This window comes from Dendronephthya gigantea, unplaced genomic scaffold (genome assembly GCF_004324835.1).
Source record: "Dendronephthya gigantea isolate DGI-Jeju-01 unplaced genomic scaffold, DenGig_1.0 000280F, whole genome shotgun sequence".
NCBI lineage: Eukaryota > Metazoa > Cnidaria > Anthozoa > Malacalcyonacea > Nephtheidae > Dendronephthya > Dendronephthya gigantea.
Window position 1 is genome coordinate 23,064 of NW_021163290.1, and position 72,089 is coordinate 95,152.

The 72,089-nt window shown below is 35.7% G+C and overlaps 4 protein-coding genes and 1 long non-coding RNA gene across 9 annotated transcripts; 3 read left to right on the forward strand and 2 right to left on the reverse strand.

Annotated features, from left to right (window-relative positions):
• Positions 1-22,044: 22,044 nt before the first annotated feature.
• Positions 22,045-23,918, forward strand: LOC114541314. Its single transcript, XM_028561250.1, has 2 exons — positions 22,045-23,241; positions 23,481-23,918. Exons 1-2 carry the CDS (start codon positions 22,065-22,067, stop codon positions 23,636-23,638), a joined length of 1,335 nt encoding a protein of 444 aa, XP_028417051.1. The 5' UTR covers positions 22,045-22,064; the 3' UTR covers positions 23,639-23,918.
• A 4,955-nt stretch (positions 23,919-28,873) lies between these two features.
• LOC114541306 (zinc finger MYM-type protein 1-like) lies at positions 28,874-31,977 on the forward strand. The gene is made up of 4 exons (XM_028561240.1): positions 28,874-28,892; positions 29,532-29,630; positions 29,757-29,943; positions 30,057-31,977. The coding sequence occupies exons 1-4, from the start codon at positions 28,874-28,876 to the stop codon at positions 31,975-31,977; spliced, it is 2,226 nt and encodes a 741-aa protein (XP_028417041.1).
• Positions 31,978-42,468: 10,491 nt separating this feature from the next.
• LOC114541312 lies at positions 42,469-44,359 on the reverse strand. Of its 2 annotated transcripts, XM_028561248.1 has the most exons (5): positions 44,134-44,359; positions 43,930-44,004; positions 43,660-43,782; positions 42,988-43,125; positions 42,472-42,885 (listed from the first exon to the last, which is right to left on the reverse strand). In XM_028561248.1, exons 1-5 carry the CDS (start codon positions 44,332-44,334, stop codon positions 42,727-42,729), a joined length of 696 nt encoding a protein of 231 aa, XP_028417049.1. In that variant the 5' UTR covers positions 44,335-44,359; the 3' UTR covers positions 42,472-42,726. The 2 variants fall into 2 exon arrangements, with proteins under 2 accessions (XP_028417050.1, XP_028417049.1); XM_028561249.1 differs by lacking the exon at positions 43,930-44,004 and having other exon boundaries at positions 42,469-42,885.
• A 128-nt stretch (positions 44,360-44,487) lies between these two features.
• LOC114541311 lies at positions 44,488-51,240 on the forward strand. 3 transcript variants are annotated; one of them, XM_028561244.1, is made up of 16 exons: positions 44,488-45,741; positions 46,006-46,128; positions 46,202-46,339; positions 46,609-46,749; positions 46,846-47,025; positions 47,301-47,562; positions 47,644-47,798; positions 47,884-47,969; positions 48,247-48,339; positions 48,478-48,537; positions 48,664-48,886; positions 49,052-49,245; positions 49,440-49,583; positions 49,707-49,833; positions 49,977-50,159; positions 50,398-51,240. In XM_028561244.1, the coding sequence occupies exons 1-16, from the start codon at positions 45,289-45,291 to the stop codon at positions 50,764-50,766; spliced, it is 2,931 nt and encodes a 976-aa protein (XP_028417045.1). In that variant the 5' UTR covers positions 44,488-45,288; the 3' UTR covers positions 50,767-51,240. The 3 variants fall into 3 exon arrangements, with proteins under 3 accessions (XP_028417045.1, XP_028417046.1, XP_028417047.1); XM_028561245.1 differs by lacking the exon at positions 48,478-48,537; XM_028561246.1 differs by lacking the exon at positions 46,609-46,749.
• Positions 48,781-51,314, reverse strand: LOC114541313. Of its 2 annotated transcripts, none has more exons than XR_003689245.1 (4): positions 51,226-51,314; positions 50,622-50,762; positions 49,010-49,159; positions 48,781-48,873 (listed from the first exon to the last, which is right to left on the reverse strand). It is a non-coding gene; the product is annotated as an uncharacterized LOC114541313 (long non-coding RNA). The 2 variants fall into 2 exon arrangements; XR_003689244.1 differs by having other exon boundaries at positions 48,792-48,877.
• Between the last annotated feature and the right edge of the window lie 20,775 nt (positions 51,315-72,089).

Below are 72,089 nucleotides of genomic sequence, written 5' to 3' on the forward strand. Positions count from 1 at the left end.
AAGATTACTACCTTCAATATTTTTGCGGTATTAATGGCACAGTACCAAGCTATGTGATCAAACATGTCACTTTTTTGTCCAATTATATTGTGTTGTAGGCGACGACTGCAAGGTTTGGGTGATAGCGTAAGCAAACAACGCGCTAGATATAACATGACGAATCTCGTAGTGGTTCTCATAGTAGCTGCTAAAGCCCCCTATTGGCAATCTTTCTACGTTCTCTAGGAAATGAATAATAGTCGGTATTAGAAACGCCACTCCATCCAAAAACCTTGTTAAAGGTTTTTGGATTACATAAAATTGATTAAGAACGGTCATCAGAATTAAAAAAAACAACATAGGAAAATTATAATATAATTTTTACTTGGTAAAATTTCAATACCAAATGCCAGTTAGTTAATACTAATTAAATACTTAATTATGATGTAATAACAATTAAATGTAATGACAGGTACTAAAATTATGTCATACTTACGTAATACACAAATTATTTCCCGTAAACATTAACCCAAATCCTACAAATAAACTAGTTACACCATGAAATAACCAGTTTGCTTTTATAAAACAAAAAGTGCGTTAAGAGGGATGCTATTTAGCACAAAATGTCGCGCGATCGAATTTTTATGTTCGCTTTGTAGTTAATACGTTCGAGTGTAACTAATCTCATAGGATGAGCTTGAAATTTCAAAAGAATACAATCAGAAAAATCGATCACGCGACATCGATAATACATCTCTCATATGTAGTCAAAATTTTATTCCCTTTTTACAGACTGGACATTTTTGTCTCACACAAATGATAAAAACAGGAAAACCAACCATTCTTCTAACACCCTCTCCATGCACAGTCTCTAGCTGGTTAAAAAATACAGCTATAATAATTATATCCAGAAACTGCACTAAATCACACTTTATATCACATGACCTATTGGAATATAGATCAATCAACTCACCAAAAACTCACCAAATCATCAACAGAATCGTTGATTTTTTCCTAAGTATTATTTGAATTATTTTAAACGTTTCCTTGTGTATTAGAAAAAAGAAAAATTACTTCTGTTCATAATCCAATCCAGAGCAGTGGCGTAAAAAGCATGACGATTTAGTCCCGCCATGCCTAATTTTCATTTATTATTATTATTTATTTATTTAATAGACCATTGTTTTCACAGTTGCTCAACAGCAAAATTTTAGCGTAGCGTCACAGAAGTACTAATTTGCAACGGTGGCCAAGCCGAGTAAATTATCGTGATCTCAGTAGCAATCCACACCGATATCACGATCATGTGTGCAGGGTAAAGTAGGCATATTCCATCCAGCATGTGTGCAATCCCAGATGTATAACTCATCATCACTGCAAAATACTTTAGAAAGCAATACAGGACCACTTCCTTCGCGAAATTGCCTAAAATTTCGTGCTCCAGCGACACCCAATTGACGACAAATGACCTCATAAACATAAAAAATTACCGCTTCTCTATGTTCTATATCACAGATTGTTCCCCAGCCAAATGTTGGATGATATATTTCCACTCTTCCGCTCATGTTAGTACTTGAACCATTTAATCGGATTTGCAGTTCAGAATGGGCTATAAGAATAATATATAGAGAATTTATAGACAATTATACAGATGTAAAGATATATTCGCCGTTGTTCCTGCACCGCGCAATTGTTATTCAGTGTTAATGTTTTCTTCTTTAAGCAAACTTTTTTATGGGTTCTAGTCAAATCACATAATATATTATATTAATAGATGGAGATCTTGATGTAGAAATATTTGTAGAATCCCTGCACCTATAGCACGATTCAACAAAATCAGTTGAGCATACATAGGCATTGTCATATACTTGGGTGTTTAATGAACACACACAATGATTCAAGTCTTAGAAAGAAGAAGAACATTTTATGGGATAAACACCTAAATCGTTCTTTGACTAAAAGAACTAAAATGCGAGCACGTACCTGAGCATGTAACTCCATCGAAAATGGTCCCACTCTTGCAAGTACAAACGAAAGAACCTGGTGTGTTTTTGCACGAGCGTTCAAAACCTTTTTGATTGCATTGTGATGACATGCATTCATCGATATCTAAAGGGAGTATTAATGATACCTGAAGGTATATAGTAACTATGAATTATATTATTATATTCGTTTTGAAATCAATGGTGTTTCTTGCTATCTGATTGGTTAAAAATAGTGTGATTAATTCCCAAATCGCACTATTTTTGAGCAATAATCACAAAATTTATAAGCCAATGAGATTGAAGCTCTGCACCACAATAACCAATCAGCTTTAGTATCTCAGTGTGACTATCAAATCAAATTACAGGGGAAAATGGCACGAAATTCTATTATTAATCCGGCGTCAGCGACGGAGTTGAAAATTCGCTTTAGTTTTGTTTTGTTTTTATTGTTTTATTTATTTTTTATTATTATTTTTTTTATTATTATTTTTCGTCGTCGCAAGTGTGTAATGGTGCGAAATATACTAGTATTTGAAAAGTGTATGTGATCGGATTTATCTACGTCACAATCTTGTCTCCCAAGAGTTGTGGTGCACAGCTTTGGCTAATTTTCCGATGCGCGATTCGATTTCGCTCGCATGATACGGCAATCCTCCAAGAGGAACAAATAAACCGTTCTTTTCATGCTGTTCGATTAAGTTTAGATTGAATTGGGGTAAGAATATATTTAATACATGTAGATTCTGGTCCTATTTTAATAATATCGCTGCGCGTTGACACGTCGCAGTTTGCACAGGATTGAAAACTTAATATAACTATATATAAGCACGAATTTCAAAGGCAAAGTGTAAGACAAGGTGAATGCATCATGCGGTTTATTTAAATTTTTGAACAATTGAACTTCTATACTTTTTAAAGTACGATGTGCTTCTTAATTTCGCGATCGAACAGCATTTAGGTTCGAAAGGTATCTAAATGAATATGAATATGAACTGTATTGTTTATGTTCAGAAGCATTATATTGAAGACTGGCACGTGCGCGGCACGCCGAAGTTAACGTCAGAACAGGCGTCTTGTTTTGAATTTTAAATGCCCTCAAATTTTCTTGACAAAAATAGATGAAAATTACTCGCATTTTACACCGTTTACGGTTATTTCAGCCAATAAGTCGTTTTCAATTTGTTTACTTTTTTGTGTCATTTCAGAATAAATATAATAAAATGGAAATTGCACTTCGTGTCGTGCAATTTTGGTGTGAAATCAAACTTGTGATTACAAATTTTCTAATCACGGGTTTGATTTCACACCAAATTGCACCCCACTCAGTGTAATTACTATTATTAATTGTTCTGTCTAGCTTATATAGATACTTCTGTCTGAGACTTTATGATTTAATTCATGCAGTATGGGAGACAGTAGTTCTGGCGAGTAGGTTTACCCTCTACCCGGGAGGTATTATACTCTTTGTTTGCCAAAGACATATATGCATTGCCCAGTCACCCAAATATTTTTTATTAAAAAGTGTTGTGATCAGCTGCTCCTATTACTAAAATCGCACAACTAAATTGTGGTGTTTCCCAAAACAAACGAACAAATTCACTATTTTATCACAATGCAAACTTTTAAAGAACTTATAATGGAACATTGTCTGGGAGAAATAGTAAGTAATTATTTATTATACATACCTGTGCAAGCATATCCGTTGTATTTGAAACCCTTATCACAATGACAAATTTCAGCGCCGTTAGTGTTAGAACAGTAACCGTGGAGACATGAAAGCTTTAAGCATCTTCCTTTGAATGAAAATTTATAAGCATCAGTCATAGGGTTTGAAATGTGGAAACAATTTCTCCTTTTTACGAATATACAAGTATATATAAAACTGGTCTTACTATAAAACTCTTATGCTTTTGTAGGTATAAAATTGTGTATTTTAAATGGGGATACGTTTAGTTATAGTTAAATAATCGTTAAAGTTACCCATCCAGTGCATCGCCAGTTGTTTTGGCAAACACTTTTGCTAGGCAATGTATTTCAATATGCTTTAAATTTCATAGACATTAATAGTTAAGAATGTGAATCATGCAATCTCTTCAGTATCAATATACAATACTGTGCAAAAGTTTTAGGCCCTCAGTCAAATTGTCACTTGTTAGTAAAATTCATGGTATTGCAAGACATGCTAGGTAGAAACACTTGTAGTGGTCTTGCACTTGGTACAGCCACCATAAGAGACCATTATTACAGCACAAAGCCCAGTCATTGACCTAACAAGCTTTTTTGTTACATCTGGATCACGTGATGCAAAAATGGTCTCTTTCATTCTTCCAGATGTCGAGATGGTCTTCTATCTGACCTCTTCTTCCCTTATTCCTAAAGATATTCGAACAGGTTTAGGTGAGAATTCTTTCGCTGCCCTGAACTGATTAATATTTCTTTCGGTGGGGCTTTTTTCTCTGTCACATGGTGCCCTATCTTGTTCAAAGATAAAGTCTCAACGGCAAAGCTCTCTCCACCTTTTAGAAAGTCCGACTAGATACGGAAATTGGTATGTTTGGCTTGCATCTAGAACTTTCCTAATAAATGAGATGGCTTTGTGGTGGAGATGATATCTTCCAGTAAGATGGGGGCACCATGTCATTCAGAAAAGAGCCTGAAAGAAAGTGATATTGACCAGCCCAGGGCTATAAGAGATAGCTGACGTAGACCTCATAGAACATTTTTGGGAATAAGTGAAGAAGAGGTCAGATAGAAGACCATCTCGACATCTGGAAGAATGAAAGAGACCATTTTCGTATCACGTGAGGCTGTTGATCCAGATGTAACAAACAAGTTTGTTAGGTCAATGAGTGGGCATTGTGCCGCAATAATGGTCTCTCATGGTGGCTGTACCAAGTGCAAGACCACTACAAGTCTTTCTACCAAGCATGTCTTGCAATAGCATGAATTTTACTAACAAGTGACAATTTGACTGGGGGCCTAAAACTTTAGCAAAGTACTGTATTTCTAGCGGCGTACATATATTACGATTTTTGAAGTATTAGTTATTATCAGTGGTTATTATTTTATACCACTTGTCAAAGTTTGGTGTTCGTATTGGTCGAGAGCGAATCACGCAAGGGTGACGAAATTTTGATGTCGCTAGTGCGAACCCCTGCAGAGTGAGATGACGTGTTATCTCATGGGAAATAACAACTTTAATCGTACGACCTTTAGACTGTTTATCCATTTGAAAATAGGTCTCTTATGAATAGATACTTCGTTGTTTACCTTGTAGTTTGGTTTTTCTTTGACAGTTGGTATATAATAAAAAACTTATTTACCGATAACTCAGGAAACATTATGTTTTGTGGACCCTCGACCATCGATATTTCACTCGGCTTCGCCTCATGAAATATCCACAGGTCTCGGGTCCACAAAACACAATGTTTCCTTCGTTCGCCGTAAATAAGTGTTAATTATTTTATGGCTTTTCCCAATTCTCTATTTTGATTGGTTGACTAGAGGTCCGTATAACCCAATGTCAGGACCGTGGTCTGTATATTCCGTATCTGGACTAGTATCCCGAATGTCTCACGCATGCAGTTCAGTGATATAATCAACCAATTATTGACCTTGCTTGTTGGGTCTGTAGAGTCATGAAATATCAGACCGAGTTTTTTTGCATGATTTAACAATTGATATTTCACAGTACAGACCTCACGCTCGGTAACACATACTGTATTACAATATTTATTGTTTTAATCATTTAAAAATTACTCATTTGTGAAAAGAAGGCTATATAGTGCGAACCACGATATTAGTTTTATAATAGATTTTAGCAATACTCAAACATTTAAATTAGCCGCATAACTCACATAAAAATCGTGGAAACATTGTCCCAATCTTTACATTTTATGTTAGTCACCTGATCAAAGTCCATTAGTTTAAAAAATTTGTGATCCCGATGGGACGAGGTAAAGACCTAACAGAAGGCGAGAAAAGCGTAATTATCAAAGAAATAGCTAAGAGTAAAACACCCAAAGCTATAGCTGAAAAAATAAGTCGCCATGTTTTGAATGTTGTGACATTAAAAAGGTTTTTGCACAATCCGTCTAAGAGGAGATCTCTAAGGAGGACTCCAACAAGAAGATGGAGGCGTAAAGATGAACTCCGTCACGTATTGCAGTTTCTGAAATGAATGAACCATGGCTCGATGACCTTCCATCGTCACAACTGAAAAAGATCATCTTCATGCATGACAACGCTGCGTCCCATGCGACAAAAGCGTTTTTGAAATGTATTAGTTTCATGAATGATAACCTAATAATTTGGCTCCCCAAACTCCCCTGACTTGAATCCAATTGAGAAATGGTGGTCGATCATTAAGCACCAGGTTTATGTCGATGGGAAGCAGTATTCTCCCAATTGCAAAAATGACCTGTAGATGGCAATAAAAGAATCCGCAACTTCCACCCCTAAGTCTACCATTAAGAAATTCACAGATTCAGTGAACGACCGACTTTTTTATGTGACCAGACTTTATGCACGGGACTCATGTCAGCAAATAACTCAATTCACTGATTGGAATCACTCGGTGTTTCATTTCTATCACTGTGTGAATTTCTAAAATTTTGTGTCAGTGTATCAACAATGAAAACCGACAATTTCAATAAAATATTATGTAATAAACGATTTTCTGATTGGAATAACGCCACTTTTCCGACCTGAAACTATTATCAGGATGTGCACATTTTTCACCAATAGGACTTTTTGAATCCCAATTAATTTTTTTGGAACGAATATTTGAGAATTTATACAACATTGAAAAGTTTGACGCCAAGATTGCGTAAATTTGATACCATTGCATGAAAATTTCTATTTAATAAAGATAATAATAATTTGAACTAATATCGTGGTTTGCCCTGTAGAAACGTACCTTCTGGTTGCCGATTTTGGTCTAAGACCAGAAGACTTTTTGCATTGTAGCTTTTTGGTAACCGAATATGACCTAAAATATTTCTGCTAGAGATGTTCATTACATTTATAACGATCGAGTTTTTGGTTTTCCAGTAAATAATGCCTCCAATAACATCCTGTAAATAACCATCAAACATTTGATTCCTTCCACGACCATAGTAATCCGTTTCAATTACGACACCTTCTTCCTTCAGGTAACTAATCGCATACACTTTCTTGCTGTGATAATCTAGAGATACAGGGCTATTTTGATATACAGCAGAAATCTTTAATATATTTTGATTTTTAGCGGTCAAGTCTATTTTCCCCACTCCAAAAGGCTCCTCAGTCCAAAAGAGGTATCTACAGAGAAACACAATATACATTAGAGCGATCACGTGATGACAGTGGCTGCAAATATTGTGAGTCAGGTAAGATATTAAATTTCAAAACATCAGAAAGTCATTTAAAGATTATTTACGTCTTCAAAGCATTTTTCATTTCGATGGAAAAACAGCCATCTAACAGAAAGTCATGAAGCCGTTTATAATATTCCGTCAGAAGCTAAAGACTAGAATAGGTTAGTCAATCAAGGGTGGAGCATTATGGTTTTTAATGAATAATTCTAGGTGTGTTGCTTCATTGACACTGTGACTGTCGTAAAAAACCATCATTCAATATAAATAACAAAATTATTGCGAAAGTAGCAGAAAAGAGAGAATCGCCATTAAAGCGGCTCTTGCATCAGGTTACCTTAATATGCTTTACTTACCCTGCGATTGGGTCAATTGCTATTCCTGAAGCATAAAAGGATGGAATTAGCCTTCCTTTGTCCTTGCCGTCCAATGTCGCCACATTGATGCTACCTGGGTGGCTACAACTCCAGAAAATACGACGTCCTATCCAATCGATTGTTAATGCTGACGCCATTGCATCTTTTACAACGACTTCTTCATTTGTACCGTCGTAATTCGCTCGATAAATCGCTTTCTCATATTCTACAAAGTATATTTTCTTGTCCACAGTATCAATATCTAGCGAATTAACATTTTGTTTACCATAGATTATCACTGTGTCATCAAGTGTAGTCAAATCTACAGCTAAGATTCCACTCAGGTTCCCCAAGAGCAAATATTGCTCTGGGTAAGGTCCTAGGTAATGAAGAATTTTTAAAGATGGGTAAAGTTAACATTTAGAATTTATGTGCGGCCAAGAAAAGCCTAGAATCGGTATAACTTAAGACTGATTTCAGTGGCTTAATACAACAGTGCAATTAAACCTGGCAAAGGGTGAAATTAATGCTCAAATTGCAATTCTTCAAAGCTAATAAAATTGCAGTATTTGCAATAAATTACGGCAGATGTTATACTTAGTGCAAAAAAAGTCCGTTGTATTGTCGAAATGAGAACTGAACATCGTTTTCATTATAAAACTATGGCTGTTTTTTGGTATTTCGAGCGCATGTTATTTATTGCGGTTTTTGAGTAAATTTCATTAGAACGTGAACCTACAATCATGGGCAAAAATTATGAGACTTTACCTATTTTAAACATATTTTTTTTCATTTTGACAACTGTTTTGTAAAGTTTCTCGTATTAATTTTCCCTTCACCCATTGACAATGTTGAGAGTGATATTTTCGGCGAATCAAATAACTTGGTATCATAGGAACGACATTGCTTGGGGGAGAGGGGTAGATACTAGGTGTAATCACCGTGTCTCAATTTTTGCACATGATTGTAATCGAATGTACCTAAAAAAGTCGTTGTACGTTAAAAAACATATAATTATTTAAGTACCATCATAGAAACACATGTCAACATGTATACGCATTCTGTTCTTGTGGTATTCTTTCGCCGTCTGACAATTTTGAGATTCAACTTCTTTTTCAGTTTTGGCGTTCAAACATCTGGTCCGCCATGCTTTGACGTCATCTTTAAGTTCAGTCAATTGTTTGTGACAAATAGGGATATCCTCGTTTCCATTGATCAGATTTCCACCAAAATATATCAAAATCATCATTTGCAATACGGCAATCATTTTCGAAATAAGAAAATTCCTAGTAAACAATGATGAATTCTTGCAATTTGCATAGTGACTTTGTGCTGGTAGTACCAATTTTGGAAACAAAATTTTAGTGTGTGCGCAAAGTTTAATTTTTAGAATAAATTTAAATGTTATAAATTATTCTTTTTAAAGTTTCTTTTTATACAAATCGAAATTGAAAATTTCCAATCAGGTAGTTTCGTCGTCATTCAAATGAAGCGAAGTTATGCACATGCGTGAGTTCAAGACAAGTTAAAACTGGTAACTAGCAAACGTTTACAAACGTGCGATTAGCTAAATAAAAATTTTTGTCACGTCAGCATATTAACTGATATTTTGAATTGTAACACTTTTTTTGAATAGTATTTTTCATTTGTATGGTCTCAAAAACACACGAAAAATTGACTCGTAAAATTGTAAAATTTAGGAAAGTATGTATTTTTAAAGGTGGATGTGTTAAAAAAGTAATTGAAATTTCGCTAAAAATCGTGGTATTTGAAACTATTCGTAGCACAATTAAGATTATAGCCGAATTTGATACCTCGAGAGTTGGCTTTATAGTTGTACTTAATATAGGATTTTACTTTACAACTCCGATAATTCAGCAGAAACGAGTATTACAGAATTTCAGTGATGAAAATATATGTTTATTGCTTCAGGGAGGGGACTTTGCATGCATGTATTTTTAGCATAAAATATAAATGAGTCTAGTCTATATGGGTCTTTAGTATAATTTCTGTATTGAAAAATGGCTTTCGAGCATTCTGATTGGCTCCCCACCAGTAACTATGAGGCATAGTCGCCGCTCAGACGGCTAGCTCTCAGCAGGAGCTATTGCATACTTGTTAACAGAATATTGCTGAAACTTGTTAACAGAATATTGCTATCTTTAAAACCATGAATCGAACGGGGAATCAGGGAACGGGAAACCAGGAACGGCGAACGGGGAACGGGGAACGAGGAATCTTTAAAAGCCGGAATGAGAATCTCCGGAAGCTTTAAAAGCCGCAACGAGAATCTCCAGAATCTTTAAAACTCGGAATGAGAACTCTGGAATTTTTAAAACCCGGAATGAGAATCTCCGGAATCTTTAAAACCCGGCATGAGAATCTCCGGAAATAAATCTCGTTGTAAGCTAATTGTGTCATTTGATATCAACTTTTTTATAAAAAGCAATCAATTTATGATAAAATGAGCCTGTCTCTTTAATTCTGTGGTTGGAATTTTGCAATAAATCAATATTTCAAAACATCTAACAATCAATTGGTCTCGCACGACCATTCCATTTATCAATCATGCTTTTTAAATGGTTGGAAGATGCACTTTCTTAATAAATATATCTTAATTAAAAAAAAATATATAACTTTTCCCTATCTCTTGTATCTGGTTTAAAAGAATAAAATTAATGCTTCTTTATATGTCAAGCAATATTATGTGAGCTGGATACACACATCATGTTGGTGTTTTTCTGTGTTCACTTTATGCCGCGTGCGGTTACTTTTCATCAGGCCTATGCTGTACTTAAACATGCTTCTAAGCTTACTTGTGCACTTGGCATGATGTCGTTGTTGGGAATACATACGTAGTAAGTTTTTGACTAACTCACGAAGTTACACCGTACGAAACTGCACTTTCTAAATTTGAATATAATAAATTATTTATTTCCTGTTTGCCTTTGAAACCAATCGATATTTCAAATTCTTATACACCTGCTCATAGCTTACTTAGGGAATATACGTAGTGAGTAATTGACGGTTGTTACATGCACCAATCGGAACGACACTGAGAACTAATTTGGCATTTTGTCACATTAGTGATATCATATAGTCGTACAGCAAATGTATTCACACATGTCTTGTAAACAGCACATGTCAGAGCATAGCGATTGGTAACGCTATAATGGCGCTAACTTAGTCGACATGTTGTCCACTTTACATTATTATACATACAACATAAAATGTTGTAGAGTGCAATTTTTTAACTTATATCTCAAAATTTACATAATCGCTTTCTTCTATTATTGGCATAAAACGCACTTTTTTGCTTGAGAGGATAATTATACAGTCTTGGCGATAATTTCATTCAAAATTGCATGAATCATAGCCCAGTGATTGTAAGCGGAATTCGCCAATTTTTAAAACGAATAAAATTAAGAGGAGATTTTTTTAAAAATTGAGAAACTTGGGCTCAAAAATACCGTCATGCTTTCCGAAAAATATGTAAATTTTGTTGTTTTTTGGAACATGGCGACAAAGGAGTGAATTTATTACATTTTGTTCTGTTTTTGATATGAAAACATACTCGATGAGAATGATGCGCCTCAAACACTGGGGCCGAATTCTTCCAATGTCGAACACACAAAGGTATGGTTATCTTAACTCTTTTGTTTCTATTCTTCTGTAGTTAGATCTCGAAATTATTTCTATGGATGGCAACATATGTACCCAGATGTTGTGTCTTACCAAGATCGGTTTGATCTTGACCCCAGGTTATTAAAACAAAAATAACTTGACGTTTATTTGCGCATACGATAACGCTTTTACACATGGAATACAGTTTTTTTGTGATCGGCATCAATTTCAAGGTGTATTTGCAGTAAAATTTTTAAGGCCATCGTTAATGAGGCTTTTATAGCTGAAAAAAGGTCGCTCATTTAAAAGGAAAAAAACTTAAAGAATACTGATAGAATAAAAATTCATTTTTGATCGGCAAATACTTTTATTGTATACAATTTTTCGGACGGTCTAGGGTGTCGATAATCTTATCATATTGTAGATATTTCGAAGTTTAAACCAGTTGGCACATTGTGGAACCTATACTACGTTATACTATACAATGTATATGGAAAAAACAGTGCCTGCTTCAAGGAATTCTAAGCGAATGGTCCTCGCGAAATTTTACTAACTAAAGAGTTTAGTCACTCCATTTTCCCTACATTGAGCAAAAATTGAAGGTTTTTTTTTGTCGGTTTTAGAATACTCTAGCTATTGGTTAAACATTAAAATGTTTGATAATTATGTAGCTCTAAGATCAAATATCATCATAATGGAAGCCATATTCTAGCAAGAAACTTAAAAAAAGAATTATGAGAATTTTTTATTTTGAAAATGTCAGCTTTTGCATGACTGAGCACAAACATGATAAAAGGCTTCACTTAATTGAAAAAATAATGTTTAATATTGATTGGCACATTCCAAGGGAGTTTTATTCTTGAAGTTTATGTATCACACTGCAAAATAAAGGTGGTTTTTCAAAATTTTGGGTGAATGGTCCACGCAGAATTTGACTATTTTCATTTGTATTTCCATTGTGTTCAATTAAGTGGTTCTGTGATGTTTTCCAATCCCTGGTTAACTCTCAAGGCTTGTCCAGGGTTATAACTTGCTCTGAATATAAAAACTTGTTTAAATTGTATTTTTATTCTTAATTATCTACCCACAAGGTGTTTCTTTGGCAACAGTGATTTACTGCTAATTAAATAATTGGATTTTGCATTATTTTCTTTAAAGTCTGGTTTTGCCAACATTAGTGCATCTTTTATAACCCTCAGTCTTTCTAGAATATTGGCAAAGATGAAAATATTGCAAAAATTCGCTTGTACGATATGAGTTTGTATGACAAAATTGCAATGTTTCAACATGAAACAGATTTTCTATATACACAACCTGTGTTTACTTGAATAGCCCAGTGTTGCCAACTGATTTTTGGATATAAAATAAAGAGCTATGCTGTCAGCTGTGTAAACAATTGGCTTTAAACCCATTTTATGTTTCTATTGAGATTGTATATGGTTTTATTTATCCTGGTTAAACAAACACATGTTGCACAAATTTGTGCAAATACAGGCCCCAGCTTGTCTCTGGATCCTACAACCTAAATGCCTATCTCTGGATCCTACATCCTAAATTTGTCTACAGCATCCTTTCTTGTTAACCCCAGATTTGTCCTGATAAATCTCTTATAGAAGAATTTTCCATTGCATGATAAAAATATGAAAAATCCTTATTTACATATATATTACTTTTTATTGCAGAATTTCTTTAAAAACAGTGGAAACAAGTCAAATAACACAAGATTGCAAAAACACTTTTATTACTATTATTGTTATAACATTTTAACAATAAAGCTACGTTTATAATTATTATATATTACCTATACTTATAGTTTTATAATTTTGGAATGAACTGTCCCATGATTGACCCATCAATTGTCCTACATGATCAGTACATGCCCTATATTCTGTACCCACCACAAAATGAATTAATTGTTAGAATAGAGAGGACAGCTGTTTTTGAATTAAATCAAAATAGTTTGACTTCCTCCTTGTTTGTGTTCTTGAAAGAGATTATTTAGGTCTTTATTATTGTTGTGATAACTGATCTTCAATCTATTACACAGAGCATGCAATAATAAACCATGCATCCACTCTCTGCAACCCAAATGCGAGTTTACCGGTATCTGAAACTATTGTTCCTATTTTCCAAGACGTGTTGGAGACCTAGGAATAAAAACCGTAACATTTGAAATTTTTATTTTATCACAAGGCTTACAAATCACTAAAATCAGTATATTTCAATATGTTACACATTGGTGTGTGTCACTCCTTCGCGCTGATAAAAATGTACGCATGGAAAATTAATCATTCAAAATACCAAAAAAATTGAACGAACACTCACCTGATGTTCTTCTTTATTTCAAGGAGCTTTTCGCCTTTCGAAATTCTCCAAAAGTTAGTAAAACAGTTAACAGCTGTCACTCGACACACAAACTTGTAAATTCAAAATGGCCGCGAAGTATATTTAATATTTTAGCGAAGGCCTGGTTGCTAAGTTTTGAGCCTTTTTCACAAAAAATACGCGATTTTTTAAAAAATCTCCTCTTAAGGTGGCTCCCTACAATTTTTAAAAATATTGAAAACTTATGGTATTGATTTAAAATTTTAGCACGAGATTTCTTGCTAAAGAAAAGAAATTTCCCAGATATATTAAACCAACATTCTAACAGTCAGAAATTGCCCATAACCATGACGTCATTACCGTTGTTATGGTAACAATGGCAATTCAATATGGCCGACATTTTACCTATTCACGCATTTTACTCGAAAACAAGTTCGGTTACCCCATTTTTTATTTTATAAAAAGTTTTCTTACAAAAAATGGAAAATTTGAATGAGTTAAAAAAAAATTCTATAGAGCCAAAAAATTTCTATAACGAAAAATCACGCTTTTTAGTTTTTAATGATTTTGGCTCCATAGAATTTTTTTAGCTCGTTCAAATTTTCCATTTTTTTGCAAGAAAACTTTTTCTAAAAAAAAAATTGGGGTAACTGAACTTGTTTTCGAGTAAAATGCGTGAATAGGTTAAATGTCAGCCATATTGAATCGCCATTGTTACCATAACAACGGTAATGACGTCATGCTTATGGGCAATTTCTGACTGTTAGAATGTTGGTTAATATATCTGGAAAATTTCATTTCGTTTAGCAAGAAATGTTCTGCCAAAAATTTCAATCTAAATCATTAGTTTTCAATATTCTTAAAACTGTAGGGAGCCACCTTAAATTTATACATTATTTTCATTATTGTTCACAATCATTTTCTTCCAACAATCTAAAAATCATATATTAATGAGGAAGAGAAATTTTCTTAACCTTTTAGTTTTAGGATATCTCTTGAAAGTGTAAATTATCGTGCACTCATATTTTTGGCTTTACGGAATTTTAATAACTTGTTCAAATTTTCCACTATTTTTTAACCTAATGAACTAATAACCTTGGATCAAAAATGCAGATATTCTCCTACCTTTTCTCCTATATCCCTTGAAAGTATAATATTATGTACGGTAGATATCTACACATGATCTAGTTATTTTTATGTTAAGTTCATGCAATTAATGTGTGCAATTACTTGTGATTAAGCCAATATACTAATTTACTTAAACCTGCTCTTAAAGCCTAATGCATACTGCAGCACATTGCACGATGTCGTATTTAGCACTGTGTAGAAAGTAGTAGTAATGATGTCACCACATGAAATATTCGCGCTAATTCTGCTAAATTGGGGGTAAATACTTCTACTATAGACATACATGCATCCAAAATTCCCTAGCTTGAAGCAATTAACCCATATTTCAAAACGTAAAATTTTTGTGAATTTTTGTGTGAAATACTCATTTCTGCTAAATAATCGAAGTCGTATAAGTAAAATCCTATATCAAGTACAATTATAATGTTGATTCTCGAGCTATCAAATTCAACTATAATTAAAGATGCCTTCGGATAGAAAAACTTTTATTCAATTCAATGGCAACAATTTACAATTTTGAAGCTTTTTTGTGTGTTTTTGAACAGGTACATGGGTAGATTTTGTGTTTTAAAGCCTGCAAGTATTGACTTGTGAATCTATTTTTGCTAAAAATTGTAGTATTTAAAACTATTCGCAGCACAATTTTAACACCTTAATCTATTTGACAAGTCAACTTTCCTATTTTTCAGTGTGAAAATAACTGCAAAATACGTATTATCAGAATTGGACCTTGAAATTATTTCCGTGTTCTCAAACTTTTCTAAAATGTAAAGGTTGAAAATAATATATATATTTTCCCTACCTCTTATCTGGCTCGGATGTGTCTCTTTTAAAAGTATAAAAAATACAGCATTATGTGATGTGAATATACATATCAGGTGTCTGTGTTCACTTTATGCGTGCAGTTTCTTATCATTAAGCCAATATTGCACTTATATGCATGCTCTTAGCTTATTTGTGCACTTGGCATTAAGTCGTTGTAAAAAATTCGTTTACGTATATGACAGTTGTTGCACGAAATATTGCTACCGATGTGTGTTATAGAAAACATTTTCATTACAAACACGAACGATTTATTGTGTTGAAAATGATTGAACCATATATATGACACAGGGGACCTATTTTGCCATTTTACCACATTAGTAATTTCATGGTTCAAATAGCAAATGTATTTAAACATGTCTAGAAAACAGTACATCCAAGAGCATAGCACTTCGGAACATAAATTTTTACATTCAAGAATAAAATGAGGCGCTAATTTAGTCAAGAATTGTCAACTTTGCATACAGTGTGCAATATTGTAGAATGCAGTATTGTATATTAAAAAACAAAAAACATAATTGTTTTCTTTTATTATATGCAGAGAACGCAATTTCTTGCTTTCGAGGAAATATATATATAAATCAGTTTTCTCGCGATATATTCATTAAAAATTGCATGAATCATGGCCAAGCCATGCTCAGTGATTGTAAAAAGGAGAATTTTAAAGCGACGAATGTTATAAATGATTTCTTTTCCTGTTGCCCACCTTTTGTTTCAAAGATCCTAAAAATCTTACATTAAAAAACCAAAATTTCCTTTACCTTTCAGCTGGCTCGGATATCTCTGCGAAGTGTAATATTATTGCTTTTTACGTAAACAATTTGTATATTTGCAGATAATATATACACACACACATATATATATATAATATATATATATATATATATATATATATATATATATATATAATATATATAATATATATATATATATATATATATATTATATATATTATATATATAATATATATGTAACCGTACGTCCTGTGTCCCAAGTGCAGGAGTAACCATTGCGCTCGGGTGATAGCCGGGAGGGCACATTATTTTACACATGTTGTTATATATATATATATATATATATATATATATATATATATATATATATATAATATATATAATATATATATATATAATATATATATATATAAATATATATTATAGTGTGTGGTGTATATATATATATATATAATATAATATATATATAATAATATATATATATATATATATACACCCATTTGCAAAAACGTTGGCCGCAGATAGATAGATAGATAGATACTCGAAGTCTAATTAGAATTGCATATGAATACATTTGCATGGGATTTCAATCATATTACACAACATATGCAATTCTAATTAGATTTCGGGTATCTATCTATATATCTATCTGCGGCCAACGTTTTTGCAAACGGGTGTATATATATATATATATATATTATATATTAATATATATAATATATATTATATAATAATATATATATATATACATATATATTTCTATTTTGAACTTATACAATTAAGACTTATTTATTCAATGCACTCTACGCGTCAGGAACTTGTCGTTATAGGCCTGTACTTCACTTAGCTTACTTATGCATTTGGCATGATGTCACGTAATAGGAAATATGGTCGGGCGATGCACCATGTGTGCATGCTATTAAAATCATTCATTGCAAACACGTAAAAAATCTGTCCATGCGAATTGTTTTAGAAATAAAATTTGATTTTTCGTGATGTCATTGGCATGATGTCGTAGCGGTAAATATGCACGGGCGTTAGCATGCACCAAATATTGCTACATGTGCACATGTGCTACAGAAGTCATTGATCACAAACACGACCGATCTGTCCATTCGAATTTTTAAAAAAATATACAAAATGTGATTTTTAGTGAGGCGTATTTTTTGTCTTTACTGAATTTTATTAAACTTGTTAAAATTTTCCACTGTTTTTTAACCCAAAAACCTAATAACCTTGGATCAAAAATGCAGAAATTCTCCTACCTTTTCCCTATATTTCCTTTGAAAGTAGAATATTATGTACGGTAGATATCTAAACATAATCTAGCTATTTTTGTATTACGTTCATGCAATTTATGCGTGCAATTACTTGTGATTAAGCCAATATACTACTTTAATTAAACCTGCTTTTAAAGCCTAATGCTTAGTGCAGCACTTTGGACGATGTCGTATTTAGCATGCACTGTGGAGAAAGTGGTAGTAATGATGTCACCACATGAAATATTAGCGCTAACTGTGCTAATTGGGGGTAAATACTTCTACTAGACTTACATGCATGCAAAATCCCCTAGCTTGAAGCAATTAACACATATTTCAAAATGTAAAATTTTTTTGAATTTTTTTGTGAAATACTCTTTTTTGCTGAATGATCGACGCCGTATAAATAAAATCCTATATCAAGTACAACTCTCGAGCTATGCAATTCAACTATAATTAAAATTGTGTTGCGAATAGTTTTAAATAGTACAATTTAGCAAAAAAAATCCACATGTCAATACGTGCATATTTTAAAATACAAAATCTACCCGTGTACCTGTTCTAAAACAATCTGAAAAGCTTAAAAATTGTAGATTTTTAACGGCATTAGTTTCAATAACAGTTTTCCTATCCAAAGGCATCTTTAACATTTTAATCTATTTTACAAGTCAATTTTTCCTATATCTTCAAAATCATCCAAGTGAAAAATATTATTTCAAAAAGTTTTAAAATTCAAAATATTAGTTATGTGCAAAATACGTATGATCAGAATTGTAACTTCAAATTATTTCCGTGTCCTCAATTTTCCAAAATGTAAACGGAAAAAATAAGCATGTATATTTTCCCTACCTGTTATCTGGCTTGGATGTATCTCTTTTAAAAGTATAAAATTAATACAGCATTATGTGAGGTGGATATACACATCAGGTGCTTCTGTGTTCACTTTATGCGTGCAGTTTCTTGTCATTAAGCCAATACTGTATTATATGCATGCTCATAGCTTACTTGTGCACTTGGCATTATGTCATTGTAAGAAATACGTTTTACGTAATTGAGAGTTGATACCTTGCACGAAATATTGCCACTGGTGTGTGGTACAGAAATCATTAATTACAAACACGAACGATTTATCGTGTTAAAAAATGATAGAACCATATAAATGACACAGAGAACCTATTTCGCCATTTTACCACATTAATAATTTCATATGTTTCAAATAGCAAATGTATTCAAACGTGTCTAGATGTTTGAATACAGTTGCTATTTGAAACATATGAAATGGTCAGGCGATGCACCATATGTGTGGAACGTAAGGCGCTAATTAAGTTGACAAATTGTCAACTTTGTATACAGTGAGCAATATTGTAGAGTACATTATTATAAGTTCAATAACAAAAACTACATAATAATTTTCTTGTATGATTGCATGGCGACTTTAGTAATTATAATAACTTGTAGGTACACCACGTAAGTATTAAATACTGCAAAGCTTTCGGTCCGTTAACCCGGACCTTCATCAGTGCAATTACTTGAATACACGTTTGCGCGTCACTTAAATATCATGTTAGTCGTGATTAGTTTGCTCGCGCTATTAATTAAACGGTTTCATTTAATTAAGTTCTAACTAATGCGCGCGCCCTGCTTTCTAGGGCGCGCGCATTAGTTAGAACTTAATTAAATGAAACCGTTTAATTAATAGCGCGAGCAAACTAATCACGACTAACATGATATTTAAGTGACGCGCAAACGTGTATTCAAGTAATTGCACTGATGAAGGTCCGGGTTAACGGACCGAAAGCTTTGCAGTATTTAATACTTACGTGGTGTACCTACAAGTTATTATAATTAAAAACTACATAATTGCTTTTTTCTATCATATAAAGAGAACGCAATTTTTTGCTTGAGAGTAATTAAATAATATTCAGTCTTCTGGTGCTATATTCATTAAAAATTGCATGAATCATGGCTCAGCCATGCTCAGTGATTGTTATAAGGAGAATTCGCCAATTTTTAAAACGTAGAATGTTATGAATTATTTCTTTCTTGTTGCCCACCTTTTGCTCCAAAGATCCTTAAAATCTTACATTAAAAAACCGAAATTTCCCTAACCTTTAGCTGGCTCGGATAACTTTTCAAAGTGTAAAATTATTGCTTTTTTACGTTAAGCAGTATTATGTGTTGCAGATATATACACCAGACTTATTTATTTAATGCACTCTACTCGTCAGGAGCTTGTCGTTATAGGCCTGTACTTTACTTAAACATGCTGTCAGCTTACTTATGCACTTGGCATGATGTCGCGTAATAGGAAATATGGTCGGGCATTGCGCCATATTTTCTACAGAAATCATTCATGACAACACGTAAAAAATCTGTCTATGCGAATTGTTTTAGAAAACAAAATGTTATTTTCGTGATGACATTGGCATGATGTCGTAGCGGTAAATATAGGCGGGCGTTATACCATGCACCAAATATTGCTACAGGTGCATGTATGCTACAGAAGTCATTCATCACAAACACGACCGATCTGTCCATTCGAATTTTTAAAAAATATATAAGATGTGATTTTTGGTTAGGAGTATTTTTTAACTTTACTGAATTTTATTAAACTTGTTAAAATTTTCCACTGTTTTTTAACCCAAAATCCTAATAACCTTCGATTAAAAATGCAGAAATTCTCCTACCTTTTCTCCTATATTTCCTTTGAAAGTAGAATATTATGTACGGTAGATATCTACACATGATCTAGTTATTTTTGTATTACGTTCATGCAATTTATCCGTGCAATTACTCAAGATTAAGCCAATATACTACTTTAACCAAACCTGCTCTTAAAGTCTAATGCATACTGCAGCACTTTGCACGATGTCGTATTTAGCACTGTGGAGAACGTAGTAGTAATGATGTCACTACATGAAATATTCGTGCTAATTCTGCTAATTGAGGGTAAATACTTTTACTACACATACATGGATGCAAAATTCCCTAGCTTGAAGCAATTAACACATATTTCAAAATGTAAAATTTTTGTGATTTTTTTTGTGAAATACTCATTTCTACTTAATGATCTATTGATATATTGTGGAATGCAGTATTATAATTCAAATAACAAAAACTACATAATTGCTTTCTTTTATTATATAATTTCTTGCTTGAGAGGAAATAAATAATATTCAGTCTTTTGGGGATATATTCATTAAAAATTGCATGAATCATGACTCAGCCATGCTCAGTGTTTGTTATGAGGAGAATTCACCAATTTTTAAAACGAAGAATGTTATAAATTATTTATTTTCCTGTTGCCCACCTTTTGTTCCAAAGATCCTTAAAATCTTACATTAAAAAACCAAAATTTCCTTTACCTCTCAGCTGGCTTCGACATCTCTGGGAAGTGTAATATTATTGCTTTTTATACATAAGCAATATTATGCGTGGCAGATACATACAGCAGGTTTATTTATTTGATGCACTCTACGCCGTCAGGAACTTGTCGTTATAGGCCTGTACTTTACTTAAACATGCTGTTAGCTTACTAAACACTTGGCATGATGTCTCGTAATAGGAAATGTGGTCGGGCGATGCACCATGTGTGCTACAGAAATCATTCATTGCGAACACGTAAAAAATCTGTCCATGCGAATTGACCACTTGCGCAATAGCTCTTCCCGCTAAGCATGACGGTAGGAGTCTGTAGGTTGCTTTCGAACGAAATGGCTGTCGCACGAACGAGCGATTTCGTTTGGAAGGAAGCAAGGGCGATTTTTGGCTTTATTCAGCATGGATTGATAAAACCTTTGTGTGGAAAATAGCGAGGGTGTTTGGCAGTGCTCATTTAGAAAATTTCAAGAAATTCGGCGCATAAGTAGCGAAGAAATTTTGTTGTGAAGACGACCAGTTGTACGCACGCTTGCACAAAATTCGCTCGTGAAAACCTCATCGCATCAACAAAACTGGTGAGTTAGCTTTTCTACTTGCGATCAGCTAATATTTTTTTAAGAATAAGCTCAACCGATAGTTATTCTCATTGGATTTCAAGTTTATTTTGCTCCTATAGCTTCAAAAGTGCCATATTTTACTTCATGAAAATGGCGTACGTTAGCCAAAATTTTTGTTCGATTGTGTCATTGCCAGCCATAGCCATGAAAAAATGTTTTGAAGTAGTTTTGGCGCGAAAAGATCTGAATTTAAATTAGTTGCTTGTAAACAAAAGACGAAAATATAAAGTTAAAAGTGTTTTCTGTGGTTTTCTGCTGTCGTTTGTCCTCGAGTTGAAGTTTGCTTTTGTTCTTATCCTCCATTCTAGTTCAATAAATACTCGTGAGTTATAAAATATTTTAATAATAAATTAGGTAAATTTAGGGGTTTTAAAATAGCGAAGTCTCGTATTTAAATTTTTAGATAGCACATAAATATTAGATAGAATTATTTTGATTTAAAAACTAATAGGTAAATATAAATTGAAGTAGGACAATATAATAATAATTTAAATAGTATAATGGAGGGTGAAGCAAGCACTTCACATGAGGCAAACAATGCTGCTACAGAATTGAAAAGGTGGACAAGGGACTTACATGGCCTCCCAGCATTTAGTTATGAGTTACTTATTAAGCATTGTGGAATTGAACATTCTGGTGCTGGTGCTCAAAAACACAAGAAACTAGGTTATCAATTGTTTAAAGATAAATATGTTGGCCAAGTTCAGGTTAAAAAAAATGTCACGAAAGGCAACATGGTGTGTTTCCTAGTTAAAGGCTGTGTAAATGCTGCTATGAAAAACAATGTATACACTGTATATGTTCACCTAAATGAAGCTAATGGGGAGGTTGTGCACACTAACTGTACTTGTACAGCAGGAAAAGGTGGGCAGTGCAAACATGTTGTTGCTCTGCTATTTCAAATAATCGAGTATAAACAATTAGACATGACAGAAATCCCTGATACACCCACTTGTACAGAATTACTACAGCAATGGCATGTACCAAGGAAAGATGAATCTGATAAGCCTGTTCTTTATGAGAACATTCCATTCAAAAAGGCCACATATGAAAAAGACATTGGTAAAAAGAGGAAAAATAATCAGCAAGCCCCAATTGTACATAACCCTATTCCACAATTTGCACAGAATGTTACAAAACCTGAAGTACAAAAGTTGGCTAATTCTTTAATAGATATTAATGAAAAAAGCTATTTGGGGAATTTGTTAATGTCGAATGACTGTGAGCCATACCCTTTCCAAAGCATACATGTAGATATACCATCTAAAAAGAGACACACTGAGTCAATGCAACTTGAGATTAATTACCCTAATGTTCGTGACAAAATTTTAAAAAACCTACAACCGACAACAAATGAGGAAACTGTTAATTGGCAATATGAAAACATAAAAATTTTACATTCATCTGTCAAAATATCATATGAAGAAATACTTGAGATTGAACGAAACACTAGGGAACAATCATCAGAAGATCGGTGGTTTGAGGAACGCGGAAAACGATTAACCTCTTCAAATTTTGGCCCAGTAGTTAAGCGAAGGCAGCAAAGGTACCCAAAAACAATCATGTCAAACATAAAATCTAGTCGGTCTAAGTGTCCAAAGCAGTGCCAATGGGGGAAAGACAAGGAGTGTGAGGCTATCAGGGAATATGCGAAACTAAAAAAAAGCAAGGAAACATGTGTGTGCACATTGTGGTTTTGTCGTAAATTCACAATTTCCATGGTTGGGTGCCAGTCCTGATTTTTTAGTTTGCGATGGTGCAGAAACTAACTCATTTGGTATTGGGGAGGTGAAATGCCCTTTCTCCAAAAGGGATATGAGTGTTGATGAAGCATGCAAAGACAAAAACTTTTGTTTACAAAAACTTGATGGGAAAATCCAGTTAAAAAAACGCACAATTATTTTACCAAATTCAAGGGTGTATGGCTGTGCTAAAAGTTAGTTGGTGTGATTTTGTTGTTTTTACAAATGTTGACCTATACATTGAAAGGGTATATTTTGACAATGATTTTTGGTGTAAAATTGTTCCAGAACTAAGCAATTTCTATGCTGAATATATGTTACCAGAATTGTAATAAACAGCATTATATAATTTGTGCATTAGGCTCATAATAGAACTAACTTAACAGTTTAAGATTGCTTATCTTTAATTATTGACGGTAAAAACAATGTTAAATAGGAGCAAACACTCCAAATTTGTTCCAAGTTTTCAGCCAATGTCAATGGAATAACTTGGTGCAAGATTCGATAATTTTTAACTCTGGCTATTGCACGCTCAACATGAACTCTGACCGATGCAATTTTGCGTGTTTTAACTTCGTCTTCTGCCGATAATTGAGGCTGTCCGTTAAGAAAAGGTGGAATATTTAACAAAACTCCGCTTGGAAGATCAGTCTCAATATCAAACCCCTATCTGCCATTATTTCATCTCCAGGCTCAACAAGACTTAGAATGCCACAGTCATTGGTAATTTTTTGTCACTTGTGCGCCCAGCATACAAACAAGAAACAAAACTTGGGTATCCACTCGGTGAAATACCAATCAGGCCTTTTGCAGTGTTGTGGTGCTTGTAGCTAGAGAATGTGACTGATTGACTCCTGCATGACGAAGGCATTTCAATAAATATTTCTGTGCAATCAATGATCACTCTGGTTTTTGGATAGGCTTGTTGAAAGCAGGGGGCATGTTTTCGTCAATAAATTTGCGACTGGGCCAAATTGGTAGGGAACGAAGGCGGTGGTGTAAAAAAATTATCCAGGTTTTAAAAATGCGAGACACATGGCTAGCTGATATATTAAACCGGTGTGCAATATCTTGTAGAAGTAACCCCAAACGTAACCTTACAAGAACAAGAAATAATTCTTGTTCTGGTGACAAGGATCTTGGTTTGCCACATTTGCTTTGAGACTCTGAAGTTACAGGGGTACTGTGTGTGCCAAAGTACATAAGGTGTTCACAAGCGGGTGAGAGGTAATCATAAAACGCTTTAAAACACGAGTAATTGGGAAAGCCAGTGTAGAACCTGAAGTCACTGTCACTGCCTATAAATCTTTCAATGCGAAATAAACCACATTTCAAATTTTCAATGTCTTTGTCGAATTTTGCTTGCATAGTTGTTTTCTGAGCCTCAAGCAGAGTTATTTTATCATGTAGTTGATTTATAGTGCCTTGAATGGCCTCAGTGTTATTATCATTGTGATCTATTTCTGGTATTTCCTCAATGGTTGAGGTTTCAATAATAGGTGGAACAACTGGTACTCTCATAGCTGGGCTCTTTCTTGGTTTACTTGTTGTGTGTGTAGTAAATACTGTTGGAATAGTGTTGCTGTAAGACTTTTGCCGCCCACAAAATGCATTGAACATACACGGTGACTATGACCAGGATCCCTAACACCTTTCCTTTTCAACAATTGTACCCATTTTTTCTTTAGTTCAGGATTTTTTGGTATTTTGTGAAATGATAACTCTGGATTTTGTCTGTTATTACTTTGACATTGTGGTATACAACAATAAGTTTTCCATATTCGAGTGCCTCCAGTAGTTTCAGCATTGTTTGCCTCATGTGAAGTGCTTGCTTCACCCTCCATTATACTATTTAAATTATTATTATATTGTCCTACTTCAATTTATATCTACCTATTAGTTTTTAAATCAAAATAATTCTATCTAATATTTATGTGCTATCTAAAAATTTAAATACGAGACTTCGCTATTTTAAAAACCCCTAAATTTACCTAATTTATTATTAAAATGTTATTTTATAACTCACGAGTATTTATTGAACTAGAATGGAGGATAAGAACCAAAGCAAACTTCAACTCGAGGACAAACGACAGCAGAAAACCACAGAAAACACTTTTAACTTTATATTTTCGTCTTTTGTTTACAAGCAACTAATTTAAATTCAGATCTTTTCGCGCCAAAACTACTTCAAAACATTTTTTCATGGCTATGGCTGGCAATGACACAATCGAACAAAAATTTTGGCTAACGTACGCCATTTTCATGAAGTAAAATATGGCACTTTTGAAGCTATAGGAGCAAAATAAACTTGAAATCCAATGAGAATAACTATCGGTTGAGCTTATTCTTAAAAAAAAATTAGCCGATCGCAAGTAGAAAAGCTAACTCACCAGTTTTTGTTGATGCGATGAGGTTTTCACGAGCGAATTTTGTGCAAGCGTGCGTACAACTGGTCGTCTTCACAACAAAATTTCTTCGCTACTTATGCGCCGAATTTCTTGAAATTTTCTAAATGAGCACTGCCAAACACCCTCGCTATTTTCCACACAAAAGTTTTATCAATCCATGCTGAATAAAGCCAAAAATCGCCCTTGCTTCCTTCCAAACGAAATCGCTCGTTCGTGCGACAGCCATTTCGTTCGAAAGCAACCTACAGACTCCTACCGTCATGCTTAGCGGGAAGAGCTATTACGCAAGTGGTCAATTGTTTTAGAAAATAAAATGTGATTTTTCGTGATGAATGTTTTTTAGCTTGACAGATTTTATTGAACTTGTTTAAATTTTTCAATGTTTTGTGACCTTATAAACTAATAAGCTTACCGAAACTTTCCTGACTTATCTCGGATATCCGTTGAAAGTCTAACATTATTTGCGCTAGATATATACACAAAGCCTAGCTATTTATGTGTTTGTGCAAATTATGCGTGCAATTAGTTGTGATTAAGTCAATAGATTACTTTACTTAATCCAGCTCTTAATTCTTAATGCATTCTGGAGCACTTAGCGTCATGTCGTATTTATCACTACGTAGGAAGTCTTGCAGTAATGATACACCTGATTAAATATTCGCAATTAATTCTGCTATTTGGCTGTCAATAGGTCGGCATAGAATTGCCTGCAGTAGCCTTGCATTGACGACATGATCTTAAATTTGATTCAGTAATTGAACTAGCTGTTGCTCACCCAGCCCGCCATTTGTGTTACGTTTTTGCAATAATTCAAGAATTCTGTATTTTACTCTTTAGGTGGATTTCCTTTCGGTCGAGAACGCTAGCTGGTGGATATTTTGTGATCTCTTTCTTTTATACTAGTGTATAGTGAGAAAGGGAAGATATCTTTATATCTACCTGTAAAATGAAGTGAACGTGGAAAACAGATCACGAAGTTTCATTGTCTCTTTAATTTTCTGAGCTCATGAAAATTTCGTCTTAAATTGGATTATCCGCTTTGTGATGTGTTATGTGAAAATGGTATTGAAATATTGACTGTTACCCCACTTCCTGTTTGACATTGTCTTTGAAAAAACAACTTTTATTTTGTATTATTTTATATTGTTTATAAAAAATATATAGCAAGGAATGAGATATAAATCACACAGGAACTTTTCTGAGCCATTGAACTATTCAGTCACATACGAAAGAGCTTTATTGGAAAGCAGCCTTTAACGACTGAAACATGAACTGCGTTTTTGCATCAAAGAACAAGTATACCAACTTACAAGTCGAATTGAATTTAATTTCAAATCTTAATTTCAAATAACAATAACCATCAGTTATCGTTCCAATGTTTACATATAGTTCACTAAACCAATTAAATCGTAAAAATAATACAGAATTCGAATCTGTACATTCAGACTCGAATAAAGCTACGAACATTAGACAAACCGCATAAGTTATGAGTTAAACAAGATGAATTAGCATGATGAGTATAGCCCTTATATTTGCCTCGTATTGTTGATCAATTTAACCACTTGAATAATCATCTGCCATGGAGATTACTAAAGTAGCGTTACGTGATATTGAAATTACTAATGAAAATACAAACGTTTCACAAAACCTATATGATTAAGTAAAGAAAAATGGAAGTTGTCTTAAAACAATTTTAAACATCATTTTCAATTCCGCGTATGGCATTTACCTCTAGCTCAAACTTTGATCGTACATGATTCATACGACTTTGGGTTTTGGTCGAGGAGACGAGCGTCGAGGCTGAGGCGAGGTTGATAGTCAATGTTTATCGCATTTTTTCGGCGAAGTGCACGTTTAGGATGAAGTCGAGGGTTGATTTTTATCGCTGTTTTATACTAGACGAAGTCGCGCGAATTAGCATACTAACTGTCCACATCATCCCACCAGATAGTTTTTAAAAGGTTGTTTCTAACACCGTGAAGTGAAAAGTCCTAATATTCATCTAGCACTAATTTAATAATATTCAAATCAAAAGTATTTTCAGCTGTCTATTACGCTATATAAACACAGTCTTTGGAGTATAGTCATGAAAACAACACCGGACTGATTTTATTTTACAAACTTTAATGCGTGAAAATTCAACAGCAAATGCCAGTAATGACAAGGCTACTGAACAAATAATTCATTGACATTGTGTTATGATAACACGTTTAATTATAAAGATCGAAATAAAAGCTAATGACACCTGCCTCGTAAAAATTAATCCAATGTTACTTTCATTTATTCAATAATGTAAAATAGGATCAGTCTATTAATGAACATGCAGATGATAAAGTTTTATTGAACCCACAAACTGCATGCAAAATAGAAACGAATTACGTCATGGAACAACCAAATGCTTTTCATACCACGCGAGAAATCGTCAACGAAAACGTTAGACTAGTGATACAGCATTAAAATTGGTTACAGTCGGTAATGTAAACGAAGCTTTGTTCACATTTTGAATCCATATTATTATCGCCTAAAATATCAAGAAATTTCTTTTAGTTCGCTATACTTTAGATGAATATGGGAGAAAGTATATGTCCCGAGATATACGAAACATGTAAAATTTGAGCAATTTTGAAACAAGTAGACAACCATTGTTATAAGCAGAACCGATGCCAGTGGCTTAACTACTATGGGCTCAGGGTGTGCAAACCCGCGGGCCCCCTGGCTTAAGGGGGCCCCTGTGAGATTAGAAGGTTATTGTAATTCTATGAATAAAACAAGAGAAATCGCACAAACTTACATATAAAAAGGTTCAATTCAAAGGCTAGAGAGCGAAATCGTACCAGAGAACAAGAATATTTGAGGCGAAAAGTACATTATCATCAGTGGCGTAGCCAGCCTGACGATTTTGTCCCGCTATGTAAATTTCGAGTTATTATAATTATTCGTGCCTTTAGAAATCTATTGTTTTCACAGTCAGTGAACACCAAAATATTAGCATAGCGGGACAAATCGACAGGCTGGCTACGCTACTGATTATCATTGATGATTCGTTCCAAATCAATTTCTCATGTGCGCGCGTGTAATTTTGAAATATGTAATTTTAACCTTATCCGTGGAAGCACTGGAATTTTAAACTTAAACAGTGGAAGCACCTACGTATTTAATATGGCGTCACGGTCACAGAGTAAGGATATCCTTACTCTGTGTCACGGTTGGATGAGTAACATTTCAATTTAAATAAAGGATAAAGTCATAAAGGTAAGCCATAAAGACTAAAGTTTAACGAAGACAGATCAATATATAAAATATACATACAATATTTACAGTATTTAATTATTGTTTTCAATAATATTAATTTTGCTTTTAAATACTCTGGAGTTAGAGCCTTAGATGGGGAATTTAAAGGAACTTTCAGGGGCTCAGAAACGCAATAAGAGAAAAATCCAGAGCGAAAAACAAACAGCTATCAATTCAAAGATCCCGAAAATAACCAACTTGTTTCGTGCAGCGGCAGAAACTACCAGTAATGAGTGCGTTGAGCTTGAATCCGAACCATTACCAACTTCTTCGACTTCGAACGAGTCCGAAGAAATTTCTTCAAGAGGATCATCATCATCACCCGTACAACAGGAACAGGGTTGTTATCAATAATTGTTCATTACTGCATTTTTATCATTTTGTCTTTGATACGTTTTTGCATTTTCAAATCGATATATTAAATAAAGTTGAAGTGAATAAGTCATTGAATTAATGATTGAATTATTAAGATCTTTACTTAATTTTGGACAGTACGTACAGTTTTTTTATTTTTTCCACTTTCCAGATAATTTGAAAAGCAGTGAGTCAGCTGAAGCCCCAGTTGATACTGATCGCATTGACCATATGTTGACGGTTTCTTCGAGTAATACTGATAACATATTAGGTACTGTAATGTTTTTCTTTAAATATGAGTTATAGAAAGATAGCTAGACAAAGCCAAACGTAAGCCATTAAGATTACATACTAGTTTCCATCAATCATGATATGTTCATCATAATTTTATTTTCAGATAGAAAATATACAGAACTGAAAGATTTTGATCCTTGTAATACTTACCCATCAGATCGTGGACATTTCAAAAACGAGTTATCTAACAACTTAATTGAAGTTCTAGCTAGGCATGGCAGTTGCCAACCGAGTAAAATGATTAAAATCGAGAGTGGACAGACATTTAATCCTGCACATTATTATTATAGGTGAGTACTTTCGATATGAACACTTTTCCTAGTCCCATACACATTGATAACCCAATACGTATTCGCTTGAGGAAATATCTGCGTAAAGATAATCTCTTTCAATGTTTGTGTAGGAATTTGAAATTATTTTCTGTGAAAAGGGACTGGTTTAGCTGCTCAGAGAAACTAGGCACTGTATATTGTCACAATTGCTGGTTGCTGGCACGGAATACTTCAAATAACAAAGATAGTCCATGGATAGATGGCTTTATCCCAAACACAAAGCGCCTGAAGCAACAAATTGAAAGGCATGAAGAAAGCATTGCTCATAAAGAAGCTACGAAGAGTCTTGCTCAGTTAAAGGCAGGCAAAGGTATCAACATGCTAAATGAAGCTGGGATTGCAAAGATCAAGAACTTCTGGCGTGAGGTTTTGCGTAGAATAATAGTGATCATATTGACTTTGGCAAACCTGTGCCTGCCTTTTCGTGGCCACAGAGAGGTTATCGGAAATGGAAGATGTGAAGGAGGCAATTTTCTTGGTTTAGTTAACATGCAGTTGAGAATGGGTGACGGTGATCCGTACTTTAAACAGCTTGTTGGGTCGAAAGCTCGTAAATGTAGATATTTATCACCCACTATCCAAAATGAAATGATTGAAATTCTTGCAAATGCCACACGACTAAAGTTCGTTGAAAAAATCAAAGTTGCGCCGTGTTTCACCTTAATTTTTGACACAACAAGCGACATTTGCAGAGTGGACCAAATCTCGATTGTTGTAAGGTGGGTAGATATGGAAGCTGCAACAGTTGTTGAGACATTTTTGGGATTTATTCCGGCCAAACAAGGAGGAACTGCTAAAGCGTTAACAGATACTGTCCTTGACTATTTACGACGTATTGGTTGGGATCCCAAACAAATAAGAGGACAGGGTTATGACGGAGCGAGTGTGATGAGCGGGAGCAAGGGAAGTGTCAACGTACTGATCTCAAATTACCTTAAAAGTGAAGGAATAACATCACCCGCGCCGTTTGTGCACTGTGCTAGCCACAACCTAAACCTTGTTGTGAATGATGCTGTTGAATGCAATGCTGACAGCATCAACTTTTTTGCTGATCTTGAAGAGATATATGCTTTCTTTAACAGAAGCATCAATCGAACGGCAGATCTAAACAGCACTGATCTCAGCGTGATCGACGAATTCACAAATGAAGTTTCCTTTGACAGTGATACGGACTCTGACGACACTGCCATTAATGTGGGTTCAACCACACAGGCCAAAAAAAAGAAACAGAGGAAAGTTAAAATTAAGTTGACATTAAAGAAACTGTGTGCTACCAGATGGTCATCAAGAATTAACTCAGTAAGAGCAGTGAAGAATCGATATCGTGATTTACTTCATGTGTTGGACAACTTGAAAAGGAAAGGAAAAGATAATGTCAAGGAACGAGAGGAAGCTGCCAGTTTGCATCTCAAATTAAATAAATTTGAATTTGTTGTTATGCTTATTATATGGGAGAAGTTACTCGCAGCAATTCAGATCGCTTCAGCTAACTTACAGTCAAACAAAATAGACTTGAGTAGGTCAGCCAAAGAACTTGAAAGAGCCATGCGTAAAATAAGTGGCATGCGAGACAAATGGGATGCGATCAAAATGGAAGCTGTAAAGTTCGCGTTGAAAGTAGGCGTCTCTTGCACTTTTGCATTTAAGCGGGTACGCCGAGTTCCTCGATTCTATGACGAATTTGCCTCGGACAGTAGACCACAGGATCCTGAAGAAAGATTTACTGTAGAGATGTTCTACCAAGTGATTGACACCGCTACCAATCAATTAGAAGAACGCTTCAGGAGCCAGAAATTTCTTGCTGATACCTTCAAATTTGTACTCCCTGGAAGCCTTGCAACTCTTGACATTACAGAAGTTCGCAAGTCTGCCGAATTGTTTGTTAATGAATACAAGGGAGACATATGCACAGATGGGGTTGAAGTGGCAGATTACATATCTGATCTTGTGAATGAAATCAAGTCGTTTCGCTGGTGTTACGGGATGTACTGAAGGGCATGTCGACTGTTTCAGAAGTGCTATGCCTGTTGAAAGATGTGGGGCTCAGTACTTACTCAAAGCTATTATTAGCGGTTGTCATATTCATCACTCTTCCGGTGACAATTGCGAGTGCAGAACGCTCATTTTCAAAGTGGAAACTTATAAAGAATTACCTTCGCTCAAGCATTGCACAAGATCGCCTGGACTCACTGGCAATTCTTTCAATTGAGAACAATGAAGCGTGGTTGTTAGACATTGAAAAGCTTATTGACACGTTTGCAGACAAAAAAGCAAGGATTGGAAAGTTTGTAGTTTAAATTACATTGCACTTTCGTCTTCAGGGCTCAGTTTCCTTTTCCTATTTATAAATTAACTGTTACGTTAAGAAACTGTTGAACAAATTTTTTGCATTTTGGTTACATAGCAACAACCTAAAACTGCGAATTTGGAAATTCTATATTTCTGTAATTTCTATTTGATTAAAGAAACGTTTTAATGTCGCGACTGATGCGTTCTTTTTAACAACTGATATTTTAATTACAGTAATTAATATTTAAATCATTATTTTAGGTTTTAGAATAATGTTTTAGATGTTAGTATGGTTATGTAAGGGGGCCCCTTTTAAATTTTTACCACGGGCCCCTAGTTGTGCTGTTACGCCACTGACCGATGCTGTAGCACAGAAGAGACTGTAAACCCTTTAAAGGGTGCAGAGACTCTGGCGAGTGAAAACAACGCAACGATTATCCCAAAAATTAATATTCACGGTTAGCTTTTAGTTCCCTAGAAATTTTTGGGAGCCTCATATCACAATTTTGCCCCAAAAGAACTTCCCCCCTTAAAATATAGCGTTAGTTGAAATTTGAATCGCCGACTTCGGCGGCATAATAGTATATACCAGTGCTACATAATAGTACTAAAAATGAATGTTTATGAGTGCAATGATAAGAATATTTTTATGAGGTGAAGGATGCAATAATTCGAAGAAGCAAAGGTGAGATTTTTTCCATTGCACAAAGGAAAACGTTCATTTTTTGTTTATTTAATTATGCGTGTTTAAAAAAAACCAAGTAAAATAGGTGTTATTTAATACATAATAATTATCAGATTATAATTGGTCTTGAACGTAAATTTTACTGTTTTGTATTTTATATTACTATGCAACAAATTGCAACAGTCCTTACAAGTGTATCATTTTGGATTTCAATACTACCAATCGTGCTTTAGAAAGTTCGTTGATCCGAGCTTTTGCGTCGCTTTTTTACTATATCGTAATTATTATAAATCGACAATCTATCAATGAATACACATTTGCGTTGTTAATTTAATGCATGAAATTAAAAGAGGTGCACATATCAAAACGTCCGGTTGCCCACTGGATCAGTCGGTAGATCACCAATAAATTCCACTAGTTTTCCTCCGGTCACATTATTCACGCTGCAAACGTTTAAATTGCGCTTAAGTTTTGATTTCAAGGCCAGGTGATTGGCTGTTTTTTGTGCGTCGCTGTTCTTTGTCCAAATCACATCAAAAAGAAACGGTATTGATGTAGCAACCACTGTGGTGAAGATCTTAGCATTACTCGACACGCCAGAGCCTCGAGATATAGCGCCAGGAAAAGAAACGGCAAATAAGCGAATAATACAATCAAGAATACCTTATCGAAAAAAGGTAACAAAATTTCATCGTATGGAAGAAGCGTCTCTCGGACAATATCGTATAGCGGCTTGGGAATGACAGGCTCGCCATTTTTATTCAACTCAATCACGAAACTGTGGGTAACGTCCGACGACGTAACTGAACGAAAACTGTCGCAGCTCTCACTGTCGCTGAAATGTATTTCAGGGCGGGTACATTCACAACCATGCAGAATGGAATTTTTCTTGCTAAATTTGTAAATACTTGTATTTAATTCAAGATATTTCGCTTCAACAGAAGACCTCCAATTGCTTCAGGAATAAACTAAGACGAGGGAGAGGGGGACAAAATATGTACTGTAATGTCCTGCGTTTAGATATAATATAAACCAGCGATGAAGTAGAACAAGAGAATTAAACATTTCATAAAAGAAACGAGTATTAGCAGGAAAGTCAAAATTGAGCCGAACAATTGCACGTAAAATTGTACGATAGTAAATTTTGACTTGTTTCTGTCTTTCTTTTCGTTACGACGCCTCGAAAAAGATGGATTGCCAAAAATTTGATGTCGATAATTGTTGTGCAACCTTAGCGCTTGGGATGAGGTTGTGGCCTTATGTTGTGAAGATGGTGAATTATACTGCTTAAACCAAATTTTAACGAGGATAAAACCTCCAACAACGTACAATTCAAACGGTAAAACAAAAATCAGATATAGGATTAGTAAAATCACAATTGATAAACAATATTTGAACACATCGATACGACTGACATCCTGTTTTCCATCGCTTCTTGCTTCGTCTTGGGATTCCACTTCACGCGATAATCTAGTGCGCTCGGTAACTTGAGCATTGGTCGCCGATTGTTCATTCGTTGAAGTAATTTCAAGGCTTAGCTTGAAGTGTCGACGGAGAAATGGATTCCTCCTCGCTTCTTTACGCCAAAATTTTACATTGAAAGGTAAAGCAATGATCCTTTTAAAACTTTCCATTACAAGGAAACTCGTCTTGGGATTACGGTGATCAAATTGAATCCTAGCGTCTTGTTTATTGATGTTGTATATATCAAAAAACAGAAAAAGTAACACCCAAGACGAACAGATTACCAGCACCAAGAAAAGCAAGAAGTAAGTAATTGCATTTAAAGGGTAATTTGGATCCCATTTAGGGAACAATGTTAGAAGAGTTAACACCGAGATTAATAGTTTTCTTCCAAGAGACTTCACTGGGCCATAGCCATCAATAAGTATTGTGTGAAAAATCGATGAAAGTGACATTGGGCTGTCAGAAATTTTGTATGTCGTGCATTCTTTGGGGAAGGAGCCTAAATACATGATCATTTCAGGAAAAGCAATCAAAATGAAAGCAATGAGGGCCACACCAAACATACCGCAGTTATTGATGAAAAGTCCGAATAGATGATTACGCGATCCAGTAACTGCAACAACCATAGTACGCCGTTTCTTGTTCCAGAGGCACAATTTGTAATCAAAATTATCTTCATTGACGCGGTCATGGGGGTACAGTTGGTGGGATAGAAAACTGAAAACAAAGTCAGAGGCATTCTTTCCTGAAAGCAATAGGCATCCTTCGGTCATTTCGGTGACAACAATATCCAGGGTTTCGACACCAGCATTTAATGTACTTGTATAGGAGGATAAAAGCATGGATGGAAGATCTGCGGCTTCTGTGATTAATGAAATTAACGTACGACCAATTTCGTTTGCCCAAGTTAACCGTGGTAGCACATAAGTTAACTTCGCCTCATTATTAAACGTTTCGATCCAAACATTAAATCTAATCGCATTCTTACCGCGATGATCCAATTGCAGGACTTCCTTTAAGGATGCCGCTACGTAGTTTCGATAATCGATCTGCCGACGGCAGTTTGTCAATGAATTGTTTGCTGGATTTCCAATAACTATCGATTCAACTTTATCACTTTTGGAAAATTTTGGAAATTTCAGTTGTTTGGAATGGCTTTGGACAACTCGCTGAACGCAATCAGCATCAGCACGAATATTTTGGCAGTCATTTTTTAACTCCCCAATATCATTCTAAAATAGCATCGTTAATTACTGACGTTGTAAGTTGGGAAAGTGTATAAATATTTAGTGAAAAGACTTTCTGGTAACTATATTTTACTTCTTACTTTCTGGTAACTATGTCTTACTTCTTACTTTCTGGTAACTATATCTTACTTCTTACTTTCTGGTAGCTATAGGGTTGTTAAAATTAAAAGTGATTAATTAGCTGTAAAGATACCATCGCGGGTAATCTAGGGCTATACCTAGGCCTGTACATAGGTGGGAGGGGGGATAAAATTATCCAAACGTTATTTAGTTTTTTAAAACATAATTTTATCTTCAAAAATTGCAAAAAAAAACAAATGAAAGTGCCGAACATCATTGCATTATGCATTGCATCAAACGACGTTCGGTTAGTGCATGAACTACGACCGAACTCGGTTTGCCTCGCTTCTCCCCCCCCCCCCGTTTTCTTCACCATTTCCCGCCAATATGAGCTAAATATGGCTGACGCACCTCGTCGCCAGGCCTCCACCAAACGCTCACTCTTTTATAAAGGACAAAGTAGACTTAGAAAATAAACCATACCCTCAAATAACCAAAACTAACCTGAATTGTCAGTGGTTAAATCTCGGAGTTTGCAAATATCAAAAGATAAAAAAGGGTAAAAAATTTGTACAAAATAGTACCGGGGCGTACAACCTAGACGTACCAAATAGGACACTAACTACTCGGCCACTCGATAACGTGTACGCAGCTGAAAAACCCGCTAATTTAACGTGGAATATATACAATGGCCAAAGATAGGTAAAGCGTACGAGTTGAAGCAGTGATAACGAGGTGCTCTTATATCTGAAAAAGCCTTGACCTTTAACAAGAGTTAAAAAAATAGGCTAATGGAATTATTATCTTAATATTGACGTTTTCAAACCCTTGCTGATCACTGTGTGGATGCAAATAAATAAAAAGCTGAAGGAGAAATCCCACCATTGGTCCAAACGAATCCTACTACGATGAACTGGATTGCAACCAAATAATTGCAACCAATCCAAAACAGCCAAAATCCCAAAGAAGAACCAAATCGATGAGGAAAAGCAGTCCTGTATATGAACTGTGTCCTATCCTAATTAAACGTCTTTTCTTTGTAGGTTGTCATAAGCAAGCCTCGTCCCTGGCGCGTGTATTTATTAAAAAGGTGGAAAACTCTTACATAATGCACTATTGATTTAAATACGAGACGAAGAGCCATATGTTCGGTTTCAGAATTGCTGTCATACTAAGAATTTGTGGGTTAGTTTTCATCTCAAGAATACTCCAGCCGGGTGAATGCTCAATCGCCCTGCCCTTATTTCGCAAAATTGATGGCAAATAATAAAAATAATAAAACAATAATGATGAAAAATTACAAAGATAAACAAAATCAATGAGGAAATGCAGTCCTGTATATGAACTGTGTAGCATCCTAGTTAAAGGTCTTTTCTCTGTAGGTGGACCCAAGCCAGCCTCGTCCCCGGCGCGTGTTTTTGTTTTATATTAATTACGTAATTTTTATCTCGCGGCAGATCACGCGTGAAGCAACAGCGAGGCGGAAAATGCGCCTGGTGAGGCGGAAATGCGCCTGGCAGAAAATGTTTCAAAAGGTAGGATTTGTGTCGAAAAGTGAGATTTGCAGATTTGGTGGCAACCTTGCACAATCTTGAAGAAGAAAAAAAGTCAAGGAAGTCTTTTCAGAACGTGACTATCGAAGGTAAATTCTCATATTTTCTACCTGAATCTTTAATAGTGATATTATCTTAACATTATAAAGTCGTATGAAATATGATTTATACATTTTCATATTTCTTTCGACAATTTTTCCCACACAGAATTCATAGTTGTACACATCGTCTTCTCTGCTCTGAAAGCAGCATATACTAGTTTTTCATTCTCGAAATCGCACGTAAAATATATCTTCGGATACTCCATAAATGTTTACTTGTTCTAACGTTCCGCCATCTTGAATGCATTTTCTGCCAGGCAGAAACCACGCGGTCCGCCTTCCGTCGCTGTCCCTTCGCGCGTGTCCTTCAGCGAGAAAAATATTACGCACTTATATTTAGCAAAGTCACGTCCGTGGACGAGGATAGACATAACCACCCAATTATTCTCCCGAAGAAACACCACTATCGTCGATTATTCATACGAAATTTCCATGCCTTATCTGGACATTCAGGTATAGAGCACGTAAAACGGTTTGAGTTTGATGCAGCACTTCCTTGCGATAGTAACTTCTAGTTACTAGTTACACTCTTCCGGCCATAGCACAAAAGTATACAAAATTTGACAACTTCGCTTGGCTATATCTTCGCTACATTGCAATAATTCGCAGCCAAACTTGGCAATTTTACTAAGTTTTTGTATGCAATTTTCGGAATTTCTCGTTTTGTCGCCCAAATCAAAAGCTGGTCGAATTTTGTCCGCGCATCACAAATTGTATCCGATAAAAGGCGATAATATTAGAGATTCAAATGCTGTTACTTAACAAATAACGCTTTCCAAGAACTATTTCTAGTTATGGCTGAATCAATATATCAGAGTAATTTAAAGTTACAGTAATTGAGATTAGAATTTAGATACATACCGACTCTACAGCACAATGAAATAAACCGAGTATTCACAGTCTATACCAACTTGGGCACGATATATGATATCACACAGGGTACCATCTCGACCGTGGCAACATGTAGTTATGGATATATTCCAGGCAGATAAACAGATGTATCTGGTGACGGCTGTTGCATACTCGGGATGGCTTGAAGTTGATCATCTGCAAAACACCAAAGCAGTAATTGTAATCAAAAGATAAAAATGCATATTAGCAGGTATGGGATTCCGGATACGATGACGAGTGATAATTGTCCACAATTCAGCAACGAGCACTTTAAACGTTTACCACGTCATATAGAATCAACAACCATAAAACGAGTTCGCCGAGATGCCCACAGTGTAATGGCTATGCTTAGAGAGCGGTACAGGCTGCGAAAAAAATATTATGTCAGCAAGAATGAATGGCAAAGACCCTTACTTTCCGCTGTTAAATTATCGGAACATCCCACGTGATCAGGTATATATTAAGCAGCTCCGCCCGACGATTGATGGGAAGACGGACGAAAACACAGCTACCAACGAGTCAGCTATTGCTTAGTCCACAAGTTATTTATCCTAGGGATGTTACGAAACGTCTTCAATCTGCATTATCGTCAACAAAACAAGAAATATTACAACCGCACCGCCAATCCTCTTCCTCAATTAAGTAAGGGTGATATCATACGAGCAACAGACAGCAAAAGGAAATTCACCAGAAAAGGTTCGGGTGTTGTGCACGCCCTTTTATAGTAGAGAGCTTTAGATTTGACTACGGCTCCCGCTACGGCTACGAGATTCGTCACATTGACGTGATATTCGTGATACTTCGTAATGACGCCATAGACTCGTAGCCGTCGATCATCTGACTACGGCATTTTAAGAAAACTTCGTAGTCCTCACTACGTGATTTAAAAAGCAATAAAAGTTGACATTTTTTCTTTTTTTCCAGAAAATAATTTTAGATAACTCTTTTTCGTGACCGTGGCCTTTGATTATGTGTATTTTTCGAAATAGTAGGCGTAAAATTTCCGAAAGATTTGACTGGATAAACATGCATTTATTATTGTGTTTGAACATAGGCAGCCCAGACTTTGACTTGCGCGTGTGATACTCGCGCGCATGTCGCGCTTACGTTGTTTACTTCGTTTATATATTATGACAAGGTAGGAAAGAGTTTATCAAAATATGAAAGATATACCTTCGAAAATGTATGATTATCTAAAAAAATACTTGAAGAAACGCCACAAAAACTACAACCTAATAATTACCGATGATTAAACTACATTATCCTGCAGTTTCCATGTTTTTAAACAACATCTAAAGCCTTCAAATTAGCGAAATAAAACAGGAATTCATACGAAATTTTGAGAAAACTATCCGAGGGTCACTCTGCCTAAGGAAACGTCATCTTTTTTGAGATATTAACTAAACGCTCATTGGTTCTCATTGGTGGTTCTGCAGGTAAGCCAATGAGCGTTTAGTTAATATCTCAAAAAAGATGACGTTTCCTTAGGCAGAGTGACCCTCGGATAGTTTTCTCAAAATTCCGTATGAATTCCTGTTTTATTTCGCTAATTTGAAGGCTTTAGATGTTGTTTAAAAACATGGAAACTGCAGGATAATGAAGTTTAATCATCGGTAATTATTAGGTTGTAGTTTTTGTGGCTTTTCTTCAAGTATTTTTTTAGATAATCATACATTTACGAAGGTATATCTTTCATATTTTGATAAACTCTTTCCTACCTTGTCATAATATATAGACGAAGTAAACAACGTAAGCGCGACACGCGCGCGAGTATCACACGCGCAAGTCAAAGTCTGGGCAACCTATGGTTTGAAGTGGTTTATTATGCCAGTACGAGGTGGCGTATGCATACAACGTTTGTTTCGCGCCACAGTGACGAATCTCATAGCCGTAGCGGAAGTCGTAGTCAAAGCTCTCTAGTAACGGTTGAGCGACATCCGCTCACGTCATCAACATGAGTGGGCTGATCCTTATCCAGCCAATCAGCGTTGTGAGCGTGAACTAGAAGCTCGTTCCAGCTGTCATATGTTGTTGTTGCACTAGTCGAGTTAGTCTTTAACTGAATCAGTCAATACCTAAAAATGTTCACAACTTAAAATATTTATCATCAACAACTATTAAAATTTTCAAACATTGCGTCTGTGAACCATATTTTACAACTATATACTATTCTTTTAATCAAATTAAGCTTTCTCTGACGTAATGCTTAAAATGCTCGAATGCAGAGTATAAAACACAATTGATTGACATAGGAGCTTTGCAGGGGGCCTTTTAAACATGCACATTTTTTAAATGCAACAGTTAAACTTGGCAACGACATACGACTGTTGATCCAGATGCGCACGTACTGACACGGTAATTGAGGTTTTCACCTTACTACTTTATTTGACCCCACGAAATGCAATGCATGAAAGGAAAAGTTATTAATGATTGCGACTGACCGAAAAATCTTTGCGGCAAAAATTAATTATTTATCACGTCATTGCAGGTGATTTTTCCTATTTTACAATTATTTTTATTATGCATATAACCGAACAGAATTAAGCCTTCCGTAACACTGGCAACGGAAAAACAACACAGTTATCGTTTATATTACAATATCCACAGTCCGTCAGATATCCAATATCCACACTACACATTTGAGTGTGCATTCTACACTACATCGAACGCATCTCGGCAGCTATACAGGCCCTATAAAACTACGGTGGCTTCGATTTACTTGGTGCATGTCTCCCGCTTTAAAGTTTCTGTGAGATACGTGCGTCTACGACGATAAAGGTAAGTGCTGGATGGAAATATTCCAGCCCAGATTCTGCAATGTGCCGATACTTAATAGTTAACATTCACCGAAAGCGTTAAACGAACGCAAAGTCTCATTACTGAACGAAACAATCGTTATAATACAGTTTCCCATTGGCTAACAGCGCTGAATCCGTAGAATATAGCAAGCTCTTATTGAACAAAGTTAACGTTTGATAACGTTGGCTTAATTTATTCGTACCAAAGTCGCCAGCTTCGAGAACTGAACCCTTATTTGCTTACCTACGGAACGCGAACAAGGAATTTGCTTGCATAATTATATGTTATAACTCTGGACCTGTGGCATGTCACAAATTTTATATTTCACAACTGGGGGAAACGGTATGTAGCTTACTGACTAACTTTCTAAAATCGTCGTGCATGTATAGCTCTGTCAGAGCTCCAAATGTTTCCCAGTTTTAAATCAATGTACTTGCTTGAATATGTTACGAAAATATTTCTATTCCCGAAAGTACTGAATATTTTCGAATTTTTAAATCTGATCGTGCATCAAATGATATTACTAGGCTGTACGTGTAGCGATAACAAATCGATATCTCACTGGGGAGTAGATAACCCCCCCATATAGCTACCAAAGAGTGCTGACATAATAAGTTCGCGTGAACAGAAATCACGATTCGCGTGGACAAAGACCATGCAGTTGCACGTGGACATGGGTCATTGATCATGTGAACAAAGAAGTCATGATTCACGTACACACGTAAAAATATCACATCTTGTTGACAACTTGTTGGCTCAACAAGCTTGTAGCAAGCTTGTTGACAAGTTGTAACAAGCTTGTTGAGACAACAGGTTGTAGCAAGCTTGTTGACATCAAGCTTGCTACAACTTGTTGGCTTGCAGACTTGTAGCAAGTTGTTGGAACAACTTGTACCAAGCTTGTCGACAACAAGCTGTACCAAGCTTGTTGGAGCAACTTGTTGACAAGTTGTTATAGTCATCAAGTTGTAACAAGCCTGTCACAACAAGCTTGTAGCAAGCTGATTTGAGCAAGTCTGTTTTAACTTGTCTGAACAAACTTGTACCGCCACTGCATGTTGACATCCGCGACAATTTGAAACTGTTTTTTTACTAACATCTTATTATTGAGACTATAATTGTTCATAATTATCTTTTTTAGACAGGGAATATTGGTATGATGGTGCTCACTGTATGTGAACTGTGCAATCTGAAAGGATCAAAGTACAATTCTTAATGAAAAGACATTGAAAATTATAATAAACAAAAAAGCATAGCAAATGCATAATGTTCATTATGTTGTTATATCTATAATTAAGGCAATTGAGGCAAATCATCCCCATTTGAAGAGAAAAAACTTTTTCAACTATTCACTTAATTATTATTTCTTTATAGTAATTTGTGATAATTAAAAAAGATAAATTAGCCTTGTTACACCAACAATTTATGCTATTTAGGTGGCTTGATAAACTTAAAAAAGTGCTTCAAGTGCTTCCTTTTCATTCCTTGCACAGTGTTACTTGAAAAGTGTCACTAATTACAAATGTTTATACACTGTGGATTTATTTCATAATTCAATTTTTTGGAAACAATCAAAACACCATCAAAACAGTTATAAATGGTTTTTGAAAAGTAATTAATATGAAAGTTAATATGTAACAAGTTCTTAATTAATTTTGATATGAAGCCATATCCTCCTTTCGTAACTTAAACTTGTCCTCCTGGCTTAGTCCAGTAGGCCAATTGGATGTTTTCCACTGGTAATATGCCCCCCAGAAATCTTTCGCTTTTCTTGCGCCTTCAAGGCCAGTTTCTCTTATAAACTTTCGCTATAAAACAAGAAATAAATAGAAAAGGAAAGTTTGATTTGTGGAATACATGTATTACCCAGTAAAAGTATGTAGGTAAGAATTTTATTATGAAATATGTACCGTGATGATAATTTCATCTTCCAACAATGCACGATGACAGCCATTGCTGTGCTTTTGGCCAATAAGTTGCAATATTTTTGCAGTAACTTGTTCGGTTGGTGCATTGATGAGCATGTCATAACCGGCAATTCCTAGAAGCTGAATAAAATTCAAAATTTGGCATCAATATTATACAAATTATTAAACACCTTTTCACATTCATTGTGTAGAGATGCCTACACAACTTAGACAATTGGCCATTCAATCTGTTCAGTGTTCATGTGTATGGTTTGTTTACATTACATTATGTCTCAAACAACATTTATCTAATGGTGGCATTATAACTTGTCAAATGTGAATTGGGAAGTACAGCATATTAACTTTCTTTAGACTTAAGTGTTTAAAATTATAAATTTAAACAACAAGCTATGGTAGCCTGTATGCCTCAAAGGAGCACAATCGGTAGTTAATCAATCAGTACTAACTCTCCTGACAAAGCTAGGCACTTAGTCTTTGGTCGAAACATTGGTAAGCTTTCATATCTAAGTTAGGCTGTTAAAGAACCAATTGTGCTCCATTTAGATATATCAAGACACTGCCCTTAACAGCATGCTGCAACCTGGTTATATTGCATGTGCTTAATGCTTTAAGGGTTAATAAATGCAGTTTCCATACAAAGTTCATATAACATACCCTTCTTCTTTCTTCGCTCCTCCAATAGGATAACTTGGCACTCTCAAATTTTTTGTATCGAAGTCCAAGTTCCTGAAGGGACAGGCCAGTTGGCGAATTGGTAAACTCCAACTTTAAAGCTCTCTATATATTGAACAAAATAACATGAATTACATGTTTCTGCATTAATATAATGTTACACTATGAATTGTGTTGTACTGTTTTATAATTTTAAAATTAATTATGGGGATATTTAAGACATATTGTTGGCTATTAAATCACTTAGCTAACCTCTTTCTCGGGAGTGTCCAAGGAAAATCTTCCTTTTGTGGTGTAAAATTTACCAAGCAATTGAATAAGGTTCTCCTATATGAAGTCGTTTTAATTGCATTAGACAGTCAACTCTTGTGCAAAAGAAAAGGAAATACAGTAAAATATTTCAAAGCTATGATAGATGTTGAAGTCATTAAATATAAACGAAAGCAAAAAATTTACCGTGTGACAACATTTGCCCATGTCAAAGGTATCTGCCTCCACATTTTTTCTCAATTTCTTTATCAAGGATAATAGCTCTTGCTGGTTTTCCGCTAAACTCGCAATTGATCGCTTTACGCTTGTCACATCGCTTTGCAACTTCTGTATCTTCTCCGAAATTCCATCCAATTTTGCTGCATCTAAAATAAAAAAACAGGACATTAAATAGCAAAAGTATAAAAAACATGCAAAAACACACAAACATTTGTAACGAAAGATGACAAAATTATATTCGAAGTATATGTGTATTTGAATATAGGTAATAAATTTGAAGCAAACGCTGAACCACAAAGAAGCGGTAACATTTTTCGGACAGTCATACCACGACCATTTTGAATTTAAAAACTCATCAAAAACCGGAAGAGAAATTGTCTAATTTGCATTTACTTCGCCATGGGGGCGGTGCCAAAGTTAAATGAAATGCAATTTTACTAAACAAAGGAACAAAGGAACAAAGGAAAAAGCAAAAATTAAAGAATTATTTATTTTACCTAGCGAGCTTGACGAAGCTCTTGAAGTTATCGTCGTAGTTTCTCGAAATGTCCGCCCTAAATAATTTTATGTACGATATAATTTTATGTATATATGGTAATCTTCACTAAAAATAACAACAAAACAGTCACCTTCAGGACGGGGAAAGCTTGGCTGCCGAGGCACTGGCCGAGGTCTGCTAACTCTCGAGCCTGTTTGCGATGATTGCCTTGGCGAAGGTGTACAAACAAAGGCACTGCAAATGTAATGAAAAGCTTTTGAAATTAAAATTTATACAAGCCTGCACATAAAGCGGGAATTTACTTACTTTGGGTCTTGTGTTTCGTCATCATCAGAGACTGAAGAAAAAGGGTCGAGATGAGAAGCGCGATTCATTTTTTACCGCAACCAAATATTTTTTCTGCTCTGCGTGAAACCCCAAAACAACTGAAAGGCCAAAACACTCGCGCAACGCAGAGACGATCTCCAAAAACGATCCAATCCGACATTTCCCTAATAAGGAGGCAAAAGATGAAAATCAACCAATAGGAAAAAAATAAAGCAAAGTCAAATTCAAAAATAATAACGATATTGAATGCTCTCACGAAGGAGAGGCGTTGTTATGTCTTACAGTTTTCAGAAAAAATGAAGAGAAAAAGGGCGGCTGTAACTTTATGTATTGATTGTGGCGTTGATTTTGAGTCTTTTAGTGGTGCTCAGAGGCATTTTTCATCCCGAAATCATCTGCAACAGTTGCTGGCCAGACGAAACTTGCGCTCCGTGAGCGTTGAAGATGATGCGGACAATGTGAGAATCTCTGCCGATGGGGAAGACGAATTGAGGAGTTATGTAGAAGAGGAACAGGCAGAACGAGAAGAAGAAGCGGAAGATGATGAAGAAGAAGCCGAAGATGATGAAGGAGAAGCGGAAGATGATGATGAAGATGATGATGAAGAAGAGGTTAACAACTCAGATCTTGGTGATTTACTTGAAGCGGTTGGAGGTGTGGATGACGACAATGGCCAGGACTTTTATCCATTTCCGGATGAGAAGTTCTTCCTACTTTACTGCTACGCACACAGTATAATGAGACCAAAGGTAGGAATCGACTGTTCAGGTAACATTTATTTATCCATTTGGCTACAGTCAAAATGATTTAATGATTGTCCCAATAATAACCAAATAACATGTTTACTATCATAGTCTTGACTGTTAACATAGTTTTGACAACCCAAAATTAAGACCCTGCATGGATACTATCGACATGCCTACATGTTCCGCCGGTTGGAAGCCGGTGGTGCTTTTTCAAATAATATGCACATGTATTGCCGATGCTAATACTTTTTTTTACAATAAATATAGTCAAGATCAGACCTAGAATTTCTGTGGATGATGTTGGCTCGTTTTGGAGTGCAGCTTCCATCGCTATCATCTGTTTTAGCGTTTAAATTACCAGGGCTTGAAAACTCTGTTGCATTAAGAAAGGTTTGTTTCGATCTTAACTGATTTTAACCGTTTAAAAAACGAAAATAAGATATGTTCAACTACATAATTATAGAGCTACGGAAAAGGACACCCCTTTTACTGGTTACCACCTTCGGACATCATAAAACTACAGATAGCGACACCATCAGTTGCAAACAAGCTGATGAGATATCCGGAGCACACAGATCGCTTTATCAAGGAATTGTACCAAGTGAGTGAACAATATGTTCTTACTTTCTCACATGTCCATACTTTCATGTTTTTAAAGCTTTATTGATGTTCTTGGGTTTAATGTCAACTCGAAATCTAGACACATTAATCGAAGTGACTTAATTGTCACTGTATGTGTTGGCTTTGCGCTTCATATCATTTGCATGCTTAATCCTGTGCAGCAGATGCGTAAAAACATTTGAGGTTGACCCCCACTCAATGATATCTACGAATACCTCAAATTTAAATAAAATATATGTTCACCAACAGGGACAAAAATGGCGCATAGAAAATCAATTCCACACAACGTCAGCAACAATTCACGAAAGCACTTTCTATGTAAAAGATACAGTTGTGTACGAGATTAGGGAGACAATATCATATGGCAGAATAAACGGTTTTTTTATGAAGGTTAAGCCTCAATCGTTTTTTTGAACCCCACCTCAATTAAGCGTTATAGCTACGGTTCTGAATTATTTTAAAAAATAACTATTTATTGCTTATTAGAAGAGTGAAGATTCCTTGAAATGTTACTGCGAAGTGACCAAGGCTAATTTTATACCAAATATGTATTTGGCGATAACGAATGAACTAGAGGAGGTTCCGTTGGAGAATATTCGATCATTGGCTCCATATCACATATGTTTTAAGAAAATCAACGGACAAAATATACAACTTACTGATGAGGTAAAAAAATTCATACTTGATCTTAGGAAAGTTTTCACACTTTATTATGGGAAATTAACGATATACCTCAATAACACGATGTTAATTCACATTAATTTGCAGCGTTACATAAAATCTAACCAACCATCAAAACTGTGGTTGATTACAGGTCATTGTAGGATGTATAGGAGATATCTTAGACGTTATTGCCTAAATCTTAAACCTACATATATCCGATCGGAATACCGGGTTTCCTACAGTTTTATATGTTTATAATATTGTGATATTTTTACAAGGAAATCAACGAAATAGAAAGTCCTCATCCGAGCAAAATAGCGGCTGATGGAAATCCCACTCAGACTGTGCCACTCGTGATCTTCTCCGACGAGACAAGTGGAAACAGGAGCAAAAAATGGAACCAGTTGGAGACATATTCCATGTTCCTTGCAGGCCTACCAAGAAAAGAAGTCACCAAGTTTAGTAACATCCACTTTATTTGTGCGTCTAACTTGGTAGACTCGATATCACTGGGAAAGGAAATTGCAACAGATTTAAAGGGTATACGCATCTATTGCCAAGCAAATATAAACCACTAAATTTAAGTGCCATACTTATATTGACATTGTTAGTTTTTTTCAGCTTTAGAACAAGGAATGTTAATGTACGACGCATCTAATGATTGCCAAGTATTCGTTCAGTGTCCAGTACTGATCGTAGCCTGCGACAACCCAAGGGCTTCTGAATTTGCACACCACATGGGAAGCTCTGCTAAACATTTCTGTCGGATTTGCGATGTAGGTTTAACTTACAATATCCTTATAATTAAAAATTTTTGAACAAATCATTATTGTCGCTAAAGTTTCGATCACCTCCCGACAGGCAACAGCAGAAATAGCAGCGGAAGTTGGCACTTTGAGAACATCAGACGACATAGAAAGAACAATTGAAAGGATAAGTAGAGCGAAGTAAGTAAAACAGCCTTGACTATATATTCAGCTAATTTTTTATTCTAAAAACGTAAACCTAAAAATCTGACACTGAAAAGCACTCATTAGTTTACTTGTAATCAGTAAAAATTGGTATAGCAATGCCAATTAGAGTTTAAGAGTCCAAGTAAGTAATAACCCAACATCCTATGCACGTTCAAAGTTTTTAATATATTTGTCTAGTTCATATCGTAAAACCTAGCTGACTTCTTTATTTTGATGCGAGGTACTTTGTTTCAAAAAATCCACTTAACAGCACCGAAAATGAGAAAACGGCCATGCGAAAGGAAACAGGGACCACGGAGCGAGGAGGACAGTTGGATATGCTATCGTGCTATCATTCCACCCAGTACGTTGTAGTCATTATTACTGTACCACCATGTGTACGAGGTTGGGGGGGGGGAAAGACAGATACGAGACGCTAGAAATAACATTTTATCCATACACATTTTACAAATGTAAGAAATAAAGCCATTTTTATTGACAGGCAGACACCCGTAGAAGTTCTGCATACTATCCTTCTTGGTCCCGTTAAATACCTTGTCAGGTCAGATGTTGTAAAATTGGCGTAAGGGGTCTACTATTATAGTAGATAATTGGAAAGCCTTTTATAAGCTTGAATGACTATGACGATTGAAATAAAATTTTTGACAGAAAATTAAATCCTTTTTAGGAAAACGATGAAGAGCTTACCTGCAGCTGAAAAGAAAAAGATCAAGGCAAAGATTGAAGCATTCGACTTTTCGGCGTTTTCTAGACGTTTACCAAGCAGTTTTGTAAAGAACTATGGTTCGTGTGTTGGCCGGGACTTCAAACTTTGGGCTCAGGTTTCAGTGTTTATTCTTGATGGGATAATCTCAGATGATCAACTTCAAGTTTGGTTCTATCTTAGCAATGTAAGAATAAACAAATTATGATATGCACAGGCCTTCATTGAGAACTCAAAGCACAGGGACCTGTAATATATAATTGAGCTTAGGAATCTGTTCAAAATGTACCCCTAAAGTTATATTGCATACCTTTTTGCCTCAATATAAAGCTAGTTTTTCATAATACTGTAGGCATTTGCAATGGCATATGGATCAGAGGTTGATTTGGACGACAACGAAAACATTACCAATCTCATTCGCCAAATGATTGATTGCTTGAGTGAAGTCCATCCTGAGTTGCTACGAAAACAAAAGTTCCACATGTTACTTCACTTACAAGATGACATGTTGAACTTTGGCCCTCCAGTTGGCTTCTGCACAGAAAGGTATTACCGGAAATCATTTTCTAAAAATTCAGAAATATGTTTTTTTTATTAATTGACTTATTTTATTAATTGATATATATATATATATATATATATATATATATATATATATATATATATATATATATATATATATATATATATATATATATATATATATATATTCTATTTATAAGAGTTTGGTGTCTTTTCAGGTTTGAGTCATTCAATTCTATCATCAGACAGCTTAACATCTATTCAAACCGCCATGCAAGCAGCAAGGATATCTGTGAGAAGTTTGCAAAACACCATGTCCTCAAGTTCTTGATCAATGGAGGATTTTGGGGGACTAACAACACGTAATTAAAATGTTACTGTTTGACAAATCAATAAGCAATATATGAATAACTAAAATACTATAACCTTTTAATCTAATTCTATTGTAACTGACAATTAACTGATCATGTAAACTGGCCATTTAGATTGACGGCAGGACAGGGGCTGGTCAAAGTTTCACAGCAACCAGTTTTTCAAAAATTTATGTACTCAGTTGATGCCAAATGCAGTCAATCCCAAAAGGAAATCTACCAACCAGGAAGCCTCAGGCTGGTAAGTAATAAACATAGCACAATTGTTTATGGTATATACTGTTATCCAAATCCTTCTTTAACTTTGTCTAATTCCAGATTATTCCAAGATTAACAATGTTTTAACGTTGAGTACAAAACTTAAATAAGTTCTCTCAATTCAAGGGAGTGTATGAAAACGGTAGACTAAAAGAAGTTGCAACAAGTGATATCGTGCCACAAGACATGTTACAAGATTTAGCAATTGACGTGAGTCCAAAGTGTAAGAACTTTAAAGGGTGCATTGGCAAAGATGGGTCTTTAATTCAAACTGGAGACACTTTTGTATATGAAAAAGGTGATAATGAGGTATAGAAACACAATTGACTATTGTTTTATGCATGTACATCATTATTTGGTAATTAATAAAAGTCAATAGCAACAATTTACTTCTAATGCCAAATTTAATCCTTGACTGTGCTCTAATCAGTAATCAAAACTGCCAGTGACTCCTGTGCAACTAATTAAGATGTAATGAGATCAAACCCTTGTTATTGTTAGAATATATTACTCTTTGAGTAATATATGTTTTTATTAAACATTTCAGGCTGGCATTGGAAAGTTTTGTACCGCAGTACAATTGCTTGGTGAAAACAAAGTTAATCTCGTACTCACCACACCGCTGGATCTAGTCCTTACCGATGATGGCAATGTACTACATGGAAAATTTATATCTCCTGTTTTGGAAGAAAGTGATAGCAAAGAACTGGTAGATGCTGTGACCATTCTCGAGAAAGTGAGTCTCGCTCATTATTGTGACGATGATTGTACCTTTGTGAATGGAGACCATCCAGTTCTTGAAGAAAGAGAGACCATCGCATCAGAAAGGCTAACATACAAGCATGACTTTTCCAATAAAAGGTATCTGCTCAATAAGTTCTACTTGGGAGAATCATGGAAGTACATTCCTGACTGAAAAATAATTCAGAAAAAAGAAACAGTACCTTTTGGAATTAGTTTGGTTTCTGTATCAACATGTATACACAAGGTGTCTTAAAAAAATACACCTTGTTCATTAAATAGAAATTCATATGTATTCAAGCTATTAATACCACCAAGCAAGTCCGATCCCTAAGAGGGGCAAACTCAGTGACATTTTCAATTTTATGGTGTCAACAGTCCCTGGCCCCTGATTTATAGAAAATTTCATAAAATGTCAAATAGTTCGACCCTGGAAAGTTAAGTTCATGTCGAATAAAAGCAATTTCCTGACCCTGGAACAGAAAGCCAAGGTCCCCGTGTATGTCCCCCTCGGATCAGGCTTAAGATTGATTGGTGCATATTGGCTCATTCGCGATATATTTTATTTGTATCGAGCGAGATGTCCAAAATTATAATTGTATATTTCAAGAATTTTTTGTTCTATAAATCTTACTTTATCAATTTAATATTGTAGATAACTGTATATGCTTGTAGATAACCAAATGAATATGTAGATTACTATACATATTGTTTATATTTATACGTATAAAAGCAAAAGCCTTACAAAGGCTACAAACAACATTGTTGTTCTTTTTATTCCCCCCCCCTGGAAATGAAGTGCTCCCCGCGAGAATTTTGCGAGATTTGCGTGGGATCGCGAAATTCGCCATTTGTGACAAGATTGTCGAAACAAGTTTGTAACAACATTGATATAACAAGCTTGGTACAAATCGAGTGCAACAAGTTTGTAGCAAGCTTGTCAACAAGCTTGTAACAAGCTTGGTGGCAACAACCTTGTTACGGCATTGTCACAACAACCCTGTTACAGGTCTGTCAACAACTTGCTACAAGTCCGTCACAACAAGCTCGTGACAAGCAGTGCGAACACAACCTGATATCGGCTTGTTGGAACAAGCTTGCGACAAGCTTGCTGCAGGCTTGTTACAACTTGTGCGTTTTTACGCGTGTAGACAATGACCATGAGGTACATGTGAACAGGGATCATAGACTCCACGCGTAAAAATTTCATATCTTGTAGCAAGTTGTTCACAAACTTGTAACAAGATTTGTTCGCACTGCTTGTCCCAAGCTGTTGACGAGATGGGACAACTTGTTAACAAGTTGTAACAAACTTGTTGAATCAAAAGATTTGCTGCAAGGCTGTTTCAACAAGTCTGGACAAACATGATGCGACAATATTGCTACAATCCTTTTCTGTCAAGTTCGTCCAGTGTTTTTGTATCATATCTGATAAGACTTTTCAGAACAATCTTGTAACGAGTCTGATAGTTCCATCGGACTTGCTACAAGTTGTTAACCACTTGTCCCAAACTTGTTACAAGAAAGTGGAGCAAGCGGTGCGAATAAATCTTTTTGCAATCTTGTGTGCTGCGGACTTTTTACAAGATTTTACGCGTGTATGTGGGAGGGAGATTTTCCATCACGTGAATAGGGATCATTGAACATGTGTACAACAGGATGCATTTAGAGTGTAAATGAGATCATTTACAAGTATTTTAATATGTTATAAAATTTAAAAGATACGGCAATTTTTTATTCTTACATTGAATATTTTAATTAACAAATTTCTTCTGCTTTTGTCTCGTTCAAGGAGATCTACCAGCCAACAATTATTTTATCATTTTAATATGGTATAAAATGTTTCTTTAAAAACGACTATTCTTATATGGAATATTTCCGTTCACAAATACAAAAAATATAGTCCATGAAATACTCTAAACATTTTGCTAAATTAGTTCATTTCTGCAAAGTCCTAGAGTATACGGTAATCAACCGCAAGTGTGGCATCGCCGGCGAATATTTGTTCAAATTCTGTTTTGTGGGTTTGCGGTACTTTAGCACATCATAATACGCTTCCCAAACTGCTTACCAAACCTTTGTTTTGTTTTCCTCTGCTTTTGCCTCATTTACGCAGATCCACCAACCAAGCGATCTGAGTTCCTTCTGCTGATTTTGTTCAATTTTAATTTCCTCTGTATGAACTTTATTATAATGTTTGCCATAATTTGATCGCTGGCTAAAGTTTTCACTGTTTTTTAATCAGCACCGTACATTTGTTTTAATGAATGAGTCATTTTAGCATGATAAATTGGTGCTTAAGAAATGTAAATGAAGGGATTTCGCACGGTTGAGCACATCAAGTCAGATCCTGTTTACGTTGTACCCGATTTGCATGGTCACGATATCAGTTTTAGTTGTTTTTCCGTATATCTGTCCCCCAGAACGTTTTTCATTTTTCAGATCATGATAAAGTAATCATGCTACCAAACGTTTCGAGGTGAAACTCCCGTTGACATGATTAATTTTGATGTCGTGACCATGCGAATCGGGACTATGAGGCCACTTTGGGGATGTAAATGAGGGGCTAGCAAAATTATATGAATGGAGATTGGAGAGAGCACGTTGTGGATGTAAATGAGGAGCATGCGAAATTAGACACACGTGGGTATGCTAAACAGGAATGTGAGACGACATGAACAGAGTGTGCAAGTGATGAGATCAACACGTCGTCCAAGCAAATGAATAATCCTTGAAAGTAATATGGGTTAAAATTTTGTGGAATGAGCCGATGAGCACATGCGCATAACTGCTCATTATTGCTCGTAACTGCTCATAAGTGCTCATGAAACATGCTCAACTGCTTGTAGATATTTTTAATACCAAACTATTAAGTAGTATTAATATTAGATTTGGATAGATTTTGGAGGCAAAATGAGTTGCAATTTGGCGCAATGAGCGTATGAGCATGTGCTCATATCTGCTCATAGCTACTCATAGCCGCTGATATCTGCTCATAGCTGCTCATAGCGGCTCATAGCTGTTCATAGCTGCTCATAGCTGCTCATAGCTGCTCATAGCTGCTCATAGTTGCTCAATCTGCTTGATCGAAATAACAAAGACAATCATTGGAATAACGATTTTAACATTTATTTGTCTGTTATAATCATTTCTTAACTCTGAATCCTTTTTTATCGTTTTTTGTTCGTTTTCCATGGTTTCTTTACAAGAATGGTTTAGTAAATCATTGTTTTTAATCATCATCGCTCTCTTTATTTTCCTCTTTATTTTCAATCTGGTGATTGTTTAAAAGCCTTTTAATAAGAAACTTCCTCTTATCGACAGCAGCTTTTGTTGCTTCTTCTGGATCAAAATCGTCATTCTCAACAAACGCATCTTTTGTGTGCATTATTTTCTTATGCACTGGCTCTTTCTTTAGTTGTCTCATCCACCGAAGGCGTCCCAAATAAATATTTTCCAATTCTTTCTAGAGTATAGGCATAATATTCGAGTAAGCTTTCTCATTATCAGATTGCCCCTCCAGACCAGTGTTTATAAGGCTTTCTTTCATTTCTTCAAAATCAGTATTACTTCTTAGCTTTGTTTCTTCTATTAGACTTATTCATGGATCCATTTTTTCTTTATTTTCTGAGTCAGTCGTTTTCGAACTTTCAGACTTGAGCAGCTATGAGTAGCTATGAGCGGCTATGGGCAGCTATGACCAGCTATGAGCAGCTATGAGCAGCTATGAGCAGCTATGAGCAGCTATGAGCAGCTATGAGCAGCTATGAGCAGCTATGAGCAGCTATGAGCAGCTATGAGCAGCTATGAGCAGCTATGAGCAGCTATGAGCAGCTATGAGCAGCTAGGAGCATGTGCCCACGAGCAGTTATGAGCGGTTATGAGCACATGCTCATACGCTCATTGCGCCAAATTGCAACCCATTTTGCCTTCAAAATCTACCCAAATCTAATATTAATACTACCTAATAGTTTGGTATTAAAAATGTCTACGAGCAGTTGAGCATGTTCTCATGAGCAGTTATGAGCAGTAACGAGCAATTATGAGCAGTTATGCGCATGTGCTCATCGGCTCATTCCACAAAATTGTAACCCATATTGCTTTCAAAGATTATTCATTTGCGTGACGACGTGTTAATCTCATCACTTGCACACTCTGTTCATGTCGTCTCACATTCCTCTTTAGCATACCCACGTGTGTCTAATTTCGCATGCTCCTCATTTACATCCACAACGTGCTCTCTCCATGCAATCTCCATGCATATCATTTTGCTAGCCCCTCATTTACATCCCCAAAGTGGCCTCATAGTCCCAATTTGCATGGTCACGACATCAAAATTAATCATGTTAACGGATATCTACATATCTATCAATTATAGTTATTATGATATGGCCTTCCATGTTACCTTGATTGCCCCACTTGCCATGGTATAAAGTAGAAAAACAGCTTTTTGATAGCCATCTTTAATCATTATTATACTGCATAGAAAACAGAAGGGAATAGCCTATCTTTACTTCAATCGAAATTACAACAATTTTTTTGTTATCCATATATTCTATAGAACTATAACATGAGCGTCGTTATAGCCCGATCATTGGCTTTGCGATTTACAGCTGTAAATCCTTGTTGTGTCAGAGTTATCCCATGTGAAGTTGCCCAGCAGAAGAATCCCTTAACTATGTATATATACCTGAATACTGATGGCAAAGGAATTCCTGAAGATCTCCGAGAATTCGCGGGGAAATATTTTTATGGTTATAAAATTGAGTTTGTTGACCTTCAGCGGCGGCCACTTTGTAAAATTGTAACTCAGCTTCCCGCAAGAGAAAAAAGATGCGATAAAAAGCTGAGGGAATTAGGAAAAGTAATTGAAAAGAATCTCCACGTCTTTCAAAATAGATTAAACGTCACAGCCGTTCAAGCAACGTACAAAGTTGAAGGTTCAATCGTTAAAAATATTCCTTGTATCACCGTGTATGTTTTAGGAAAAGGAAAAATTCCTGCAGGGGAAACTGACATTTCAGAGATGCCTGAACTGAATAGCTATCCCTTGGATATTGTCGAAGGATATTTTCAACTATGTGGCGATCCAAAATCGCACACATTTCCTTTGCGAGGTGGGGTCGGAATTGGAGTTGAAGGCGATGAAGCAACTGTTGGAACACTCGGCGCTTTTTTAGAAGATGAAGACGGCAGACGCTATATCCTCTCATGTCAGCACGTGCTTTGTCCAAACAGCGTAATAAACAGCGACAACCGAAGACAAGTAATTGTTCAACCTGCTCAAATGGATCACCGAAACGCGATTTCAAAGATTGTGGCTGAAATAAACGAATGCAATGAACATTTGCAAAAGCAAGAAACGAAACTCCGTATGGTTGCGCATGATGAAAGGGATCGTTATAAAAAACGTGTGGAAAAAAGCATGGAAAAATTAGTAACTCTGAAAAATAATATAAATGAAGTCATGAAATCCCCACCAAGGGCAATTGGAAATTACTGCAATGGTTTAAAACAAAACGTAACGGACTCATATCGTAGTGAGCCGAATGCCAAATTTTACGTTGATGCAGCAATTGCCGAACTAGATGACGAAGAAGCTCAGGAACTTATTGACAACAAAGATGAACAACCTGAAAATATTCGATGCTCTTTGTTCGGTTTTGAAAAGAATATTCATACGGGGTTCAACCCTACAGGAGAAATTGTTGATGTGGAAAATTTTGATGATGAAGATTTAGAGAAGTTGCGATTTATAAAGAGTGGTCGGACGACAGGATACACGGATGATGGTCAACTTCACAGTTCACACTTTTTCGCAAGACTTTTTAGTTTTCAACAAATGCCTTGTAGCGGGAATTTGTCTGACGTTCCATTCAAGTTCTTCTGCAGAAAATGTACACCAGTAACCAATTTAAACATCGTTGATCTTAGTTGCCTCAAGGAAAAGCAGTTTTGCATTCGTTGCAAGAAGGGAATTGAAACTGAAGTCCATACTTTTTGGGCATATAATTGCTTAGCCATCCGAAGTCGTCGAAAACCTTTTTGTGAAGAGGGTGATTCTGGAGCCTTGGTGTTTGACAATCAAGGTCGTGCGTGGGGGATGATATTTGGGTTCTTTGCTGCAGAAGGCATCAATGTCGATTTGGGTCTAGCATCCCCTCTTAGTGTCACTTTGAAAGCACTGGAAAATAAACTGAGAGAAGGAGAAGGGGGGAAAAAGCTTAAATTATGGTGAGCATAAACATACTAGTTTCAGACAATTACATTGTGACCGTTGTTCTTCTCAAAGAAAAGATGAACAATAAATTTTCTTTTGTAAGTCGCAATATTATCTCCTTCCATCTTCCTAATTTCGGTGGTCTGGTCGATGCTTACTTCTATCGTATTACATTAGACATGGTAAATTAAAATACAATATAATACATATAAAAGACATAAAATAAGTATATATTACTTTAAATAAGCTTTGATTATAAATTTGAACTCATTCCTAATCTCTGCATTAGATTTTTATTTACACTAATTTATACAACAGACACAGACATACAGTAATAGATTGGTGGAGGGTAGAGAAGGGGTGTTGTTTTCATATGTGAATCAACCGTGTTGAAATTAGTCAGCAGTGGTAAAAAAAACGAAACTAAATGCTGCATGCACAGCTAATGTTAAAAGAACACAGTAGCTTACCAATTGACATATTCATCTTCATCGGCCGTTAAAGCCCTCCATTTGAAAAGGAATGAATAATGTGGAATAATAATTATATGAATAATGTACGGTCCTACGTTTTCGCTTATAGGTGTACGCAAAATTGAAAACGTGCTGCTGGATGTTTTCAAATATTGATATATTGGTAAGATACTCTTTTTTACTTGTTGTTAACGAAACGAAATTAACGAAGGCTATGACTTTGTTCTGTTATTTTTCTAATTTCTAGAACGGGATAGAACGACTAATCAAATGCACTGAAAATACCTTAATCTATGAATAGGATGTCAGCTGAATTTTTTAGTTTGATGGCTTATTCGTGAAAGAGCAAGAGTCTGAGAAAATTTAGAGAAGTATTATTGTAGAAATATAGACAATATAACATTTTCTATAACAACTGTGTAATAATATAGCTATGATAATAGGATCATAATTTTATACTTGAATAATAAATTATTCCTAAATTACGCATGTAACATAAGAGACAGTTTTTCAGAAGCAAGTTGTTTAACTTCAACGGTTTATGTATAATTATATGATATGCTACCCACTGTGATGTACACTTAAACTTAGTACATTATGAATTTACTTATGATTGACAATTAATTAACAAAAGGTGTAAATCTAAGACCTTATTTATAGTATCATTTTTTAAGGGCATGGGCACGAGCAATTATTAAATCTTACAGAAATTTGCGACATGGTGATTCGCATATAAACTAATTTGCATTTAACTTTTAACAATAATGGGCTTTAATTTTAATTATTATACATTATAGTAGTAAAAGCAATTAGATTGGCTAATAGTTGACAGATAAATCGCCGAATCACGCAAAATTCAGCTATCAGATAACTGAGATTTCTGCAAGTGAATCTGCGGTGGTTAACAAGCGGTATTCATTTGAATGTATTTATGTATTAATAATTTATGTATTTTTGAATGTTGCTATTAAATAAGGTTTTTCATTCGTTAAATACTATGTTTACTCTTCTTCAAATGTATAATAAAACAATTACTGAATTCGGTTTTTGTGATATGCAGAGTTATCAAGGTCTCGGTAAGCGTTATCAGCCTGCTTTCGGCTCGGCTTATAACGCTTACCTCGACCTTGATAACTCTGCATATCACAAAAACCTCATCCAATAATTGTTTATTATTGATGACCGAGAGTGCTTTATAGAGCACTTAACATAGCCTACCTAACTATTATGTCCGCTGCCGATCGGTAGGGATGGAGACTGTAACCGGCGTTGCAAACGTGCTTGGCGATCCGAGGACGGTAATCACCGTTGATTTGAACAGCCTACGTGCTTGTCCTCGGTCTTGATTAACACATCATATCTTGGACCTAAACGGTACCATCTCCATCCCGTGATCACACAGGCACACGCGAATCACATGAAATGAGAGCTCGTTGAAGGAAAGAACAAAAGCTCGAGGACAAAGAACAAGAAAACTTACCTTGAAAAAAAGAACCCGTACCTGACATGCTGAGTTAAATTTCCAAAATATGGCTGCCGAAATCGTGTTCTAGAATGGTCGACATTCATTTTCTTGTGAAATATGCAACTTAGGCTAATTTCACCCTCCAGTGACCACTCCTAAAAGCAACCATTCTGAACCATATAAATAATTCAGAAAGACTGTAGCTTGGATAATTCAGGAATACCAGGATAATTGGTAGCCTAGTACCGCGGAACTGCACTGCCTAGTTTTCATAAACACCGATGTGGCAGCTTTTAATGCAATTCGAAAAAAAAAGGCAGTTTTTCTTTGTTATAATTTTCTATTGTTAAGAACATGACCGTAAATGAGAGTTTTATTTCCTTTAGTTTGCTCGCAATAGCTTGGGTAAGTTGGCAATTTTTGCGCAAAGTTGACTGGACAGCGGCATGGGCGACCGTTAGGGTCTATAAAAGTTCGATTTACTATAGCTTTACGTTGGTTTTTGTAAAAACAAGATGCCATTCGAGAGAAAGCTTATGAGAATATCCTCATATCTAACCTTCTTCTAGCTACGAAACCACGACAAGGAACTTCTGTAAAGTCTGGCTATCTGATTTCATGCACGCACCCGTGGCATAATTTAATCCCTTCGCGAAGGCAATTAACCTAGCCTCCTTCGCATGCATTTCTTATGTCTTAAATTATATCAGGTTATTAGGCATGGTTAGCTGTGCCATGAAAGGAAAAAAAAAGTCGGAGAATCCTCCCATAAATCGACACAACAAATTGCACAGCCCATGCCAGAAGCTTCGTTCCCAGGCGTTTGAAATAAATATAGAACACTACAGGCTTTTACATAGATCAGTCGCTAACTGTTTAGCCACTGATCTATGTGAAAGCCTGTAGTTTTCCTATATTTATTTTATTTAAAGCGCTTGGGAACAAGGCTGGCATACCAGCTCGCGCATGCTAATTTTAGAAAAAAAGACAAAATCGTACAGTGAACGGCGGAGTATAAAGGAGTGAAAGCATTTTGGCTTTTGCTACAAATTCGCGTAAAATTATGTGGTTTATTCAAGAACGAATAAAAGTGTTTTGTAATTGTAACATGGTAAAATGTAATCACATGTCACATAGCTGTGCAATGTGCATTTAGGCGAATCGAGCAAATGTTATCCAGAAAATATCGAATTTGCCTGCGTTTGACTCACGCACGGTTTTAACGTAGACTGTGAATACGAAGGGTTATGCGTTTAAATTCAATCGAATAATTCTCGGAGGCTGCGATAAAAGTGGGATTGATCATTGATGATCGTCGAGTTAAATGTATTGCTAGCCTAGATCATGGATGTGTGCCTCCTCCTGTGTCATTTCAATGATTTCATTTCATGTATCTTGATGCTTGTAAACATTCCTGTTGTAAACTTTTCTTGTGTCTATTCAATTAGGGGATACAGTTTGGGCTGCTATCTCCATTTAAATAATTGAAATTTTTAGACAAAGACATGCTGTCCAAAACATTTACATAATAAGATCCTGCCAGCGTCAGGGTTAAGTATATGTAAAATAGTATGTCCATCAATAAACAACAAGTGAAAACAGCCTAGACTTAATAAAACACTCCTGCTGCTAGTAATTAAACACAACAAATAAAAATTTGGTCTTATATAATAGATCTATAAGCACTCCTTGCAATTTTAGAATTAGCTAGATGATTTGCTACAATATAGGTAACAGATGGACTATAATAAAAAGCAAATCAGGGTAATATCCGCCCAGACCTGATTTATCATACTTTTTAGGATACGTCCAGTCAATACTAGACAACATCAAATTCTGCTCCTTCAGAGCAATACCTTTATAATCAGGGGAGGGAACAAAAAAAGGCGGAACTTAAAAAAAATTTAAAGATTTCACTGCATGTGATGTAGAAGTTATATTTGGTCAGCCTACTGTGATTTTCCCACATATTTATGTAATCCACACAGTAAATATGACAAATGGCAAGCACTGAGTGCAGATGCCATATACCACACAGATTATTATTAAAAGGGTGAAAACTTCAGTAGCCTAATTATGCCATGATGTAAATATCTGGTATCATAATGAATGGCATTATTTGATCTTCAAACCATTTTACCCTAACACAGTTGTTCACACAAAATTATGGAAATGTACTATAATTGCAATTTTACAACACATGATGATAAACTACTACAGTGTATGTAATATGTTTAGTTTTTTTCCTTAAAAACTCTTTTCCTTAAAAAAACTATTCTCCTACTTATTATCTCTTTCATCCTTGTTTTGAGTGCATGATGTGATGGATTAACTAAGATTGAAATATTGACTGAAAGGTAGAAATATTTTTTACTGGTTTGCTTGCATAATTTTTATATTAATACGTAACTACCGGGTGGCGCAAAAAAAGGTAATCCTGTTTGATGGAGTATAATTTGAAAGTTAAAACAGCTATTACACTAAAATTATGTTTTTTATATTCTCTAATGTTTAACTTAAATTTTGATATATAGCATGAAGTTTTTCATGCAATTTTGAACAAGATATCGCGGTCTCAATTCAAGTATATGCATTTTCGAAAAGTGTAAAAATTAGCTAAAAGTGACATATTAAAGTGAGTTGACAAATCCTAGTATTTTATGGCACGTATTCTGTCTGTTTCAATTAAGTTTAGCTACAAACATTTGACAGATGGATAAGGTTTCGTGCAAACGGTGCGGTTCTTTTTCAGATTTTTCATCTTACTTGCACTTTGTTTTTAGTCGCTTCAATATCCTCAGCAAGCTCGCCTAGTCGTGTTCACAAATTTTCTGCATTATTTAGCTACACTTAAAAGTTACCCATTGTTTTTTTCCCATCTTTCACAACGCTGATATATATACACTGCTAGCAATCGTCAGAGAACGTTACAAATCGAAATTTTCGAAGGCTTTGAAGCCATGTTTTGAATAATAGTCCAGGACCTGTAAAAGAGTTTGCATGCATTTCATTTAGGACAGATAATGTCAACTGTTTCAGGGTAAAATGACCATGGCGGTCAACATGACATATGTGCCAAAATCCGAATCTAGGACGAAAGTCCTGAAAATGACCACACCCAGAAATGGCATAGTCGACTTAGCTCTAATTCCTGAATTATCCAAGCTACAGTCTTTCTTGAATTACTCATAAAGTCGAAACGCAACAAAACATTGTTATTGCCTAGGAAATTTAAAATAAATATACTAAAATAAGCATGTTTTTTCATCATAAGGCAAAAATTTTTAGGAAATAGGAAAACTTAGACTTGCCAAGTGAATCTGTTTATGCATAATTAGCAGTTTACCAGTTTACCTGAAAACATATATTTTTGGTAAAATATGAAACCACAGTTATTAGAATATACATGGTTTGGAGACTAGAGGGAAGTACAATACAACTCATTATATATCTATGTTATTTTCCAGCGGCCGGTTGTATCAAGCCCGTTTAGCTTAAACGGTGGTTAAGTTCAAAATAGAAAGCAAGTCTATCGTTTCATTCAACAAGTAAACAAAATGTTTTTAACCTTAATACAAAGATACTGTTTACAACTACATATTCAGTGCACAAAATTAAAGTTGACTCATTCAAGAGAGATGCAAGAGTGTTATTGAATTTTGACTTATCCACCGTTCAAGCTAAACGGGCTTGATACAACCTTTCCCAGGTTTATGCAAAAAATGGTTCGTTATCCGTCTCATGTCTATTGTATTTTGGCCCAACTAACCAATAGCAATGGCTTTGCTTAGCTCCTCAACCGTGACTTGAACAAAATGTTAATTCAGACCTTACTATTGGTTTATATGTTCAAAATACAATAGACACGTGACGAATAAGGAACAAGTTTTTCCATAAATGTTCCCCGACACATTTAATCAGTTCTATTGTACTTCTATGTAGTCTCTAAACCATGTATATTCTATTAAAGGACATTGGCAACGAAAATTTTTATTTGCCAAATCTGTTGAAATCATCTAGGAAATACTTAATTTAATGTTTTTGTGTGTCTATCGTATTTGGTTCTTGAGAAAATTTCCAAAAATGTTCATCGGTGGTCCGCCATTTTGAAAATCGAGCCTTATGCTAATTTATGCTAGCATACATTTGTGACGTCATTTGATGGGTTCGGGAAATACGATTATATAAACTATTGTTGTATTCTCATATGGCAACTTGAAAAACTTGGTAAAATAGAGTATAGAGGGGAGACAGAATCAAATACCTTTGCAAAATTAATGCATCAACATTGCGGGACATGTTTTTCAAAATATTTGGAAGAGAACATTGAATATGAACTATGTACACACATATTTACACATGCAGTGCACGTCGATACACAACAGGACGTTACGGTGGCAACACAACACAACTAATAACCAATGTCCCAAAGTTTAGAATTCTACTTATATTTAGATTTATACTAAAGCTAAGGCGCGCATATTTTCCCCTACTTACAATTTTACTATACTTTAGCATAAACAAGACGCCTTTTCTGGCGTTAACTCCGGCGTGCCGCGCACGTGCTAGTCTTTAATATAAAGGCTCTGAACATAAACAATACTATGGAATGCCATAGCTGTCTTACGTGGTATATACTCATCATATGCGATGCTTTTGTCTCTATATGCTGTCCTTTTGACATTACATGCGGTGCATTTTTCTTTATATGTTGTCCTTTTGACATTATACGCGGTGCGTTTCTCTTTATATGCCGTGCGATTGACATTATATGCGGTGCATTTTATACAGTTCATATTCATTTAGATGCCTTGCAAACCTAAATGTTGTTCGATCGCGAAATTCAGAAGCTCATTGTACTTTAAAAAGTATAGAAGTTTAATTGTTCAAAAATGTAAATAAACCGCATGATACGTTCACTTTGTCTTACACTTTGGAATTCGTGCTTTATATATTAAATCTTCAATCCTGTGCAAATTAAGTGCGACTTGTCAACGCAACCATAAGTGATCATATCTTGTTAAACGGCGAAATAGCAGCGATAATATTAAAATAGGACCAGAATCTACATGTATTTAATATATTCTTTCCCCAATTAAATTGAAACTTAATCGAACAGCATCAAACGCACGGTTTATTTGTTCCTTTTAGAGGAATTGCCGTATCATGTGAGAGAAATCAAATGAACATGTCATATGACACGACAAAATATTATTTGAGTGACCACACGACAAAGCGCGAGTTTGCAAAATGTTCGTATTCGTCGTACTCTAGTGCTTTTTAATAATGCTTTTTAATAATGCGCAATGTCCACATTTACACCAAGTAAGTTTTTCAAGGCACCCGGCATTCGCTCTTTTGAACTCGCGATTAAATCTTCGTCAGAGGAAGATGAATCACTACCGTTTTCGGCATCGCTATCGTTAGATATATCACAAGATTTTCCCTGCGCCCCTGGCTCATATTGGTAGGGGAACACTTCCTCTAACTGCATGGTTTTCGTTAATATGTTCCATGACAATCATAAAAAAAACTACAACTCCCTTTTTAAAGCAAAAAATCTCGATAAACACAGTAAACACGCTAGTAAAATATATTGATGTGTTTAGGGAACCCATCAAATGACGTCACTTCCGCCAAATATAATTTTTTCAAAAATTGATCCAATATGGCGGACGAGGTCCAAATTTTGGCTGAATTGTGGTGAAAATAACTCATAAACGAAACATTTTTGGAACAAATTAACACCATATCCATAATTAGACGGTTGAACACTTTAAAAATAGCGAATAAAAATTTTCGTTGCCAATGTCCTTTAACTGTGATGAAACTTAGGTTAATTTCAACCTCCAGTGACCACGTTTAAATAATTGGATTAATATTTAATAATTAATAATTCCTGGATAATTCAGGAATTAGAGCTATGTCGACTATGCCATGTGTGGGTGTGGTCATTTTCAGGATTTTCGCCCCGGATTCGGATTTTGGCACATATGCCATGTCGACCGCCATGTTCATTTTACCCTATAGCTAAAACAATTGAGATACTCTGTCCTAAATGAAACGCATACAAACTCCTTTACAGGTCCTAGACTAAAAAGACGACGCTTCGCTCCTTCGATCGAATTCTGCAAAGTGAATATATAATTAGGGGCAAAACCTTACTAAGGGGACCCTTCTCCCATATGACGTCCAGAAAGGTTACATGAGACGTCCATTTGTTCGATTTATGGCAGCGCAGGCATCTCCTTAATATTTTCTAACTCGCTCCCCCAACAACTAGCCCTAGCCAAATATGCATATTTTTAATATATAATATAAGCCTTCGAAGGAGGCTACAACTAACCCAGTTTCTGCAAATTTTTGGTTTTCCACATAGTTTTTCAGTTTATTGAACTGAAAATGTCATATCATCCACGATAAATGGTGCAATCTCAGCTAGTTGTGGGCATTTTTGTACATTTATTTAATCACATCGCATCTAATCTACATAAACATTGCCTAATTACATCTCATTTCCTTTTACATATGATTACGAGTATTGTGAATAGTGTGCTTACGCAATATAACCAGAGAGCAGCGTGGCAGCGTCTTCAAACAACTTAGAATCAAATGTGCTATAACAACTGCCTAAAATAGACAAAATACTTCTCGACGTTTCGACCTCGAGGGCCTTACTAACTCTCTTAACGAAGATAAATTGAAAATTAAGCCTAAAGTTAAAGTTAGTCACCCTTACGAGGTTTTACGCTCACGGTTTGAAAAAAAGTACCCCAAATATGCAGGCACATTCGTCATCTTGAGAAAGGCTAATTGCGTATGTACGTATCAAACGACCTTGACCTTCGTATGACGCGAAGGGAGCGCACATTTTGTTCGCCTTGTCTGAGGAGCTAACGGCAGAGAGTTAACAAAAAGGTGAAATGTTGTTACATTCCAATGAATTTAATGTTGAGTTGTTGCTCAATGAACCAAGCAGAGATGGGCGTCGAAGTGAACCTTTCTGGACGTCATATGGGAGAAGGGTCCCCTTAGTAAGGTTTTGCGCCTAATTATATATTCACTTTGCAGAATTCGATCGAAGGAGCGAAGCGTCGTCTTTTTAGTCTAGGACCTGTAACAGTTTTTTCCAGTCAGTAGGGATAACAGCCGCCGAAACAGCTACGCAACTGGCCTTAGATAATAACATCAATATATCTTCCATGTCTGCCTGTGAAATCAAGAACCTACAATGTCCGATCGAAGAGTCATTCCACTTCATACCTGTTACCTGTGCGGAAATTGAACGCATACTAACATCTATGCCATCAAATAAATCACCAGGTCCCGACAAAATCAGTATGAGAACTATTAAAGACTGCCTCCAAGTAATCTTAGGCCCCCTGACGGATATCATCAACAGTTCATTTACAACTAATACGTTTCCAGAAGCCTGGAAAATAGCAGAAATCATACCAATATTAAAAGAAGGGGATCACGAAATAGCCTCCAACAACCGTCCCCTCTCAATGCTCAATGTAATCTCGAAGGTATGTGAGAAAGCGGCCTTAAATCAATTCACGAGTTTTTTAAACCGGACCAGCCACCTTACGGCACACCAGAGTGGAAACAGAAAGTACCATTCAACGGAAACCCTCAATATATTAGTAAACGATTTTTTCCTGAACGCAATGGATAACAAAGAGCTATCTGCCCTTATTCTGTTAGATCTGTCCAAAGCCTTCGATAGCATCGACCACGCAATATTGCTTCAAAAACTAAGCAATATTGGAGTATCTCGTAAGGCTCTAAATTGGTTTAGAAGCTACCTTTCAGACAGAAAGCAATACGTACGCATTGGCTCTGCAGTATCAGAAACTCTTTCAATCACTCATGGCGTCCCACAAGGGGCAATATTGTCGCCTCTGTTATTTTGCATCTATATAAACGACCTTCCAACAGCACCAAAAACAGCTAAGTTAGAATCATTTGTGGATGATTCGAAAATATTCATGTCCTTTCCAATCACGAATATAATCGATGCAAAAAGTAACATAGAAGAGGATCTTAAGAGGATTGCAACATGGTGTTTCGCAAATAAGCTGTTAATTAACCCTGAAAAGACAAAATTAATGCTAATAGGCACTCGACAATTAATCGGAAACCTTACTGAAGGACTGGTTATCTCGTTCCTAGGAAAAGAGATCACACCTTCCTCTTACGCCAAAGACCTAGGGCTATTCATGGACAGTTATTTAAGTTATGATCATCATATACGACACGTCATATCATCTTCAATGGCAAAACTGTACCAAATAAATAGAGTAAAGGACAGCTTCGATAGCGAAACCCTCCACACGATTGTCAATGCCCTAGTGATTAGCAGATTGTATTACTGCTCTACGGTGTGGTCGAATACATCGGCAACAAACATAAAAAAACTCGAAAAAGTACAAAATTTTGCTTGTAGGATCATAACAAATACAAGGAAATACGACCACATAACACCAGTACTACAGGCGATCGGTTGGCTCCCAGTCAAGGAACATTTACAGTACAGAGATACACTAATGGCTTATAAATGCATGAACGAACTTGCACCGCCGTACTTATGCCACCAGTTTTTAAAACGAAATGCAGTTCACAACAAGAACACCCGGAATAAAGACGACCTTGACATTCCCCCATGCAAAACAACATCAGGTCAAAGAAGTTTTTGCTATAGAGCAATAAAAATCTGGACCATTTTAGATAAAGATTTTAAAAAACTACCTTTTAAAACATTTAAGAAGCACTTAAAGAAAAATATGTTAACAAATAACGTTAACGGAAACCTATCTTAGTTAAAGTATTAAAATCTTAGTATAACTATATAACTAGGATTTCTCTTAATTGTAAACATATTTTATAAACATAGCATAGTCAATAACGTAATTGTAGATAGAAATATACCTATTTTTAGCCTTGTTAGTACATACTGAAAAGCCCTATTGGGAGTATGTTTTATGTATAATAATAATAATAATAATAATAATAATCAAGAAGGAGTTGACATGTCCAATCAAGGAGTCGTGCTTTTCGACTGATGCTCAAATTACGCTTCAGTACATCAAAAATCGGACGAAACGTTACCACACATATATACGTGGCCAATCGTGTGGCGGAGATAAACGAAGCGACGTTACCGGCTTGATTAATAGAGACACAGGCACACAGCGCAGGGAAGCAGAATCCTGCTGACGATGCCTCACGAGGAATGCGTGCTCGAAAGCTGGCGGCAAACCAACTATGGTTGAACGGTCCAGTTTCTGCTCAAAGATACCGAAATATCTGACGTTCCCCAAGATGATCCTGAAATACGCAACGAAGTGAGAGTAAATCAAGTTGACGCACCGCAATGGCGAAAAATGAGTTTTTAACTGAGTTTTGAAACGTCAACTAAGCCTTTAATGTTAATTAATTACTCCGGCGAGAGCGACGAAGTGTATCTGACCGTATTTATCAACGCCACAGTTTTGTCTCCGATGAGTTGTGGTGCACCGAATACAGCTCGAAATCTCTGACTAATTTTCCGATGCGCGATTTCATCCCTCTCGCATGATACGGTAATATCTCCAAGAGGAACAAATAAACCGTTCTATGGATGCTGTTCGATTAAGTTTTGATTTAATTGATCAGAATATACTTAATACATGTAGATTCTGGACCTATTTTTTTATCGCTGCTGTTTCACCATTTAACAAGATGTGCATGGTCGTGTATGGGCGCGTTGACACGTCGCAGTTTGCACAGGATTGAAGATTTGATATAAGCACGAATTCCAAACTATAAGACAAAGTCAACGTATCGTGCGGTTTATTTATACATTTTTGCACAATGAATTTCTATACTTTTTAAAGTACGATGCGCTTCTGAATGTCGCGTCGAACAACATTTCAGTTCTCAAGGCATCTAAATAAGTACGAACTGTATTGTTTATGTTCAGAAGCTTTATATTGAAGACTGCATGGCACGTGCGCGGCACGCCGAAGTTAACGCCAGAACAGGCGTCTCGTTTTGGCGTCTTGTTCTGACTACGTTTCATGACTACTTTTAATTACAATGGTAAATGGGTAACGTTAATGACGTTTATATATACAGGTTTATTTACCTAGCTGATACTGCCGACTAAGGAGCGAGCCTAAAGTTCAGTCGTCAGATCTAAGTTATTTACGTCGTTAAATTCGGTTATATCACGTAGTCACATCTGCCTGCATTTGCAGAGACACTTTCAAAATTACGAGTTAAGAGCTTCTCATTATTCTGTGGGCAACACAGCGCAGCATAGCATAATTATATAATACTATTGTGTGACTTAAATTAATGCGCATTCTTCTCATATTGTTACAGGATGAGAACGAAAGAAAGCAAGAATGAAGAAATTTGGATACGGGGGAATAAATAACAAGGGGAATGTAGATTGCTTTATGGTCTACTCTAGTTTGCTATCGGTGTATTAGTACTACTCTTCTTTCTTATTATAAACATTAATAAATGCTTTCACATCACCATTTGTAGTTCTTCTTACACCCATATACTCGTTGCTGACCCATGGTGAGCGCGGTATTAACGCAGTATCGGTATGATACAGTTCGTTGGAACATTGTATTGTTTATCTCATATATCTGTGTATTAAGATACATATCGCAAATTATCTTGATTCTATAATAAGGCCGTTTTGTGCCATCTTATACATATATATAAGATGTCATCCCATAAAAGGTTCCTTCAATTGTGGGCTTACGGCATGCATCTGTTTGAGTTTGTTCCAAGCCTTTGCATTGAGTCATTGTAATAGCATTCTTCAACGTACCTCTCCTCCAACGTCAGTGTTGAAATTGGTAAGATACCAGACCAGACAACAGAGTAAAGTACTTCCGTCACAATATTTGCGCTGCAGTTAATGCACTATTGAACATTGTGGAACATGACTTGTATGAAGATTAAAGCTGTGCGGACTAATGCCATCGAGGTGCATTTCGAAGGGGGCAGGTGCTTTTTTCTAAAGATTTGAGGGGTTTAATGTGCGTTTCCCTAATATTAAATTAAAACTATAATTATTGATATGTGTGCAAAATACAGATTTCCCTTAAACTCGAGAAACATGCACTCAAGGATGCAAGATTGCATACTACAGATGACACATGATGCGCAGTTTAAAAAGATATCTAAATCTATCTGTTTGTTAAAAAGATCTGGTAAAAATCTATAACTCATTATAGTCTTACGCAACTTAACTTATTGCTCAAATGTTTGGATAAGTACTTTTGTTTACGCCATCAGACAAAACTCGCAGCCGTTGGACTTTGGAGTACGAAATTTGCCAAAAAACTCGTACTCGAAAGCTCGGCGACTATACGAGTTTTGACTGATGGCGTATGCAAACAACACTTGAGAATGACGAATCTCTTGCTCGTAGTCGTGTCAGATGAGTGACGGCTACGAGCCGATGACGAATTATCACGAATATCACTTCAATATAGATGAATCTGGTTGTGGTAGCGGGAGCAATTGTTTTCTGTAAAAGCTCTTTATTATGTTTTATAGCGTTAGGTTTACGAACCCTCTCACTTCAGGTCTATAAATGACGATTATATAGTCTGCCTAACTAAAACCAATACCGCAACGGTATAGCTAACTAATACGCTTCAGTCCGAGGTTCATTCTAGAATTACGAGGAGCATAATGATTTACACTTGCCACTTTGTCGCCTTGTTACGGGGCAGCGATCGTTCAGTTTTAGAGGGGCTAAATTATGGAACTCATGGAAGCCGGAGATCAAATCCGAACGGTCATTAATGTCTTTTAAATATAAACTTTACAAACACCTCTTAACTTCTTAAATTATATATATTCTAGAATTTAGAGATTGTAAATATATTCATGTTGTATTGTATCACTGAAAGACCCTTTGAAGGTGATATGTAATAAAGCCGGTTTATATAGTTTTATAGTGTATCAGCCATGTTTAAGTTATATACGCCCAATCGCCCCAATTAAATATTTGCTTGGATTTTGTATTTGTGACCTGAGTACGCATAAAGTTTGGAACGGGTATTTATTTTCGCTATGCCGTGCATGCTAATAAATTGAGTTTAGAGTATAGAGTGCTATAAACCGCAGTTAACCTAGGTCAAACCTCGGCCTCATAAAGCCGGTTTTCAACTACCGATATTTTTCGCGCGAAGCGACTTTATTCCTTTGTATTTGAACAATTTGTTCCAGATGGTTGCAGTTGAGCTCGAGAGCTCTGAAACAAAAGTAAAATATCCATGGCCAGAAATTGCGGACATGGAATATGCAGATTGCCGTAGCAAATTTGCATATCTGTTCAAATATTATTCGTTTGCAGAACTATAAATTATATTGCGCATTCTTAAATTTTGCAAAATTTAAGAAAATCATTGCATCTTTGCTATTTGCCCTGGTTGTTTCTTGTAACTCGTGTCATATTGAAGATCCTGAGGTAATATTTTGCTGGCAAAGGTTTATGTCGGCTCTGCATTTTTATTTTATTTCTACGCTATTACGGTTTTCGTTTTATATGGTATTCAACGTGATAAATGACCAAAACTTTGTTTTGAAAATGCAGAACGAATATTGATAAAACATTTTGAAATACTATATAAAAATATTAAGATTAACTTGCTCTGCAACGAGCAATTAAGGCAAATTATAATCGACCTACCTAAAGGTGTATTTTTAGCGTTTAGTACTGTGCACATTACAGTTTACTATAAACTCACGAAGCTTTATTTTGACACCATATGCAAATTTAGGCGGAAGTAGAATGTTAACTATGTCCGAATTTTCTGGCCATGCGCTTCGCGCGAAAAATATCGCTAGTGGAAAAACGGCTTAAAGGTTGAGGTCAGACCGAGGCCGAACCGCGGTGAGACAGAGGTTAAACCTCGGCATAACTCGATCTCGTTGACAGACATTTCTTAAGATTTTTTCGATTTTGTTATGTGGTTCTTCTCAGCTGTTCATAACATTTCTTCGAAAGCGAACGGCCACTGCGAAGGTATTTTTCCCTTGCGGTCGTCTGCGGTTTCTATCGGTCCACCGCAACCGAATCGCGACGACAGTGTTAAAGGCCTTAATTTCCGTCGTATAACATCAGAAATCGTTCTTTTCCTGATGAGATAAGCGCTGTTTCCTATCGATCGCTGGTCTCACAGGCATCTGCATGCTGTGGTGACGTCAACGGCGTTAGCGGTAATTTTTTCCCTAAACAGGTAGAGTATCAAAGCGATACTACATAAAGAAGCTTGTTTTCTCTTGCATTCACACTGACGCACTGAGCGCCAAACTTGTTCATC

Excerpts from the sequence above, each read along its gene's own strand:
- LOC114541314 (XM_028561250.1), top strand. The coding sequence starts at position 22,065 with ATGGAGGGTGAAGCAAGCACTTCACATGAGGCAAACAATGCTGCTACA. Across the intron at positions 23,242-23,480 it reads AAAAAAAAGCAAGGAAACAT|GGTGTATGGCTGTGCTAAAA; the intron begins GTGTGTGCACAT and ends ACCAAATTCAAG.
- LOC114541306 (XM_028561240.1), top strand. Across the intron at positions 29,631-29,756 it reads TAATACTGATAACATATTAG|ATAGAAAATATACAGAACTG; the intron begins GTACTGTAATGT and ends TTTTATTTTCAG. Across the intron at positions 29,944-30,056 it reads CCTGCACATTATTATTATAG|GAATTTGAAATTATTTTCTG; the intron begins GTGAGTACTTTC and ends ATGTTTGTGTAG.
- LOC114541312 (XM_028561248.1), bottom strand. The coding sequence starts at position 44,334 with ATGTCCTGTTTTTTTATTTTAGATGCAGCAAAATTGGATGGAATTTCG. Across the intron at positions 43,783-43,929 it reads TGGACACTCCCGAGAAAGAG|AGAGCTTTAAAGTTGGAGTT; the intron begins GTTAGCTAAGTG and ends TTCAATATATAG. Across the intron at positions 43,126-43,659 it reads GGAGCGAAGAAAGAAGAAGG|CTTCTAGGAATTGCCGGTTA; the intron begins GTATGTTATATG and ends AATTTTATTCAG.
- LOC114541311 (XM_028561244.1), top strand. The coding sequence starts at position 45,289 with ATGAAGAGAAAAAGGGCGGCTGTAACTTTATGTATTGATTGTGGCGTT. Across the intron at positions 48,538-48,663 it reads CCCGTTAAATACCTTGTCAG|GAAAACGATGAAGAGCTTAC; the intron begins GTCAGATGTTGT and ends AATCCTTTTTAG. Across the intron at positions 49,834-49,976 it reads AACCAGGAAGCCTCAGGCTG|GGAGTGTATGAAAACGGTAG; the intron begins GTAAGTAATAAA and ends TCTCAATTCAAG.